We start from the raw sequence: 72,089 nt of genomic DNA on the forward strand, positions 1-72,089 counted from the left end.
TCTATGTCCGTCTGTCGGTCAGTCTGTCTGTTAGTTGAAATTACGATACAGCCCACATTATTTGACATAGAGCTTAAAAGTTTGGCAGGACAATTTGTATTGTGTCTAGGATGGTTGGTATTGAAAATGAGATATATCGGTCCATGTTTTGGTATAGTCCCGGTAACGGTAACGGTACCTCCCGATAATCCGTATTTTGATGATTTTCGACACATTTTCTTCACGGATTTGTCCAAAAATTGGTATTTGTAGGTGATAATGGATTGTAGCTCGTGTGAGGAAACATTGTATGCATAGGTCCACGTTTTGGTTTAGCCCCCATATAAATCCTGTTAATCGTTATTTTGATGATTTTTGACACATATTCCCACGAATTTGTCTAAAAAATTGTATTTGTAGGTCATAATGGGCTCTAGCTCCGGTAGCGCAACATTCTATGCATAGGTCCACGTTTTTGTAAAGCCCCCATATAACGGTACTCGCCCGATTTCAGTATTTTGATTATTTTTGCCACATTTTTTCACGGATTTGTCTTTTATTTGTGGGTCAAAATGGGTTCTAGTTTCCGTGGCAGAACATTGAAAATTTAGGTCTAGGATACCCACCAAATACTCTGTATTTTGATAATCCTACTCAGATTTACCCACGAAATTGTTTCAAATTTGATTTTTTAGAAGATTTGGTAGATGACAATCCTTGAAGTATAAATTGTCTATAGAGGATCCCGTTTTGTTATGGCTCCCATACAACAGCCTCACCCACTTTATTGCTTTTTTTAAAGTTTAACTGCATTATGCAAAAGGTCTTACTGGTATATGACGTTTAAAGTGCAACACGCATGAATCCAGATACTTTTTTATAAAAATGTTTCCTTTACCCAAAAGAAGCCTAGTATTACAAGTTCGACCCGGTCGAATATAATGTTTTTTTACTCATCTATTACATATTATTTTTTTTGTTCTTCCTCATATTTGATTTACCTTTCTTAAAATTTAGGCAAACATTTGTATATTCTTCTTTTCACATCTGTTGGTATTCTATATCAAATTCGTCATCCCAAATTATGTACCTGCAAATAAATAAAAAATAATAAAATATTGCCTTCAATGAATTTAAAAAATGCTAAATAAATCTTAGTATGTATCCAATAGAAATAATTGTTTAATAAAAGCTATTTCGAAACAAATCAATTAAAGTAATGTCGATTTTAAAAATACGGAGGCATTGGATTAGAAATCTAACAATTTTTCATGTTTTTAGATAATGAAAGTTATTAATTAACACGGATAAGAGGGTGTGGTGCAATGCCACAGATTGCATATTTCAATTAAATAATAAAATGTCTACTAATCTTATTATAGAATAAGCTACGATTTAAATCTGAGTGTGCCTTGAGAGAAAGCTAACAACTATGAAATGCAGTTCTTGTCTTAAATAATTAAAAAAATACAAAAATAATAACACATATATTTTTCTTGTTTGTTTTTTAAGGCTTTCAAGTTAGCCACCATCGGCATCGATCTTGTTACCAACTAAAAACCCCACCTGTCAAACTCTGGGAGTTGCTGTCACCACTTTCATATAACCACATGGTGGTTTCCGGGCTTCTAAGGTCTTCTTCTAGCTTGCCTCCAAGCTCCGCAATTTTTTTCGAGGTCTTAAAGGAGTCCCACCTTTTTATACCATCCACCATAGTATACATTTTAGACCCCATAAAGTACAAATATTCTTGATCAGCATAAAACTCTATGTCGATTCAGCAATATCCGTCCGTCTGTCGGTCTGTGGACATCACTCTAGCTTCCGAAGGAAATAAAATAAGTTCATACAAATTTACTTAAATGTGTATTATGTCTGCAGGACTTTTGGTATTGAAAATGGGCCATATAGGTCCACGGCTACGTATAGCCCCCACATAAAGGTACCTCCCGATATGCGGTATTTTGATGATTTTAGCGACATTATTTAACGGAATTATTTCAAATTTGGTATTTGATGTTCGCAATAAATACTACAGCCTATGACAGAAAATGGGCCATGCAGGTCTACGTTTTCGTATAACCCTCATATAAGGGTACCTTCCGATATTCTGTATTTTGATAATTTTAGCAACATTATTTACCGGAATAGTTTCAAATTTGGTATTTGAAGTTCGCAATGAATACTATAGCCTATGACAGGAAATTGTCTGTGCAGGTCCACTTCTTCGTATAGCCCCGATATTACGGTACCCCCGATATTCGGTATTTTGATGATTTGAGCGGCATTATTTAGCGAAATTATTTCAAATTTTGTATTTGAAGTTCGCAACAGATACTACAGTCTATGCCAGAAAATTGTCTGTGCAGGTCCACGTTTTATAACCCCCATGGTACCTCCCTAAATTCGGTATTTTGATGATTTTAGCTGCATTATAAACAATGCAGGTCCACGTCGTCGTATAGACCCTAATATACGGCTACATTCGGTATTTTTAAGATTTTAACAGAATTTTTAACGGATTTTATTTGAAAATTGCCAAATTTTTACCATTTGGTGGAGGGTATTCAATGTTCGGCCCGGCCGAACTTACTGCTTTTTTACTATTTATTTTTAATAAATTCTCGCAAAATTTAAAAAGTGAAATTCTCTTACTACTTGGTGTTTCTGAAACTGAGTGTTATTTTGCCATCTATTTCATTACCTGTGGCTTGCCTCCCAGTTTCTTCATTACCAGATTATATCCAAGTCCAAATGGATCTCGGTTTACATCATCTTAATTTCTCGCATTTTTAAATTATGTCTTTCTTCATTTGTTTGTAACATAGAGAAGCGAGCTGCGCCCATATTTCCTTTTGATGATCTGCATAGAATCACATTCTGAGTCGATGTATACATGTCCGTTGGTCTGTCCGCCCGTAAATCCGTTTGACCACGTATTTTTGAAAACAATGTACAGGACGCATTTATTATCCGATGGAGATGAATTTTTCCACGAATTATCTTGCCTGGCCCAAGCACGATCCCTATTGAAGTTGGTGAAACTGGGTTCAAGTTTCATTATAAAAGAGAAACTACAAGGTATCAAATAGTCGGCCCGTCCGATTTTGTCCTTTCCTTACTGGATTCTTTTTGCCTTCGTGTGTGGTGAGGAGGACCTTTTTGCCTCTCTGTACTGACCATTTTCGAGATTTGCAGGGCCTCTGCGATTTCGTTTCGTTTGAGGCAGTTTCTTCTCAGATATACTATGTGGCTATTCCACCAGTGTACTAGATGGTTTTCCAGGGCCCAAGTCTTAAAGCTTTGACATTGCTTTATTACACCCTTTGTTTATAACTACCATAATAACAGGGAAAGTAAGATTACGCGTTTAGAAGAGCAACCCATTATCTTTCTACTTACTGAAATACAAAAAGTAAATTATCTTTCTCTAATTTATAATGCATGTGAGACAAATTAGTCTACAATTTTTTTGCAGAATACAGTACAGGGTTTCAGTAAAGATTATTTGAAAAAATTGTCTTCAGTGAAAATCCTATTGAATTTCTACAGATTTCGTTTTCAATATTTTCCTTCTGTTCATTTGTGATTCACATGGAATATTCCGTCAATAGCAAACATGAATTTGTTATTTTGAGAACAAATGAATGTCCTGCGGGGGGAAAATATACAAATATTCCACCCGAATATATTTCATGGAGATTAAAAGTAAATGATTTTGTGTTCATTTCGGTTGAACGAACGACACAAAATATTCCAATAATAATTATGAAAATATGATACGCATTTGGAATTGAAATAATAATTATTTATTCTATGAAGGTCTGTCAATGGCGACGAGCGGCAATATAATTACACATTTTTGGCTTTATTTAACATTGGCAGGAAAATTAATTTAGTTTTATTATGATTTTCGAGGGATGCTAACAATTATGGGGGAATGGGGTCAGAATTATTGGAACAAAAGCAATTATTTACTTTTATAAGGTTTGTAAACCAAATACAGTTAAAACCAGTAAGGAAAGGCTTTAAGTCGGGTGGGGCCGACCCTTCACGACTTTGCATATTTAGTAAAAGTATCCATAAGAAATAAACGCTTTTATGGAGAATTTATGAAAAATAAATCATACCGACCATGATTGTTTTTGAATGCGTATTATGGATATAAATCAGTTATAATTCATAGTAGAAAGGAACTAATATGTGTGAGTAGCAATCTCACCTGAATCGCTTTCTACTAAAATTTGCGGAGGCATTTGTGTCTGAAGCGATATTCATCATAATCCATCCGATTTGAGCTGATATTACACTTTTTAGGCCCAATAAAAGTGCAATCGGATGTAGATATATATGCGCGCTATATCCAAATATGAACCGATCTCTGTAAAATTTAGCAGAGGTATTTCTTGGCGGTATCTGATAGCTGGCGTCAAATATCGTTGTTGGGGTAAGCACTTTACGGGTGTGGGGAACTTAAATACAAAAACTCGGATGAAGCATAAGGGTGAGATGAAAAAACTGAAACCAACTTCAGACTGCTGTGATTTCTAAGCCACTCGTCCGACAACTGTTAATATTATTCTAGTGACAGCTTATTATATTGTTTACAAGCGTACAAAAGCATTTTGGTGAGAATTTTCCCGAAAAAAGTTATTCGTGATGGAATTCAAGCGTGATAGTGTGATTTCTTTATATTCGGCTGGAAAACCACAAGTGGCTATCGTTAGAACACTCCAGCATTTAAATGTGAATAAATGTTTTGTGTCTCGTACCATCGCTTGTTACCGTGATACTGGTAGCGTAGTCCGAAGTCAAGGAAGTGGACGGAAGAAAACTGCAACATCAGCAGAAATAGTTTGAAAAGTAAAGAAGCGACTTCGATCGAGAGCCGCGTTGCAGGGGCCCAAAAATGGCTCGTGAGCTTAACATATCGCAATATTCCATTCGGCAAATATTAAAAAATGAGCTCGTTGTAAAGCCATTGAAATTCCAAAAAGTGCAAGAACTTACATCGCAACGAAAAGAAAATAGACTCAAAAGAGCTGAAGAGTCGCTTCGCTTGGCCGAAAGTGGTGAACTGCCGAATTTGGTTTTCTCCGATGAGGAAACATTCGTTGTCCAGCAGTTTGTAAACAAACAAAAGGATCGTGTTTACTTGCCAAAGAGGTCAACTGAAAATGTGCAGCTTCGGTTGGCCACCAGAACTCAAGCGGCCAGCCATGGTGATGGTGTGGGCTGCCATAACAGCCGATGGTCGCTCTCCGCTCGTATTAATCGACCATGGCATCAGAATAATTGCTGAATATTATCGCGAAAATATTCTGGAGGTTGTATTAAAGCCTTGGGCACGCAAACATTTTGGCCGCAGAATTTGGACATTTCAAGAGGACTCAGCAGCACCATCGCACTCAGCACGCGCCATTCAAGAATATTTACAAAATGAAGTTCCTCTCTTCATTCCCAGCGCACAATGGCTACCAAAATCTCCGGATACCAATCCGTTGGACTATTGTGTCTGGAGTATTTTGGAAACCAAGGTTGGCACTAAAAAATACCAAAGTGTCGATCACCTCAAGCAAGCGCTTCGCCGGGAATGGGCTTAAATACTGCAGAGCAACATTCGGGCAACGTGTGACGGTTTCATTGACCGTTTGAAAGCCGTAATTGGTGCCAAAGGTGACCTATTCGAACAAATCTAAACATGTTTTAAAATTTGATGCTATTTCCGACATTTAATGCTTTCATTCAATAAAATTTAAAAAAAATGTAAAAATGTAAATTTAGCAAATGTAATTCTGGACTGTATCTGATATCTGGAACCAAATATAATTCCGATGGGATGCTTATTTCGATTGTGAAGGACTTAAAATCCCAAATCGGATAAAACATATATATAGGCGCTATAGCTAAACCGATGAACCGATCTTCATCAAATCTGAAGTACTTGTTTCTAAGACACATTTAGTCGGAATTGTCAAAATTCAGTCAATCTGGGCTGATATTGGCCATTTGGTGCACACTTAACCCTAAATCGGTTGAAGATATATGTGGGAGCTATATCCAAATCCGCGCCGATCTTGATAAAATTTGACAGACGTATTACTGGGCTGAATCTGATATCTGCTACAAAATATCATTTCTATGGGATGCCTATTTGGCATGTGAGGAACTAAAAATCCCAAATCGAATGAAACATATATAAGGGAGCTATGGCTATATCTAAACCGATTTTCACCAAATTTGATGTTCTTGCCTCTAGACAGAATTTGGTAGGAATTGTCAAAATTCAGCCAATTTGGGCCGATACTAGCTATTTAGTGCACAATGAACCTAATATCGGATAAATATATATGTGGGAGCTTTGAAAAATAGATGTGGAAGCTATAGCTATATCTGAACCGATTTTCTCCAAATTTGATGTACTTGCTTCTAGACTGAATTCGGTCGGATGTGCCAAAATTCAGGTCATTTTGACTGATATTGGCCATTTGGTGCACACTTAACCCTAAATCGGTTGAAGATATATATGGGAGCTATATGTAAATTTGAACCGATTCTTACCAATTTCAATAGGGTTCGTCCTTGGGCCAAACAAATATTTTCTGGAAAATTTTATCTCAATCAGATAGTAAATGCGACCTGCATTTTGTTCACAAAAATACAGGGACAGACAAACGGACTGACATGCTTAAATCGAATCGGAAAGTGATTCTATGAAGATCCTCAAAAGTAACTATGGGTCTATCTCGCTTTCTTCGCCATGTCACATACAAATGCATAAAGACATAATACCCTTAACACTACGTGGTGTAGGGTATAAAAATAGTAATAGTAATCGCCTAAGAAAATGGTAATGGAACCTGTTTTTGGTTTATTTCCTTTAATTGATACGAAACCTTCTTCTAGCCACTTTCTTTACACTATTCCTGGAATTGGTATTACAAGACAAAGAGTTATTCTCAAACACAAAACTACTTAGCCACCAGCCACCCTTATCTCCGGCTAACATCCACCTCTGCACCCTCCCTCCTTCGGATCATTAGTATTTTCCATGAGTATGTGATTAGAATGCTAAGTGTGTGTAAATTGTTGTCATCGTCATTGCCTATTTTACACGGCATTCCAACAGAACAGAAGAAGAGAAAAACAACAACAACCATATACGTATTGTGTTTTCAATTCATTCTGCTGCTGGCCTTACAGATGAGACCATAAAAAAGAATCTTCATTGGCTGGGCCTTTTTTTCGGAAAACACTTTCCATTTAAGTGAACCTTTTTTCATTACCTTTTGTTGTTATACCTCGCCTTCATTTGTTTGTCTGTTAACTTGGCGGTCGGTCTTGGCCATAACAAAGGAGACGAAGAAGAAGCAAAAACATTAAATGTCATTATCGGTGAGGATTTCTTTTGGTGCTAAGCAATGTCTTGGAACAAATCTATTGTTTATGTTTTGAGCACACACACACACATACAGAGATTCAATGTGGGTAAATAGCCAGAATTATGCATCCATCAGATAGATGGATGGATGGATACCTTGTCATGGACTCAAGTTCAATAGCATTGTTCATTTTTTCAGGTTTTGGTTTCATTTTCATTTAACATCACCGTTTTTTCATTAATACCTTTTTTCCGAACAGGGTCATTCATTCACTGTTTCTGACCCTAGCCAGATTTTCAATTTGAGGAAATCTTTTGTTGTGGCGATTTTTGTGTGTTGTGTGTGGACTGTCTGTCTACCTGTCTGCCTGTCGTTAATCGGACAAGGTTACACATTTTAATTTCCCTTTCATTTATTTTTATATCTCCATTCTCGCAGCCTTTCTCTCTTCATCCATATCTCCCCTGTTTTTCCACTCTCTTTGCCATTTGTGAAAGGCGCCGTGAATTTCACTGCCTCTCAAGGAAGCCATACTTTATTATTTTAATTATTCATATTGTCAAGTGGAACTTCTGCTGCCAGCCACTGTGGCATGACGAAGAAGGAAGGAAGGACGGACGGAGAAGATCCCAAAGTGTTAAGTTTGCAGAGAGCGTGATTGAAAATTGTAGCCAAAAAGACAAACCAGTTCATTGGATATTGCAACACAATCGAATAATAAATACGTACAACAGCTATATGTTGCAGGGCTTCCATGTGGTGCCAAACAGAAGTTGCGATTTTTTCGAAATAGCATTTCTAACTAATTTTATGGAATATTTTAATCTACAGGGTGAGATGATCAAATGCCATAGTTTTTACATTTTTATACCCTCACCATAGTATGGACCCTCCATATAAGTTTGTCATTTCTTTTGTAACACCTCGAAATATACATTTTAGACCCCACAAAGTATAATTATTCTGGATCAGCATAAAATTCTATGTCGATTTAGCGATGTCCGTCCATCTGTGGAAATCGCTCTACGTTCCGAACGAAATAAAGTAGGATGATAAAATTTTACTCATTATGTCTGCAGGACTTCTGGTATTAAAAATGGCTCATGTAGGTCCGCGTCTTCGAATAGCCCCCATATAACAGTACCTCCCGATATTGGGTATTTTGATGATTTTAGAAACATTATTTACCGGAACTATTTCAAATTTAGTATTTGAAATTCGTAATGAATACTACAACCTATGACAGAAAATTGTTTGTGCAGGTCCACGTTTTATAACCCCTATAGTACCACCCAATATTCGGTATTTTGATGATTTAAGCTACATTTTAATCAGATTTTTTCAAGTTTCAGATTTAAATCGTCGTATAGACCGTAATATACGGCTACATTCGGTACTTTTAAAATTTTAAAAGAATTTTTAACGGATTTCACTTTTTTGAAAATTGCCACCAATTGTACCAAATGGTGGAGGGTATGCCCGGCCGAACTTACAGCATTATATTTGTGTGCCCAAGACTTAAATACACCCTTCAGAATATTTTCACGATAATATTCGGCATTTATTCCAATGCCACTGTGAATTAATACGAGCGGAGACGACCATCGGCTGTAATGGCGGCCCACACCATTAACATGACCGGCGCTTGAGATCTGGTGGCCAACCGAAGGTGTGCATTTTCAGCTGACCTCTTTCGCAAGTAGACACGAACATTTTGTTTCTTTACAAACTGCTGGACAACGAATGTTTCTCATCGGAAAAAACCAAATTCGGTAGCTCACCACTTTCGGTCAAGCCAAGCAACTCTTTAGCTCTTTTGAGTATATTTTCTTTTTGTTGCGGTGTAAGTTCTTGTACATTTTGGAATTTCAATGGCTATACCCCGAGCTCATGTTTCAATATTTGCCGAATGGAAAATTGCGATATGTTCAGCTGACGAGCCATTTTTCGGCCATTGCGACGCGGGTTTCGATCAAGTTGCTTCTTTACTTTTCGAATTATTTCTGCTTATGTTGCTGTTTTCTTCCGTCCACTTTCTTGACGTCGGGCTACGCTACCAGTATCACGGTAACGAGCTATGGTACGAGACACAAAATATTTATTCACATTTAAATGCTGGAGTGATCTAGCGATAGCCATTTATGGTTCTCCAGCCAAATATAAAGAAATCACACTATCACGCTTGAATTCCATCACGAATAACTTTGTTTCATAAACCTGTTAAAACAATGATTTGACCTGCATATGCAATTTTCAGCGATAGGCTGTAGTAACCTTTAAGAACTTCAAATATGAAATATGAAATAATTCCGGTGAAAAATGTCGCTTAAATAACCAAAATACGGGATATAGGGAGGTACCTTTATATGTGGGCTTTACGAAGACCCGCACCTGCCTATCCAATTTTTGTGTCAAATATGAAATTTAAAACAAATGCGATGAATAATGTCGCTGAAATCATCAAAATACCGAATGTAGGGATGTATATGGAGGCTAAACAAAAACCTGGGCCTGCATATGCAATTTACTGTCACAGGCTGCAATACCCATTAGGAACTTCAAATACGAAATTTGATACAATTCCAGTCTAGAATGGCGCTAAAATCATCCAAATACCGAATATAGGTAGGTGCCGTTATATTGGGGCGAAGACCTGGACCTGCATATGCAATTTTCTGTCAGAGGCTGTAGGACACATTACGAGCTTCAAATACGAAATTTAAAATTATTTCGGTAAAAATGTCGCTGAAATCCTCCAAATACCGAATATAGATAGGTGCCGTTTTATTGGGGCTATACGAAGACCTGGACCTGCATATGCAATTTATGTGTTATGGGCTGTAGTATCCATTAAGAACTTCAAATACGAAATTTAAAACTATTTCGGTAAAAATGTCGCTAAAATCCTCCAAATACCGAATATAGGTAAGAACCGTTTTTGGGGACTTTACGAAGAATAAGTTAAATGATGTTGCTAAAATCATCAAAATACAGAATGTAGGAGAGGGGTGGTACAGTTAAATGGGAGCTATACAAAGACCTGTACCTGCATATGCAAATTTGATACAATTCCGGTTTAAAATGACGCTAAAAACACTAAAATGCCGAATATAGCTAAGCACTGTTATATGGGAGCTATACCATGACCTGAACCTGCATATGTAATTTTCTGTCAGAGGCTGTAGGACCCATTACGAGCTTCGAATGATACAATTCCAGTTTAAAATGTCGCTAAAAACACCAAAATGCCGAATATAGGTAGGTACTGTTATATGGGAACCTGACTGTGCAATTTTTGTGTCGTAGGCTGTAGTACCCATCAAAACCTTCATCCAAATTCTATATTGTTGATATAAAATAACAGAACCCTGTTAAGAACATCGTATTGGCTATGATTTTGTTGGATATATAGAAACTCTACAGCATCCTTATATCGGTGGTAGGGCATTTCAGTGAAAATTGTTTCATCAGCTTGCTTTAAAGTCGCAGTATATGGAAGGGCTTCTCTTTACCCATTTCCATCTTCTGGGAAATTTTTAAATTTGTTTTTTATATGGTCTGTTCCAGAACTGCAAGAATGTTAAAGTTTTTGCTACGATAACCGATAGTCCCTTTATGGAATCGAATAAAAAATGCAGAACTAGTAGATCTTTGCAGGTTCTGGAACAGATCAATAATTTTTTTCTACTCATCAGTAGGCATTACATTTTGGGTTTCGAAATATTCGTATATATCTCCGCACCTAGATTTGTGGTCTCCTAAGGTCTTCTTCACAGTTCTCCATACATGCTATGCAGCAAGCTAAACTTCCTAGAAGTTCATTTGGAACTCTTCCCTCCTATCTCTTAACGAATCACAGCCAGATGTAGAATATATCTGCCCAAGTAATCCCCTACTTTGTTTATAAACATAACCCAAAAATTCTCAACAACTTCTTTTAACCTCCCTTATCGTGCAATGGTTCAATCCAATCCAATTTCCACTTAAGGGATTATCTAAAACAAATCATATCAAAGCGTCAAGCGCATATCTCTAACAATCAGTTAACAAAATTATGTTATCTTGTAATGATGTTGTTGTTGTCCATCCCAACGTTGGGAGGTTCCAGTTTTATAACAGCACGGTAATAAATACAAAAATACATACAAAACAAAACGGAGAACACTTAACCAAAGGTAAACAATATGATTAATGAATATTTATTTTGGAGTTGAGGAAAATTATGGTGTAGCCGTGCGGCGGCCTAAAGGCGGCACTTGTTCAAATAACAAGAAAATACCCAACAAAACGTCTACTTTGTAAATGATTCCGCTTTAAAGTAAACTAAAGGCTATTTGCAAAAGTACTAATCCAATAGTAATAACAAAAAAAAAAAAAAAAAAAAAGACGAGCTATTAATTGCAGGTCTTATTACAAAAACGGTAGTTTTTATGGGATATTTTAATTTTCTTTTTCTAATCTTTTATTTGACACTATCTAAAATGCCTATCACTTTTAAACCAGGCGACTGAATTTGACCCGATTTAATCGCTTTTTTCTGTTTTCATTTAAAATTGTAACAGAAAAAAATCGTCATTTGAAATGTATCAACCATTGATGACCCTGACATAAAAATTGTTGAAATTGAACTGGGATCAGTGTGGCACACAATAGAATGGAGAGAAAACTTTCATCGTAGTTGTAAAATGGATGTGTATGTGAGAGAGAGAAGAGACGGCCGAGTGGGTGATTGTATGCTATACCTCAAACCCAGCAAACCGAATTAATAGAATTCGAACAGAATTCGGAAGAGACCTACTATTGTAGGTGGATTTTGGAACGAAATTATAATATGTCCGATTAGAATTATATCGAGCTTCACCTTCTGAAGGGGTAGGCCGATATCTATAATTTTTACACCAGAACTTGCGTTAGTAAAAATACATATTGGGATATGTGAAACTTAAAGATAAATGGAGGCTTATATTGAATTTTATAGGGAGACATAATTATTCATCTTCAACCCTGTTGATAAAAATATTGAGATGAATTGAGATGATAGAAATATTGAGTCTTAAAAATAATCGAATTTAGCGAATTTCAAGTTCTATGAAGTACCAGAAGGGGTTCGCAGATAAATATCATCTTCACAATAGATCTTGTGTTAGAAAAGAGTTGTGTGCTTATTTCGCATTCTTGGAGCGTTTTGTTCTTCAAAATCTTAAACCCTATGTTGGAGAGGTACCAGAAATGGTTTGATACCTACCGTCTTTAATAGATTTGTGTTGATAGAAATATTGATATGTACCAAGTCTGAATGGAGACTTGGCCACTTCAAGGCCACTCAAAATTTTGACCCTTTACAGGGTAGGCACCAGAATATATATCCCTCCTACACAAAAGGTCTTGTGTTAGTAGAAAAAATGCGATGCGTGAAATATGAAGAGAACCGGATGCTCATTTCGGATTTTATGATCGTATTGATTATTCAAATTGCTGACGCTTTGTTGTGGAGGTACCCAATGGAATGAGTATTCCAAATTTGGTGTCTTTGTGTCGAAGACACCATAAGAAATGGACCGATATATTCCAACTTCACACCAAACAATGGGTTAACAAAAATATAGTTCTTTAAGAGTTATAATTATTCAAAATTATGGCACTTTGTGGGGAAAGTACTTGATGAAATGGACCGATATTGTCCATGTTCGCACCTGACCTTGCATTGATGTAAATATTAGGAATTGTGAAGTTGGAAAATGATCTGATTACCCTTTCTGCTTATGTTCAGTAAATTATTTTCTTTGAAAATGTTGACATTTTGTGATGGAGGTACCAGAAGGAGTTGGCCGATGTTACCAATCTCCGAACTCGATCTAAATGTGACAATAATATTCCGATGTTCCAAGTTTGGATCAAATCGGATACTCCCCCTGCGCTAGCCAGACGGATGGACATCGCTAGATCGACTCCAAATGGCCAAAAATTGATTTGGTCCCAAGAGACCTAGGGTCTAAACCGCTATTTCGATGAGGCACGTTTTGGCCGTATCATATGATAATAAGAGGGATAATACCCTCTTGAGCCATATGGCTGAGGGTATAAAAAAATATTCGTAGAGAAATTCCCCTCAAATGAAACCCCTTATATTTGGGCTATACGTTGTCATAGGCTGTAGTACCGGTTTCTAAATTCACATACGAAAATTTTAAACAATTCCGGTGAATAAGATCGCTAAAATCATCAAAATACCGAATATCAGGAGGTACCGTTACATGGGGGCTATACGAAGACGCGGACTTGCATATGCAGTTTTCTGTCATAGGCTGTATTACCCATTAAGAACTTCAAATACGAAATTTGAAAAAATTGCGGTGAAAAATGTGATGCGAATTATCAGGATACCGAATATCTGGAAGTACCGGTATGTAGGGGCTACATGAAGACCTGGACCTGCGTAGGTAATTTTCTGTCATAGGCTTTATAAACTGCAAATACGAAATTTGAAACAATTCCGATGAAAAGTGTGACACAAATCATCAAAATACCGAATATATTGAGGTACCGTTCTTTGGGGACTATACGAAGACGGAACCTGCACTGGCAATTTTCTCTTATGGACTGTAGTATTCATTAGGAACTTGAAATACAAAATTTAATGAAATTCCGTCATACAACGTCGTCTAAATCATCAGGATACCGAATAAAGGGAGGTACAGTAATATGGGGGTTATACGAAAACCTGGACCTGCCTAGACAATTTTCTGTCACAGATGGTACTACCCATTAGTAACTTGAAAAAAGAAATTTGAAACAATGCCGGTGAATAATGTCGCTAAAATCATAAAAATGCCGATTAATCGGAGGTACCATTATATGGGATCTATACCACAACCTGGAGCTACATATTCAATTTTCTGTCATAGGCTGTAGTACCTATTGGGAACATGAAATACCAAATTTGATACAATTCCGGTGAATAATGTGACATAAATCATCAAAATACCGAATATTAGGATGTACCCCTACATGGTGTCTATACGAAGACTTGAACCTGCCTAAGCAATTTTCGGTCACAGAGTGTGGTGCCCGTTGGAATTTCAAATACGAAATTTCATACAATTCCGGTGAATAATGTCGTTAAAATCATTAAAAACCCCAAGAAAGAGAGATACAATTATATAGAGACTATATTAAAAATTGGACCTATATTGACAGTTCCATGCTATGATGTTCCTGACATAATGGGAACACATGCTCTCAATTTACAGCAAATTCGGATTAAAATTGTGACTGAAACACCCAAAAAAACCTTCTGTCTGTCGGTACATTTATATGGGGGCTATACCAAAACGTGGACCTATATAGCCCATTTTCAATACCAAAAGTCCTGTAGACCTTACACACATCGTAGTAAAATTTTATCAACCTACCTCATTTCGTTCGAAACCTAGAGTGATTTCCATAGAAGGACGGACGAAAATCACTAAATCCGCATACAATTTTATACTGATCAAGAAAATATATACTTTGTGAGGTCTAAAATTTATATTTCGAGGTATGACAAACGGAATGACTACATTCACCCTCCATACTATGGTGGGTGATTTAAAAAAAGTCATCATATTTTTGCAAAGTTTTAATTTACGCAGGTCCTTGAAAATATCGGCTTTTTTCTTTCCTCCACCTCCCCTTCATAAAAAAAAAACACAACAAAATCAGGACAATTTCTAATCACAGACAATGCTAACGTTCTCACACACACAATACATAGCCGTAAATGACTAGTATTTTTACATTCTATGCCAGGTGACAATCACACAAAATGAAAACTTTTTATTGTGTCGCCAAAACTACAATTACTGGAAGGTCAATGTGAGTTCATATCATCGATGGGTAACAAATAAATGATAGTCTGAAAAAAAAAAACAAACATCCTTAAGGATTGTGAAAATACTGTTAACAGATCATAGAGGGGGGAGAATTTGAAAAAAGTACCCCGCAAAAAATCTCAAGCTGTTTATATGCATGTCTGCATGTAGTACTCCCCATGGCCTATGTGAATCGGCCGACAGCTTCATACATATGTATGTATGTATGTATGTATATTCCACAGGCCATGTATTTGTTATCCTTGCTCCAAATTAAATTGATTTGGTTTATTCTCATTCTCTGTGTGCGTGTGTGTGTATGAGCGCCCCTGTATTTGTGAGCTTTCACAATGTGTGTGTTAGTATAGAATCTATTGTTCATATTATTCTCTTTTGCTCCAACAAACTTTCCATGCAACAAAAAAAAGAAACTAAAAAACTCACGCACATACTACTGCAGAAAAAAAATACTACAGCGAGGAGAGAGAAGAACTACTAAGAGAATGGAAAATAAGTTGGTTACTCCCCCCCCCACTTTTACCCACCGCTCTTCACAGTTATTGTTGAGTGAGTGACTGTGGTTTTTCCACAACCTATGAAAGTATAGCTCCCTCTTCCCTCTTCTGTTCCCTTTTTATTACCATTCTAACTGGTAGTAGTAGCCTTTTGTCTCGTGTGCGGGAGTAAACGAGTAAAGTTTTCCATTTAAGTGATGACTGTTGTTTTTGGGTTCTGTGATTGTATGTGGATTTCGATTTTTTTTATTGATGTTTTTCCTCTATTGATTTGTTGTTTTTAGATTTCCAATGAAGCCCCCCCTCCGCCTCTTTTCATGTGGTAGTAAAAAAAGAAGGAGAAGAAAAAAACTAATTTATATACATTTATAATTATAAAGATGAATGACTGCAAAACGGTTAGATTGGTAGAATGGGAAAATTACAAGTTGCTTATTCAGACATGGGAAAATAAGTAGGGAAATTACTGGCAGAGAACATTCTCTTCGCAAGCTTTCTACAAGTATGATATTCTGAACTAAATAGCAATCACTTCCTATGAAGAAGTGAAAACAATACTCAGTTTCTGAATATGTTGGTTTTTGAGTTTAAGAGTTATTGTCTTAATTTCAATAAATCTAAAAAAAATTAAATAAATATTTATTGATGTAATATTACAAGCGAGGACGTTCCTAAAATACCTGAGAGGAAAGTAGTTGATTTCCAAATTTTTTATTTGCAGTAAATTCCCGCATTACTCATAACTGCAATATGGCTATCGATCAATAAAATCAATGTTTTAATCTACTCCCCTCTATTTATAGCTGCATCTAAATGCTCTCTAAATTCCGCTGTAGCTGCACAGGTTGCATTTAAACACAAGAAATGAAGAAGTCGAATATGAAGAGGAGAAATGCCAATATACCCAATATATAGAAACCAAATCGCTGTTTGCTGCATGTTAAGGTTTCCTGCATCCTTCAATGTGCAGATAATCAAACAATATACCAAACAATACTGGCAATTTTTAAGAATACCGGCAATTTTGATGAGAAAATGGAAGAATTTCTTTAAAAAAAAAAAACTCAAATTTATGGAGAACAGAGAACGAAAGACCTGAAGAAACTTGAAATCTTTAGAACTATATTTGGGTTGATTTGTAGACTTCTGCTTCTCAGCTAGACGCCTTTAAAAAAGCTACCCTGAAGAAAGGAATAGCGATGATCGTAGGTTGTAGATAGTAGATCATCTGAGAAATGTCATCAAAAGTGATAAGTTTGGGAAGTAGATTAGGCTTCGGTACGGCGTTCCTACAGAATAGAGTCGGAATCATTATCTTCTAAACAAATGGTTCCTGTCGATACCGTAGGTGGTGATATAGCAGTTGAATGTGGGTACCATTTTACTTTGAATGATACAAACTAGCAGCGGTGCCCACTACTGAAATCCCCTGTAGGATGATAGATATAGTATGGAATCTGCTTCCAAACACGGCTGAGGTAGCAGAAACAAAATCGTGACCATAAAACAAAAATATGGCAACCTGTCAAGACATTCTCTGATGGCAGCGGATTGTTACGAAGTTCTTCGTCGACAAAAGTAGTGCAGATTATTTAAAGGAAAGTTGAGTGGAGCTTTACCTTGGGTTGGGATGGCATCGCTTCCACATTCTGTATGAACGGAAGTGACAAGGTTTTTTAGTGGGATGCATATTAATTTCAATCATTGCAAAGCAGCAGCTGCTGATGATCTGGGGATCTCCCACACTGAAGGTATGGTTTTTGGCTGGTTTTGTATTTGGGATACGCAGCTACAAGGATTTAGCAACTACTTCACTCGGAGACCTCGGGCTCAATGTGTTCATCAAGGAAGAAAGAAAAGTTGTTGGGGATAGGATATAGAAACGAGAAGGGGATGAGAAAATGTATAAAGAGAAGTATAGTTAGCAGGGGTATGCCATTGCCAAACTTGATAATGAGTGTGTCTCTTGTTGGTTAACATGGAATATCAGCGAAGTAGATACTCAATCGTCTCTACCTCTTCTTTATCTTCACATAGTCTACAGTAGTCAGGAACACTGTTAGACTTAGACCTACTAAGTGATAGAAGGGAGCTTGTTTTCCCCTTGAGATTGGCATGTCTAGAATTTGTGCATTATCAAAGGGTTAAGAGCTCCATCCGATAGCTTCCCGTAGTGTCAGCATATGGACATGAGTGTCCTGGATTTAATCGCATGACAACAGACAAGGCACCCATATATCAGAACAGGAAGACCACTGTGACATACATCCAGTGTACGATTTTTGGACTAACTCTTCCTTATGGTGTTGCTGACCTTAGTTCTAATCTCACCCAAACACCCAATATGAACCCAATCCACCAGTCATATATCGCGAAACCTACAAGAGACTCTGACATGGACTACGAAGCTCACAACTAGCACCGATACACCCCTGACACTAATTACAGAGCTGCACTCATATTTAATTTTGCTTTAATTGGTGTCAACTCTCTGAATAAGGTAAGGATGAATGACATTTTCATCATCCCCTGTAAGTTTGAAAGACAATCTTATCAGGGTCTGTAGGAAATTGAAGAAGTGTTCTTTTGCTGATCACGAGGGGATACACTTTCCCGACTCTTGTGAGAGAAAAAGGCAGCTGCCTCGTATACTCAACAAAGCCTTGGTGTTTTCAATATTTGGTCGAGATTAAAAGTCAAACGGCTTTTCGGTTTGTCGAAAATAAATAGCTTTCATTTGATCGTTTCTTTATCGAGAAAAAGCCGAAGAAGTTCTTCAAAGTCGGGCTTAGACAAATATTTCTAATTGAATGATGACTTAATCTGATATTTATAATCTAATTTCTTGAAGAGCTCAAGAAGGCCCATCAGACCTATTTATATATTCTCGATGAGTTTTTGAAGTAACGGGCGAACTAAAACCCTTGGTCTACATTGTATTTGTGCAGGGCAGTTGGCTCTTTAAGCAACTTTTTGCGGCGTCGCCTCTAATAACTTTTGTATTTCGTTTAAAGAGAATCCAGTAGGGAAGAATTGTGTGTAAAACTTGTGCTAATTGAGGGGTATCGGCTACACAATTCAGCCAGATTTACTTACGGATGGACATGCTTAGATGCTACCCCAAAGCTTCCAAAACGATATTGTCCATTTTCACACCTAACCTAGCACGGACGCAAATATTGGTATATGCAAAGTTGGAGCAAAATCGGATTATCCTTTCTCTTTCTGTGCAACAAATTATTTTCTTTGAAAATTTTGACATTTTGTGTGGGAGGTACCAGAAGGAGTGGACCGATATTGCCCATCTCCGAACTCGATCTAAGTTTGACAAAAATATTACGATGTACCAAGTTTGGATCAAATCGGATACTCCCTTCGAGAGTTATCGTGCGCACCAGCCAGCCAGACAGACAGACGGACGGACGGACGGACGGACGGACGGACGGGCATCGGTAGATCGACTCCAAATGTTCTGAAACGGATTTGGTCCAAAGAGACCTAGGGTCTAAAACCGTTATTTCGACTAGGCACGTTTTGGCCGTATCAAATGATATATACCCTCTGTAGCCATATGGCTGAGGGTATAAAAATAGTTCTAAAATCAAAAGCTCGATAAGCCACAAATTTTTGTGGCAATACAAATATACTTTCCTCTACTCCCAATGGCGTCATGTGGAATGGCCCGCCACCACTTTGTAAGGCAAAAACAAATAGAAAACATGGATACAATTAAATTATTTTGCGAGCTTACTGTGCTATTATTTTTGTTGCTATTGTTAGTTTCCGTTTCGATATCGGTATGCGTATGTCTATTGCAAATCCAAACCAATTTCATTTTATAGAACAACACAATTTCAACATGATTAGACTTTGTAATCGTAAAGAAGAAGAAAAAACTAGTTCAAGGGCTCTTATCCACTTTTCGTAAAACAAATGGGGAAGGCAGAAATGGGGGAAAAGAAGCCAAGAAATATTTGATAACAAAAATCCAAATGTTTGCAAATATATATTCGAAGTCTAGACATAGTTTGCGGATATTAAGGGAACGTAGAGTGGGAAATGAGAGCTCATTGTCGTTAAGTTTAATTAAATCAGGGACGTAAGCAAGGGGGTGCACAGACATTTTGTTTTACTTTTTGCAATGAAAATTTACTTTTCTTACCAGTTGGGACCTCTCCTCCCACAAAACTATTTCGAAGGGGACTTCTGCGTATGTCCCTGTATCCAACCACACTGTGAGTAATTGTAGAAAGTTATTCATATGAATAGGGGCTTAGCCTGGAATTTCCTAAGAGATTTTTGACCAAATTTCACTGAAATTCTGAGAAGTTATCGTCCGTTTCACTCAATTGTAGGACCTTTCTTTAATGAACCCTAAACGACATAATTGTTACTTGGTAATGACTGAATTTGGAGTCAATGCCGACTTGATTAGATTTTAAAGGACTGCATTGCATTTTCGAAAATTCAATAGTAATATTAAGCAAGTCGAGCAACTATAATTTTTCCCGAGCTGATAAATCTAAGGGAAAGTCTACATAAAGGTTGAGATGAAAAAACTGAAACCAACTTCAGACTGCTGTCATTTCTAAGCCACTCGTCCGACAGCTGTTAAAATTATTCCAGTGACAGCTCATTATATTGTTTACAAGCGCACAAAAGCATTTTGGTGAGACTTATCCACAAAAAAAATTATTCGTGATGGAATTCAAGCGTGATAGTGTGATTCCTTTATATTTGTCTGGAAAACTACAAGTGGCTATCGTTAGGCACTCGAGCATTTAAGTGTGAATAATTCTTTTGTGTCTCTTACCATCGCTTGTTAAGAAGACAGCAACATGAGCAGAAATGTTTTGAAACGTAGAGAAGGGACTTGATCGAAACCCGCGTAGCAGTGGCCGTAAAATAGCTCGTAGCTGGACATATCACAAAATTCCATTCGGCAAATATTGAAAAATGAGCTCAAGGTTAAGCCATTGAAATCCCAAAAAGGGCAATAACTTACAAAAGAGCTAAAGAGTTGCTTCGCTTTACGGAAAGTGGTGAAGTGCCGAAATGGGTTTTCTCCGATAAGAAAACATTCGTTGTCCTGAAGTTTGTAAACAAACAAAATTATCGTGTTTGCTTTGCAAAGAGGTCAGCTGAAAATTAGCAACTTCGGTTGGCCACCAGAACTCAAGCGCCGGCCATGGTGATGGTGTGGGCCGCCATAACATCCGATGGTCGCTCTCCGCACGTATTAATCGACAGTGGCATCAGAATAAATGCCGAATATTATAGCGAAAATATTCTGGAGGGTGTATTAAGGCCTTGGACACGCAGTTTTTTATCCCAACCCGTATTTTCTATATCATGGCAAAAGATCATAAATATTTTCCAACACCAAAAATCATAAAATCAAATCATCTTTTGATGCCATCAATCCCCACTGCCTATTAATGATAGCCAATAGGATTTTCATCCGATATTATCATTCTTAGCCATGACTTCAACTAATCCCTCATGAAAAAAAAAATCTCATTAGTTATTGACACCCTTGAATGGACGGGAGAGGAGAGAGTGGGTTGATTGACAATTGCCATGAATACTAGTTATTAGTTTAGCTTTTACTCCCCGCATCAGCCCTCCCCTTCCTGGTAGCCCTTTCAAGTTCTTACTGATCTCTGTCTCTAGATATGAATGGCAAACTAATGACTAACACGTGCCTAAGTTAATGGAAAAAAATAGTAAACGTCACAGGAGTTGGGGGGAGTTGGCAGACCAAGGGGGTAGTTGAGTGACTTGAAGCAATACAAAAACTACTGGCTCTAGGCCTCAACAATTGACAAGGACACATTGAGGCAACTCACACATCTACATATATCGACATCATTCATAAATAAAATATCAATTTATGAAGAGAAACTTTAATTTGAGTGAGAGAATATTGCTTTGCGTGATATCATAGACAAATTAGGTATAGACTAAAAAGTTGTCTCATCTGTTATCTCTGAAAAAAAGGCTTTAATAGATGTCGTTCATGCTGTGAGAGAGGTTCAGTAGACTCACTCAATTCTATCAAAAAACAAAATATTAAATATTTGTATGATTCTTTATTATTTATCAATTAAAAACGAAACATCGACGTTGTTTATTTTTACATTATCCAAATATGTCGTGAAATATAAAAATATAGAACTTAAATAGTAGAAAAATGAATAAATTGGTTTCGAAGTCGAGTGACTTCACTAGTCCTGAGTGACATGACTGGCCCAAGATCAACAATAGTGACATCTGCCGGAAGGGACAATTTTAAAACTTTTTAGTCTATACCTTTATTTGTCTATGGTGATATCCTTTTGTTTATTTGCTAAACAGGGGAATGGAAGTGAGAGAGAGAGGGCGAATAGAGATAGAGTGAGAGCGGAAATCTTTGTTTTATTCCATAATCTCGAAATAGCATTTATATTGCGCCAATATATGTTGGTTTCCCAAAAAGGCAATTTCGCAAAAACAAGTAAAAAGGCCGAATTTTGAAAATTTAACAATTTGGATGGAATTTGGAAATTTTCACATATGTTCCGCTGAAAAATAATACTATAATCATAAAAATACCGAATATTGGGGCCAATTTTGCACCTTTATATGCAGTTTTTGTTATAAGTCATCACGATATTCAAATATATAACCTCCATATTATGGTGAAGGGTATTAAAAGTATAGAAAAAAGCTGTCAAGTTCGACCGGGCCGAATTTTTAGTACCCTCCACCAATTAGGAGGAATTTGCCGCTATAATTTTAAAAAATCCGAATATCAGGTGTCACAGTTATATGAGGCTAAACAAAACATAAGGCCTACTAAGACCACCAAATATCATTCCAACACAAATCTCAAATGGGTTAATTGAGTAAATTTAGAAAGCATTTAGAATAACAGCATATTGTTACGAAGGTAATTGGTAGATTTATTTTTCTTTAATTTGAATTGTAAGGTACATTTTTATTAAGTAGCTACTTATTTAAATATATTTAAACATCGGCTCCCATATAAAATTCTCTAAAGTCAATCAGTTATTGTTCAGGATTATTTTCTTTATTTTATTGTTGTATTTTCTTTCCCATCCTGCTTTCTGTATTAGTCTTAGCTTAATAGTTCTCATTGTGCAACAATAATCGTTGACTCCCACTCACTCGTATTTATAATTGATGTTCCCTTTGTTGTTTACACTCATACATTTGTTTGTGTATGTGTCTTCGTCATTTGACCAATGGATATGGTTGACATTTCGTCAGAACTTTAATGAACATACTGGATTAATATTCTCGAAACTGTACATGGAGTACAGACGATGGGCTATAAATACGAGTGAGTTGGCAGCTCGTTAGTCAGCCAATATTGAATCGCAACATGTAATCGTCGATTAGTGAAGAGTTAGATATTCTTATGAAATTCATCATTCGTGATTAAGTGGCTTCAGTTCTTGCGTCAATTTGATTTTATAGGGATTTTAGCTAGGATCTGTTCGTAAAATTCGGCAGAACGACGTTACAGCGTCGCTCAACACTTGAGAACACATTTTGTCTTTCTTCAACGGCAATATTCTCAAAACTACAGACTGTTGATTCAAATTTTTCCACTAGATGCTCAATTGTCGATCTGCCGGTACAATTATTACCAGAAAAAAATTAAGTTTAGTTGAGGACATTGACTCAGAATTCTTGTAGTACATTGTAATAATTTCGACTCGCTGTTGGCGTCATTTGCTGTCACTATCGATTTACTTTTGTAGCGTTGCTAAACGATTACCCTTTAGCTTTTTATACCGCATTGACTACACCAGATTCGATAGGTCAAGAATTTTATTCGAACTGAAAACTCAGCTGCAGCAATGCTCTGGACCCTAAGGCCACTTCTTTTTTACTGGTGCGAGAACATTTTATACTGTGCCTGTAAAACCGATTTTTTCACTACACGCTCAATTGTTGATCTGCGAGGACAATTATGAAGAAAATTAAATTGGAAGCATCGTCCTTAAAGTTGAGGCCACATTTTTAATAATTTCGACTAGTTGTTGGCTCGTATATCTTTGCAAGATGAATTGATATACGTACTCCATTGAAGATAAATGCCAAAAGATCGGGGGAAAATATGGCGTCGTTTACTAAAAAATACGTTGGACCGTTGTCGAACCGACATTTTCGCCTTTCTCTCTCACTGGTACGGAAATATTTTGTATTGTGGCTGTGGATTCAATTTTGTGCACCAGACGCTTAATTGAGTCTGATTAATGTTTTGGGTCATTATCCTGATAAAATCGGAAATGGAACCGTATACCCAAATCTTCCGTGCACTGCTACAAATTGCCTTTAAGAATTTGTCAATACACCTGCTTGTCCATTGTACTTTCGACAACAGTAAGATTTACCAGAAGCCAACCTACAGGTCCATACAATAATGCTACCATCGCCGCACTTAAAAGTCGATTTTAAATTTTCTTTATTAAGCTTCGTATTAGGTTTTCCCTCTACGTAGGTCATGCTACCCGATCTAAATATATTAAATTTGGACTCATCTACTGACTGAGTACTCGAAGTCAGAACCTTTAAAGGTGCTCTTTGGCAAAGTGTAAACGGTTTTTTTTGGGGCGTATAAATGGCTTTTCCAGGCAACTCGGCCATGAAAATAGTGATACCGCAGAGCCCGGCGAACATGTTTTGCCAAGGCAATTTTAAGGCCGAGAATCTAGGATTAGCCTTCATTTGCCGCATTCGCATAAAGAATTTTATTTGGCGCTGCTCTGCCCTTATCGTGCACCCGATTTTTATGCAAGAATCGCTCCATGATTTTTTTGGACTGTGGGGGATTAATATTTACCATTGAAGCTATTTTTCGCTAAGAATGGCTATTAATAAAAATAATAATCACCAGCTACCTTTGCCCTACTGTCGTGCAAGGACTCATTTTATAATTCAGTGTGTACGATCGTTTTGAGTATCAAAATAAAAATAACTTCTAGTATGAACCAATCACGGGAGGATAACAAGGAAATGTGAAAATAAAATACCGTTAGAGCTACGTAGCATAGCAGTACAGCGGTACTTCAAGTGACTGCATAAAATTGGCTGTGGCAATTATTTTTGATCCTTATTTTGTAGTCTTCATATCTAGGAGCGGGAAGGACATATTTGTATTTTTTGTGCAAATAACGTTATACTCCATCGGTCCCTTTTCGTCATTATTCCCTTTAGTTTCGAAGTTAAGGAGCATTGAAGCTGAGAGTATGTACTGCATAAAATAAGCTGTGAAGAACTGTGGATTAGAACGCCAAGACACCGTCAACACTTTCTGTATTTAAAAAAATATCTAATAGAACTTGTTTGCATTTCAAGTTATTTCCACTTTTATTAGAAGCGAACTCCATGCTAATCTATAATTTTATGATTTTTATTCTACAATCCTGCTTCTCCTCCTTCTTCACACAAAAAAAATATCACATTTCAAAATGTGTTCGTTTCCTGTCTCAAATAAAACAAGGAAACATGCCAGGACATTAAAAAAAATACAAACTCCTACTCCATCGTATTTTTGTCCTCCACAAAATGGTTAGCTCTCCTTCCAAAAAAAACACAACAAATATCTTCACTCGTTTGTTTTACTGTTTTCTAATTGTTATCCTTTGTCTTTTCGATTACTTTTCGACTGGCAATTTCTTGAATAATTTATTCATCCCAAAAATACGTTCAGCCTCCAAAGCCTTTATCCTGCTCTCGTTATTTAACCCGGCAGGGAGAAAGACACGCCGACCGACAGAGAAGCTAACAGGGATGAGCAAAAGTTGGTGTCATATTGTTGTTTGTGTTTTTGCATTCAAATTGAAAGACCTTTTCTTCTTGTGCGCTCTCCTCTCCTCCGATTCTTAGATCTCTTGTTATCCTGTTATTAATTCATCCCCCTTGTCGCCCTTTCGGGCCAGGAAACGAAGTTGTTTGTGCGTACCATTATTGTGTGGTTGTCGCTGTCGTTGTTTGATACAAAACAGGAGACAGCAAAAAGTCCTGCCAAGCCGTTTATCATTCATCCAGACATCATTTCAAGTGTCAGGTTAGCTTGAAACTGAAGTGGGTTCGGTGCGTGCCCAGTTTGGGTGGATGGTTGGAGAAATGCGTGAAGTTCCTTGCTTTTCCTCTTTGCATAGGGAAACAGTGGTGGTTTCGAGTAGCAGCCATAAATCTAAGAGAAGGAAATTTTGCTGCGTAGCTCTCATTTTGGAATTTTAAGTGCCAAATCATGTGTTTCGAATCGATGTTGCCACTGCCACTGTCTCTCTGTGGTTATGTCTTCTTTTTCTTCTTTCTTGGCCTGGATGTGTTTTTGGCATTTCCATGTGTTTTGTTTGTTGGAAGTTTTCCTTTTTCATGGTTTTCCCATTTGTTTCGTGGTGGTGGTGGTAGTAAGCAGCTGATGTCTATTTTGACATCCCTGCCATGATTTGTTCTGTTCTATCTGTTCGCCAACCAAAAAACATAACTTTAACAATGAAAAATTCTCTATTGCTTTTTGTAGTTCCTCTTTTTACTGCCTGAATTTGCCGGCAGCGCAGGATTTGTCGTTATACACAATTTATGTGTTAGCTTTGCTTGCTTTTCGGTTTCTCTTGTACTTCGTTTTCGTCTTTCCATCGAGGATGGAGATGAAGCTGGGGATGGGGGCCATAAAAATTCCCCATCCTGGTTAGTGTCAATTATATTCTGTTTTATAGCGCATCATCGGGATTTCGGTATGAATGATACAGGGCGGAGCTGCCCAGCTGACGACTATCAGTAGTTTTGCACACAAAAAGTGTTTATTACATTTTGTTATTTATTGATATTGCCGCCCTCGCCGATTTGGCATGGAGAATTGTCGCTACGCTTGTAGTTGTCCTGCTCTTCGATTCGAATGTTACCCAAATGGGCCATTAAAACAAATCGAAAGTGAAGTCACAATTGTGGGGAATTTTGGTTTTTGTTGTGGATTTGTATTGGAATTTATTTGGAACAGAACAAAAATGGAATTGGGGGATATGCATGTCCGGAAATTTTAAATGGTGGTAAGAGTCCGTGATTGGTTTCAATTTTAAGGACAACACTGGAATATTGCCGTTAATTGTGATTTTTTAATCATGGATGACACCGGGATTCAGGATAGTCTTTTAGTAACCGAAAATTTAAAAATCACGCCACGATAAAACGATCACTTCTTTTGGCAGGCAGAGCTTTCCATGGATCTGGCAACTGGTTGATAATGCAACTCCACTGTAGGTTGTAACCTTAAAAAGGCGAGAAAACCTAGCTCTTCGATTGTCAATTCAATTCTATATACGGCTCGAAGGACCAAATATAAAAAAGGCGAGAAAAGAACTCAACATTGTTCTTCGGTTATCAATTCAATATCCAGCTCGAAGGACCAAATGTATAAAGTTGAGAATGGAACACAAGCCTATTCTTGAATATTTGATAAAAATATGTTCCTTAAGTACTACTGCATCCCGATCTAACTAAACCTAATGACAGCCTATCTGAAACTCCTGTCTTTCTATGGATCAGGCAACCGGCTGATAATGCACCTCCATATTAAAAAACGATTTACCCGCAATCTGTTTTTAAAACTACCTCGTTGGTGCCACAAGGTTGCCAACACCAATTGCCGATGTAAAAAAGACGAAAAAGGAACACAACCTAGCTTTTCCTTCTTCAAATCAATTCTATATCCAACTCGAAGGACAACTTCACAACTTCACTCTTCGGTTGTCAATTCAATTCCATAACCAGCTCGAAAGATCAAATGTAAAAAGGCCAGAAACGAACACAGCCTTATGATTCGATTGTCAATTCAATTCTATATCCAGCTCGAAGGACCAAATGTAAAAAGACGAGAAAGGAACGCGGCCTTCTGCCTCGATTTGTTTTTTTTTTTTTAATATATTCCTTAAATACTACTAAAACTAGTCTTACTTAACCTAATCGCAGCCACAAAATTATTTGTATCTATTCTAATAATGAATGGAGAACATTGCAGGGCTGCTTATCCCTTCATTCAAGTGGTCTTGGGTGCCTACTGAGCGCATCGATATCTGGCAATTGAATAATTTTAAATTTTCTCCACCTATCGTCAACGCATATCCAAAGGTGTGCCTTTTACCATCGAACATCCGAGCCGGTCTTCAACCTCAGCTAGCTGCAAATCGCTCATAAGCTTATACAGAATATCCCTCTTCCAGATCAAAGTAAACGGCGGTTCAGCAGTTCATCTGTGAACCCAGTTATACAAACACACAAACCCGCTGGCAAGAAACCCCGCTGACACGACGAGAGCTTCTTACAGCCCAACGCAGAAGCACCGAGTCTGTATCACTCAGGATCACCATAGATAGCATCCTCTGAGAGCAACCACGTTGGACAACCTTAGGTTACACAGACCACCATATATAGCACACACAGAAGGCTACTCAAGCCCCTGTCGGTGCTGTAAACTTGCTTGATCTTTCCACCGTTCTGGTTAACTTCTCTTTGAGATGATCAAAGTGCGGCAGGCCTCTTTCGTTAACTCGTATAACGGAGAACGACTATTTCCAAGTCTGCCTTTCACCGTCATCCACAATGTCTGTCATTCCATTTCTGTAAGATACGCATAACCTACTCATCCGACTCACGAATTTAGTCGTACTTGCGTACCTTATAGCTCTTTCACCAACTCGTATAAACGGAGCTTTACAATTTCCAAGTCTGAATTTCAGCATAATCAACGATATCTTGTCATTAGCAACCTCAACGTTCGCTCGGACACTCCATGCATGTGCAATACGCATAGCCTGTTCTACACTTCAAGGCGAGTCTCACCTTCAACAATAATAAGTAGGTGGTCGGTATAATCACAAACGTTGAAGGATGTCGCGAGCTGCCACATCAGAAGATACATCATGACATTAGAAATATATGGCCACCTGAGGGCAATCTATGGCATCCTTCTAGACCGAAGCACTAGATCCCATAGCACAAGCTCTTCTACCACAAAAGTAATTTAATAGATGATCCATCATGACATTCTAGATGTATAAGAGCAATCGTGCTTCCAAACCGAAGCACTGGATCCCACATCACAAGTCTTTCTCTCACGACAGTGATTTGACCAAAGACTAAACTCCTGGCAACCAATCTGATTAACAGCCTCGTGAACAGGATAAAGGACTTTAAAAAGCCCTTGAAATTGGCAAATATAATGACGCAGTACAATGTCATACGTCCTCAGTACCTTTACCCTCGGTGACACCGAATTGATGCGGCGATGAACTTTCAGAGTAACACTCCTTAAGCCTAGACACCAAAATCCTCTTCACTTCCAACAACCTGTAAAAGGACACCAAATTTGCCTCTCCAGCATTTTTTCATGCACTGGAAGAAGGTTAATGCGCCGATATCAGCGAGGATCACTCCTTAACCTATCTGGCGACTGGAGTAGCACCACAAATCTGCAACCTTATACTAAAGCTCCTGCAGCATTTAAAACTGTCGCGATATATTCGGGCATGGTTTTCTAATTCGGTAGATACTGACCTGGGACCAGATTCTCAGCCAATTCATCAAAAAGCAGAGGAGATTTCTAAGTCTCCCAACTTGGAATGATTGTTACCTACAAATGACATACGCTCTCCCCTCACCCAGACAATATTGTCGTAGAACTGGTACCCCATTAGAGGTAATCGTATGTTATGTTGTGGCTGTTAATGTAGCTAATGTTTAATATTTTTTATGCAACCACATCTTCACATTTCTTGGTCTGGAAACTAAAGCTCGGAAGTACTCGGAAAGTACTTTTGGTTCCAGCAGGAGCTAAAAATGACTCGTTATATTCAGGTATGACATTCCGATCAACCTTCTAATTCCGCAGATAATATCCAAAACGTCTGACCGATCCAATACTGGATTCTCAGCTAATTCATCAATAAGTGGAGGAGATGTCTAAGTCTCCGAACTTGGGAAAAATGTTACCAGCAAATGCCCTCTTGCACGCGCCCACGCACTTGGTAAGTACCCTTGACACAATTGGAAGCTAAAAACGAACACGAAAAATTCAGGCATAACAGAGAGCTTTCTAATCTGACAGATACTGTACGAAATTTTTGACCGATTTAGGCTGGATGCTCTGTCGATTCATCAACAAGCGGAGGAGATGTTTGAGTCCCCGAACTTAGAAAGAATGTTCCCAACAAAAGCCTTACGATCTCCCTCAACCCCGAGATCATTGTCATAGAGCTTGTCCTCCTTAAAGTAAATCGTATGCTGGTGGATTTTAAGATCACATAAATGGTCGATGGTTTTAAGATTAGGTGAACAACTTTTGGAGGTTAGAACAACTTTTGTTTAGTATTGTATAAGAAACCCTTCTTCAAATTTTGGGTTGTCTGCTTACGTTCTTCACATTGTTGGAACCAGAAATCTTCTCCTGGGCGAAGGTTCAAGGCACTTTGCATCAAATTTTGTTGTAAAATATTTAGGTAGCCACATTGATCCATTGTCGATTCTAAATATGAAGATCAAAGCTTTATTCTTTTTATGCAGATTTTTCTGAGTGGCCAGATAAGATCTTCTTTTTCGCAAATTAATCGACTTAAACAGTGTTGCCATATCTAGAAACGCCATCGATATCTTTGAAGACCATTTTGTGTAAAAATTGATTTTTTCCAACATTAAAAGTTATGCGCAGACTTTTTTTACTGAGTGTATGTTAAATTATTCAATTAAAATAGTTTTGTCTGGTTACTTTTCCTGCAGAAATTGTCCAGTAGTACTATTGTTCTCTTTTGCAAGACAACTATGAAAAATTCGAGAATTTGCAAACTCTCAGTAAAAAAAAAAAACTGTAAAAATGTCTCACTCGCACCGCTCTCTTTTGCAGAACTTCTCTGTTAACAGACGACTTTCAGTAACAATTTTTAGGATAACCAAACACACGTAGTCTTATTAAATTCGGGAATGTATAGGGATAAGTAAGTCGACTTTCAAGTGATCGCTTAATCGATTTTTGTAGGGAAATTAGCAACGGAGCTATTTTAACTACACACCTCTCGTTCTTTGCACTTAATTAAAAAAGTGTGATGCCTGTCACCTGAGTATTGAAAAAAAAATCATAAAATTGCCTATCCAAAATTCTCACACATTTTATAATCTCAAGTAGTAGAACTTATTCACATATTTCGCTCTGATATGACATAATTCAATGATAATATTTTCAAGTCAAGGCATGCTTTCATAGACGTTACTTCAAACTTATTTCTTTTTTTTTCTGAAAAAAAAATCGACTCATTTTCAAATTTCACGGGACCCATGAAAAGGTGATTTTTTTTCGTTTCACCCAAAAGAGGTACTTAAGCTGTTCGTATAACCTGTCGTCGCAGTTGAATGATAATTGTCAGTTGTATAAATAGAAGGGAACACCAACTGTTGACATTATCGCAATTGATTATCGGGCGACATTAAAAATTTATGATAGAGTTACCCACATTTGCGTTGAGTAAATAAACTGGCATAAAGATTGTGAGTAATAGCGACGGCGACCTTCAAGTAGAAAAAAGCGCGAGAGAAATACGAATAATATTTACTTCCATATTTAAAGAAAGAACTGAATATATCAGTTATTGAATGAATGGTTCCATTGTTATTGTTTTTAACACAAGACGAAATCAATTGCTTTAAATTGTTCCTATTTTAAAAATAGTTTAGGTACTTTGTTTCAAAATTTTTTGCAATTCATTGCTTTATAGATCCTGATAATACTGAAGTAGCTATTTGTCATCACTCTGAAATGTAATGACAAATTTTTGCGCCATATGCCTAAAACAATAACAAAATCGAGTTCATCGTATGTAATCTGATTAGCCCTGTAACAAGGCCACCATACCCATGCTCAGCCTGAAATTTGACAGCCATTGAGTGTCTTAAGCTATTCGTCAAATAACAGGTAGGAATGGCCAGTATATCTAGTTCATTGAATATATCTATGATTTGTAAACAGAACGCCGCTTGTCATACCTGATCCTGCTCGGGAAAATATTGCAGACAATTTATTTCATTGATGTGGAAATCACAATTCGCCCTTAACACGACCTAATAAATGGGCCTTGCTCGAAACTTTTCCAATTTCATTTCTAATTTTTCATAACATTCTTGTTTGAAATACAAATATAGATCAAAGATCAAACTGTACATCCAAAACAATCTATCAATTTTTTTCCACCAATTCATTTAACAATATTTCAATACCTTACGGCTAACAATAGCTCGGAATATCTTACTTGGCGTAAATCTCACTTTTCTAAGTTTATCTATATAATACTTTACTGAGGCTGCAGCAATGCTGCATTTAGTACACATATATATTTACAATTGAGTTGATTTCTAAAACAGGATTTTAAGCATGAACATGGTCTCCACTCCTGATTTCAATAATTTTTAAAAATTGACTCAAGAGACAAACTATCACAAGCGTTACACTCTTAAAATAAATCTACAAGAATGGCTTCGCCGATATATACTTGCGAATCAAAGATGACAAAGACCGCGAGAGCCGAAGTCTTCTGTGAGCATCTAAGAAAGACCTCTTACAAATTGAATGGAAAGTGAGAAGTTTTTTCAGGCAGAGATTTTTGCTATCATGAAGGCAGCAGAATTGATTAAAACTTTGGAAGATGAATTAACTAAACTGGTGGATATTTAAATGAATTGTCTTGTTTTATCGTACCTTTTCCAATAGCTTTCAAGCACTAAATCCCTTTAGAGGCTCGCACCACACAACCTATTATCTAAGGGTGCAGCTCGGATTTAAACAAGATCCTGTTGGCAGGTAGGTGCTATGATCCTAATTATTTTTAGATCTAGGACTCCAACTGTAATAGGCCCGAGATAGTCCTTGCACGTCGGTTTCGTTCACGAGGCATTCTCTAAGTAACCGATTATCTAAGGATGCAGCTTTGTCTAGGAAACTTAGAGCGCTAGTTATAAGATATTTATCGATTCTTCTGAAGCCATTGGATTTATACACCATCCTGCTGACAGGTTGGAGAAATGTTCCTAATTCTTTTCAGGTTCGCCATAGGTTCAAGAAGGGCTTAATAATTCGCCTTCCATTTGCTTGAAATATATCCCAAACTAAATAACAAAAACATACGCCTATAATAAGCCCGTATTAGTCCTTGCACATCTGTTTCGCTCGCGGGCTCTCTCTAACTAACCGATAATCTATGGATGTCTGGAAAACTTAAAGCGCTAGTCATAAGATATTTATCGATTCTTCTGAAGTTATTGGATCCATACACTATGCTATTGCTCCATTTTCTTCTTGTGTTGGCTTAGACCAAAACGGTACCTAAGAAGGGACCTATAAAATGCGGAACCAATCCCAACCACTTGCTGGAAATATATCCCAAACCAAATAGAAAAAGCAGACACCCTTATGTTCGAGTTAGCTTTTGAATAGCTGTTGCATTTACTAGCCTTGCTCTTACTAAACTATTTTATAAGGATGCAGATTTGTCTAGGAAGGAGCGCTAGTCATAAGATATTTATTGATTCTTCTAAAGTCATTGGATTCATAAACCATCCTGCTGAGAGGTAGGAGAAATGTTCCTAATTCTTTTTAGGTTCACCATAGGCTCAAGCAGGTCTTAAGAATCCGCTTGTCATTTGAGAAGAAATATATCCCAATCAAAGATCAAAAACATAAGCCTATAATAAGTCCGAATTAGTTCTTACACATCTGTTTCGTTCGCCAGGCTTTCTCTAACGAACCGATTATCTAAGGATGAAGCTTTGTCTAGGAAACTTAGAGCGCTAGTCACAAGATATCTATCGATTCTTCTGAAGTCATTGACATAGACACCATGTTCCACCTTCCCCTTGAGTTCGCTTAGGCCCAAAAGGGATCTAAGAATCCACCTTTGCCAAATACGGAACCAATGTCAACCAAATACGAAAATCATACGCCTAAAAAAGACCCTCGTGTTAAGCCTTTTTCTTACTAACCTCTTTTGTAAGGATGCAGTTTTGTCTAGGAAACATAGAGCGCTAGCCATAAGATATTGATTTTTCTGAAGTCATTGTATTCGTCCACTACCCTGGTTGGCAGGTAGGCGCTGTCTTCCGTCTTTGAGTTCATTTAGACCCAAAAGGAACTAAAGAATCCGTGTCTCCCAAATGAAATCCTAAACAAGAAGAAAAGCACAGGCCTGTAATGAGCCAGGGAAAGCTGAATGCTTACTTTTACTTTTTTCGTAAGGATGCATCTTTGTCTAGGACACACAGAACTCTAGTCGTAAGAAATTTAGCAATAGATCCTGAGTTCGCCTAGGAAACCTTGAGCACTAGCCATAAGAAATTTATAAATTATTCTGAAGTCATTGGATTTATACATTATTCTATTATCAGGTAGTCGCCGTGTTCCATTTTCTCATTAAGTTCGTTTAAGCCCAAACAGGACCTAGGAGTCCACCTCTTCCAAACACAGAAGTAATCTCAATAGGAAAAGCATAGACTAACTTGGAGCCTTTTATTTTATAAAGATGCAGCTTTGTCTAGAAAGCCTTAAGCGCCAGCCATAAGAAATGTATATATTTTTCTCAAGTCATTGGACTCATACACTATCCCTTTGACAGGTAGTCTCCGTATTGCATCTTCTCTTTGAGTTCGCTTTGGGTCTAAACAGGATCTAAGAATTTCATACGAATGGAATAGGCCCTATTTTATAAGGATGCTGCCTTGTCTAGGAAACCTTGAGCGCTAGCCATACAAAATTCATCTGACATCTTCTCCCTGAGTTCGCCTCAGACCCAAACAGGACATAAAAATCCACCAAATAGGAAAAGCATAGGCAATTAGAGGCCTAATCATCCAAACCACTATTAATAATTTGTCATATTTTTGTTCAGAGAACCTCAATTTTTGTTATATTCTTCTTTATTGCGCAGTGGATATTGGAAAAAAAGTAACGTCAAATTTCCACCACTTAGCCTTTTGGAAAAAAAAATTGTTGGTGTTGTTATCTTAAATTCCAATTGGATGAAATCACTTCTTTTTATCGAATTTACACAAAAGATAAAATAAGGCAATACAGAATTTGATAAAGGCAATCGTTCCAAATTTCAATGGCTTTAAAGTTCTCTTCTATGGCTGAACATCCTCGTACAGCTGGCTGGCATTGTGGCAATAAAAAAATTGAATCTTATGCAAAACAAAGAAAAAAATCTACGAATGGCAGCTCCCAAATGGCCGGGCCATAAGAAATGGCAGCATAAAATAGAAGAAGAAAAGAAAAACAACACAGAATCTTTAGCTACCCAAAAAAAAAGAAAAAAAAAACGTAAACGAAGATGACAACAAAAAGGAACTAAATGGAAGCAGGAAAAAGTGGAAAACACAACAGAACTTCAAAAATATCTATAATAACCAGGATACTGACCTTTTTCACTCAGCATACAAAGTCATTCGGCAGAGAACCACCAACAACCATACAAATGGTAAAAACAATAAAAAAACGAAAAGCGGAGCACAACAATGCCGGAATAATGTTAGGAGAAGAGAGAGATACTCTGCTAGTCGTAATGTTGTTGGATGTTTTGTTTGGTTTTGTTGTAAATTGTTGTTGATGATAAGTACTCTCCAACTGAAACACACACACTGTGAGAGCTGAGAGCTTGATTTTTGTGACAAGGATTTTTGTGCAAGGGAGAGAGAGAGTATGAATGTAATATTTTGCTTAAACTTTCTCTCTCACTCTGCTATTTCTCTCTGTTATATTTCGCTCTTCTATTTGGGGATATTATGAATTATTGGGTTTTTTTAATTGAAACTCTTGGATTTTTTTAATAATTTTTCACTTATTTGTTTTGTTGTTGTTGTTTTGCAAAGATTTTGTTGATTTGGAGATTTTTTTTATTTATTACGGCTTTCACTTGGAGATTTCTCTTTTTTAGAGAGCTTGCCTTTTTGAAACAAGGAGCAAAGGTTTTTCTTGGTGGGAAGCAGAAATTCCTGCCTACGCTCTCTTGGGCTCTCACTCTCTCTACAATTCACTTCTCTGTTATGCTCTCGAAGTTATCACACACGCACACAAATAATTAACTATGAATTATATTTTCCTTCATTCCTTTTTCGATTTTTATTTTTTTTTTCGTGCTGGACTTTTGGGTGGAGATTTTATTCCATGGAATGGGAATTTTCTTTTTTTTTCACTTTGTCGTTTCACTTCAAATGGAAAATTTGTTGTTGACACAAATCAAAAATAAAATTGAAGAAGACACTAAAAGAGAATGGAAAATAAACACAAATTAGAAAAGATAATTTTTTTAGGTTTTTTTAATTTTTTTTTTTTTTTTTTTGTATCCTTTGAAAAAATATTCTTTAAGGGTCACCGGCCACCCATGAAATCCTCTGTAGAAAAGGTTTAAATTCTTGTTTTCCCATTGGCTTTGTTTCTATTTTGCCTTGGTCTTCTTCTTTTTCTTTGGCTGAAATTTTTTTCCTGTTGTTTAGTTGGTCTTCTTTCACTTTGGTGCTGTAATTCTTATTCTTGTTTCAAGATTACTTCTCACCCAACACTCACTCACTCACTCGCTCACATCTCGTAGCACACAGCATCCATTAGGCCAAAGAGTGTGTGGAGTTGTTGTTGTTTTTTGTTGGTCCACTGATACCGAGCCTAAGTTTTACATTACCAACATTCATTTTGGTGTTGTCCAGTCTTGGCTTGTTGTGGGCCAATGTAAGCCACCACCACCAACAGCGAGCCAAATGGCCATATAAGTCAAACAAGACAACCACACACAGAAAGACAACCAGACAGACAGACACACAAACACACCAAAGACAACAACAAGAACAACAATTTGTGTTGTTGTTTTTTTATTGTCCGGTATCCAACATTCAGAGTACACAGAGTATATTGAATGTTGATTGGAATCTGTGCTGCTGCCGCTGCCGTTTCTGATGCTGTTGACTGTCGCCGTAGATCCCCTCCAATGGTCGAGGAGGTGGAAGAGCAGAAGACAGCCAGCCAACAACTCCCCACACTCTTTGCTGTTTGAAATCCGAGACTTGTTAATTTTTTTCTGCTGATGCTGCTGCTACGGCTGCTGTGAGTTGTTTGTAACCGGTTTTTGCACTTTTTCACCAAAAGATTTGTTTTCTTTTTATTTGTCGTTTTTTATTATTTTTTCACTCCTTTCTTTTAGGCTGGCTGGACAACAAACAGAAAATAAGAATAACACAACTTTTTCCTTAAAGGCAGAACATTTTTGCCATAAATATCTAAAATTTTCTCACTAAACCAGAGCAGGGGAAAAAATCAATAATTCTCCTCTAAAATCATTATTGGAAACATACTTTTATTTCACGAATATTTTTTCAAAAATCAATTTTTATTTAATTTCTTAATTTTCTCTCATAAATTTTAATACATTTTTCTCCTTCAAAAGTATACAAAATTTAATTTCATTCACTTGTGATAAACACCACACACATAAGTAACACCTTATTAAGCATTCAATGCTAACCGTTATATTTCAATCGATTTAAACGCTCCGTCCGCAACGGCATCAAAAACTCAACTGATTTTGTTACTTGTGCAAAACTCCAACACAACGGGGAAATTTGCTCCCCACTTACAGTGGCTGGCTGGTTCTCTCTCTGTCCCATGGCACTCTCAGCTCTCCTTCACACAAAGGGAAATTTTACCCCAACATGTTTCAATTCCATTTGTATTTAATACAAAGCACGCGCATACGAACACATGCTCTCAATCACTCTCACAACACGGCATCTCTCTCTCGGCCAATGAGTACATAACAATAAATTACCCTCACATGCAATTAACAGGTACTCTGTTTTTGATTGTGCCACCTTTACAAAACGTAATAAAAAGAAGGAAACAAATCACAACAAATGAGGCAGGCCCCGTTGTAATGTGAGGCCAATGAAAGAGAGAAAAAGAGCGAAGGCAACCAGAGAGTTACATACATTACAGAGGGATATTTATTATAGATTTTATTATGGGGGGAACAATTAAAGGTGTTTATGCCGGTAATTTTTACAATGTAACAGAAAATGTAACCACAAATAATAAATCAGGGAATGGGAGAGAGAGAGAAAAAGATGGATTCAAATGTTCTGTATATTTAAATCAGAGCTGAGAAAAATAGAAAAAGAGATAATGTAAAGAAAAGTAAAAATTATATATTGCTCGATATTTCATTATTATTTTTTGCAAATAGTTATTTTGAAACATTAATATTGTCAAATATTTGGTCTATTTCAAAGGCTCGATTCTTGTTCTATGAAAATTTGATATGAAAATATTTCTAAAGGAAAGAAATGAAAAGGAAATATTTTTCAATTGATGTTTTCATAGAACATGAATCCAAAAAAATATTGCAAAACTGGTGGAATCACTCATCTTTTAGAATCAAATTAATAAAAAAAACAAGTGAACAAGTATTAAGTTCGGCGGGCCGAACTTTGAATACCTTCCGCCATTTGGAATTTAAAAATTTAAAAAATACACTCAAAAATGCTGTTAAAAATCATTACAAGTTAAAAAAGCAGTAAGTTCGGCCGGGTCGAACTTTAAATACCCTCCACCATTTGGAACGAAATTGGAAATTTTCAAACAATTAAAATTCTTAAAAAAATCTGTTAAAATTTTAAAAATACCGAATATAGCCGTTATTTTGGGGTCTATGCGACGTGGACCTACATAGGCATTGTTTTTCATAATCCATTACAATATTCAAACTCGAAACTTGAAATAAACGGTAAATAATGTAGCAAAAATCATCAACATATCGTATATAGGGAGGTACCGTTATATCGGAGCTGTGCGAAGACCTGGACCAGCATAGACAATTTTCTGTCACAGGCTGTAGCATCCATTACGAATTTAAATACGACATCTCAAATAATTTCGGTGGGTATTGTTCCTAAAATCAAAAAATCAAAATACCGAATATAGGGAGGTACTGATATATGGGGCCTATTCGAAGACCTGGATCTGTAAAGACAATTTTCTGTCACAGGCTGTAGCATCCGTTACGAACTTCAAATACGACATCTCAAACAATTTCGGTGGGAATTGTACCTAAAATCGTCAAAATACCGAATATAGGGATGTACTGATATATGGGGCCTAAACGAAGACCTGGATCTGCAAAGACAATTTTCTGTCACAGACTGTAGTTTCCATTACGAACTCTAAATACGTAAGTTAAAACAATTCCGGTGAATAATGACGCTAAAATCATCAAAATAGCGAATATTGGGAGGTACTGTTATATGGGGGCTATACGAAGACGTGGACCGGCACAGACAATGATCTGTCATAGACTGTAGTATCCATTACGAACTTCAAATATTAAATTTGAAACAATTCCGGTTAATAATGTTGCTAAAATCATCAAAATACCGAATATCGGGAGGAACCGTTATATGAGGGCTATACGAAGACGTGGACCTACATGGTCCATTTTCAATACCAAAAGTCCTGCAAACATAACATATATTTGAGTAAAATTTTATCAACCTACTTCAATTCGTTCGGAAGCAAGAGTGATTTCCACGGACGAAAAATCGCTAATTCGACATAGAATTTTTTGCTGATCAAGAATATATATGCTTTGTGGGATATAAAATGTATATTTCGAGATATTACAAACGGAATGACAAACTTAACATACCCCCCATGCTATGGTGGAGGGTATAAAAATATCGGAAATATCATTAAATTTTATAATAAGTTTAGATTTGTACGAATTGGTCACCTTTAGCACGAATTATAGCCCTCAAACGGCCAATGAAATCGTCACACGCTGCCCGAATATTGCTCTGCGGTATTTTTGTCCATTCTCGGCGTAGCGCTTACTTGAGGTGATCGGCACTTTGGTATTTTTTAGTGCCTTGCTTTTCAAAATACTCAAGACACAAGAGTCCAACGGATTGGTATCCGGAGATTTTGGTGGCCATTGTGCGCTGGAAATGAAGAGAGGAACCTCATTTTGTAACCATTCTTGGTTGGCGCGTGCTGAGTGCGATGGTGCTGAGTCCTGTTGAAATGTCTCAGATCTGCGGCCAAAAGGTTTGCAAGACCAAGGCTTTAATAAACCCTCCAGAATATTTTCGCGATAATATTCGGCATTTATTCAAATGCCACGGTCGATTAATACGAGCGGAGAGCGACCATCGGCTTTTATGGCGGTCCACACCATCACCATGGCCGGCGCTTGAGTTCTGGTGGCCAAGCGAAGGTGCACAGTTTCAGCTGATCTCTCTGGCAAGTAAACACGATCATGTTGTTTGTTTACAAACTGCTGGACAACGAATGTTTTCTCAAAGGAGAAAACCAAATTCGGCAGTTCACCACTTTCGGCCAAGCGAAGCAACTCTTTAGCTCTTTTGAGTCTATTTTCTTTCTGTTGCGGTGTAAGTTCTTGCACTTTTTGGAATTTCAATGGCTTTAGCCCAAGCTCATTTTTCAACATTTGCCAAATGGAATATTCCGATATGTTCAGCTCACGAGCCACTTTTCGGCCACTGCAACGCAGGTATCGATCAAGTCGCTTCTTTAGTTCTCGAACCATTTCTGCTGATGTTGCTGTTTAATTCTGTCCACTTCCTTGACGTCGGGCTACGCTACAAGTATCATGGTAACGAGCGATGGCACGAGACACAAAAGATTTACTCACATTTAAATGCTGGAGTGCTTTAACGATGGCCACTTATGGTTTCCAGCCAAACAGAAAGAAATCACACTATCACGCTTGAATTCCATCAGGAATAACATTTTTTTGTTCTGAAAATCCTCACTAAATTGCTTTTGTCCGCTTGTAAACAATATAATAAGCTGTCACTAGAATAATTTTAACAGCTGTCGGACGAGTGGCTTGGAAATGACAGCAGTCTGAAGTTGGTTACAGTTTTTTAATCTCACCCTGTAAAGAACATTTCTAACAATAAAGTTAATAAAAATACAACCATTCCTAATAAAGCTTGGTGGCTCTCTTTTCGAAACCATGGTATTCCCTGTCTTTTTTCCTCCTGGTAAGTTTACCATATTATATTTTCTTCAATAATAAATACCCTCGTGATTTCAAAGATTAAGTCGAACTATTTTCCAACAACAAAACAAATTGCAACATTGTTCAATTTTTTTAATAAACAAACTCTTGGTATTGATTAAAATAATAGGCATACATTTTTACTTCCATGTTTGTTAACTATTTGATCATTCAAATAGTTAATCAATATTCATTATTATCAAAATAAATAATGACAATATAAATCCAAACTTATCTTTGATTAATATACCGTCATTATTATCAATACAATTATTATCAATTCATTCATTATTATCAACTAAATCCATTCCATTTTAATGGAAGAGCAACTACAAATTATGGAGGTGTTTTGCGTTCTCTCGTTTCATTGCTTTGTTTTGTTCCGTTTGCCATTTGTTCCTCGAGCATTCGTTTGTGTTGTATTCCAATTGCTTGGGTGGTGAGTTAAACGTTAGCAAGAATTCATAACAGAGTGGCATTTATAAGTCATATAACAGGGTTCGGAAATATGATATTCTTATAAGAATGAATAATGAAATAAGAAGATAATTTTAACGCCATAAAACTTAAAAATATGAATTATTTTAAAATAGTTTATGGGCAAAATGTGTAGAGGCGCTGCTCATAATAGAGATATTCTTTTGGGCTTTTGGAAAAGGTATTACCCTACGAAAATATATTAATTAATGCGTTATAATACTTACATCAGGTATTTAATCATATCATATTTTTAGGATATACATGCTATAATGTGTCTCAAAGAATCGAAATAGAAATTTAATTTCACGTAACTTGCACAATGATTATCTATCAGCACATTTTTCAGTCAACAAGTATTAACCGAAAAAACCAAAAAAAAAGGGAAGACAAATGTCTCGCAATTTTTATACCCTCCACCTTGGAACTTATTTTTGTCATTCCGTTTATAAAATCCCCAAATATTCATCGTAGACCTCATAAAGTATATTTATTCAGCATAAAATTCTAAGTCGATTTAAGGATGTCCATCTGTCTGTTTAAATCATGATACAGCCCATATTATTTGACGTAGACCTCCAAAATTTGGCAGAACAATTTGTATTGTGACTAGGATGGAATTTCCATTTTCAAATTTCATCTTTTTATACCCTACACCACATAGTGGTAAGGGTATTATTTCTTTGTGCATTTGTTTGTAACATGGAGAAGGAAGCGAGATAGACCCATAGATACTTTTGAGGATCTCCATAGAATCACTTTCTGAGTTGATTTATGCATGTCAGTCCGTCTGTCCGTCCGTCTGTCCATGTATTCTTGTGAACAAAATGCAGGTCGGATATATTATCGGATTGAGATGAAATTTTCCAAATTACATTTGTTTGGCCCTGTTGAAATTGGAGATAATCGGTGAAAATTTACATATAACTCCCATATATATCTTCGTCTGATTTGCCTTTTATTGTGCACCAAGCGTGTAATATCAGCATGAATAGTATGAAATTTTGCACATACAACTAAATTATGTCTGAAAATAAGTATGCCAAATTTCATCGAAATCGGTTCAGATATAGCTATAGCTCACATATATACTGTTCATCCGATTTGTTATTATTGTCCTCCGCAGCCGTAATATGCACTCTGTAACAACAATATTTGGGGAAATATATCAAATACAGCTCAGAAATACATTTGCTAAATTTTATCGAGATCGGTTCAGATTTAGATATAGCTCCCATATAAAACTTCGTCCGATTTACCTTTTATTGTGCACCAAACATCTAATATTTGTTCAAATGGGATGGAATTTGACACGTACGATCGAATTGAGTCTAGAAGCTAGTATGTCAAATTTGGTAAAGATCGGTTAAGATATAGCTATAGCTCCCATATATATTGTTCATCCGATTTGTTATTTTTATCCTCCGCAGCCGTAATATGCACTCTGCAACAACAATATTTGGGGAAATATATCAAATACAACTCAGAAATACATTTGCTAAATTTTATCGAGATCAGGATATACTCCCATATATAACTTCGTTTGATTTACCTTTTATTGTGCATCAAACGTCTAATATTTGTCCAAATGGGATGGAATTTGGTACTTACGATCGAATTGAGTCTAGAAGCTAGTATGTCAAATTTGGTAAAGATCGGTTCAGATATAGCGATAGCTCCCATATATACTGTTCATCCGATTTGTTATATTGGATACCTACAGCCGTATTTTGCACTCCGTAACAACGATATTCAGGGAAATATATCAAATACAGCTCAGAAATATCTTTGCCAAATTTTATCGAGATCGGTTCCGATTTGGATATAGCTCCCATATATATTTTTATCCGATTTCAAATTAATTGTGTACTTGATGGCGTGGGCCGATATTGTCCATTTTCACACCTTACCAGCACTGACGCAAATATTAGGATATGCAAAATTGGAGCAAAATCGGATTATCCTTTCTCTTTCTGTGCAAAAAAAAAAAAATTTTTTTTGAAAATTTCGACCTTTTGTGGGGGAGGTACCAAAAGGTGGGGACTGATATTGTCCATCATAACGCCAGACCTTGGGTTAATATAAATATTGGGAAAGATAAGGCTGCGTTTTTGGAAATTTGTACGAAAAGCACTAAAAGCTAATAATGGTACCCTTAGTATTTGTAGAAGCAGTAGACCTACAACACTTAAATTTGGTATTAGGGTCACTGATAGAGCGTATGATAAGTGTACCAAAGGGTTTTTGGAAATTCGCGCTATAAGTGTACAAAAAATGCCAATATGTATTACATTTGGTACCATTTCGCACAATGTAAACGGTTAGAGCTAAAAACTTGAAATTTGGAATGGGAATCAAGGTTGAGGAGCTGAGTCGATGTAAGGTGGTAGTTTTCGAAATGTGTACTCATGTACTATACAGAAAGTGCTAAACGTTACTAAATTTGGTACAATTTCGATTTGGGTGAACCGATAGAGCTGGAATTCTGATATTTAGAAATAAGAATACCATTGCATTGTAAGACTGCGGTATGAAGGTAGTTTTGAAAATTCGTACTTATGTGTACTAAATGGTACTAAATTTGGTAGAATTTAAATTTTGGGAGAATCAATGAAGTTGGAATCCTGAAATTTGGAAATGAGATTTCTATTGGATTGTGTGATGCAGGTAGTTATGGAAATTTGTAATTAGGTTAGGTTAGGTTGAAAAGAAGGGCGAATCAATTCGCTGCATGCCCTGTTGGCATACACTTAAGCCAGTACAGGCCTGTTGAGCGCTCTAGACTAAGTGGTTTTTGAAGAAGGCGGGCAGTTTACAGTCTGTTATTTTTGAAATTCAGTTGCCTTTATGAAATTTCTTAACTATCTTATATCATTTACCATGGTCTGATTAAGGTCTGATGTGGAGTAGTTCCCTAAATTTGTAATTATGTGTACTAAATTTGTTACAAATTGGAATTGTGGTGAACCGATAGAACATAAGTTCTGAAATTGAAAATTGGGGCTGTATGATTTAGGTATTTAGGTAGTTTCCCATTAGGTAAATTGGATCCCATTCCATTCTGATAACAATATTGGCAGTTGCATGACCTCTTTATAAACCCAGATATGTGATCACACATTCTAAAAGTCCTAAATATAAAAACATGCAACGAAAATGTCCCAAACACTTTTACAGACATTGTTGCACTACATATTTTCAAAAAAGGAATAATTTGTTGTACATAAACATAATCATGTTTAACATGCGATAAGAATTTACTTGCGTGAATAAAGATGTGGACGATGCTTTTATTTTTCGTGCTTTGGTCATCCATCTGCCCTCTTTCGGCAGCACGTGACCCAGTGAACTTGTCTTTGGCACAAGCCAACACGAAAATTAACATAAAGTGTGTGACACCAACAACAACATTTATAAATGGAAGTGGAACGCTGGTAAAGGCAGTGGTGTTCTATCTTGGTTTTAATCAAGTGAGTTCCCCCAAAAAATGCAATAATTTCCATTGAAACATAAGGCAAAAGGAAAATGCATCTCACAACAAAGCATTTAGAGAATATTTACTTTGTGGCCTATGGAGAGAGGTATACAGCAGGCAACAAAAATTCTTAGTGCAAATATAAATATGAAATATGTCATAGCGACTTCAAGATGAAGTAATATATACGAATTCATATGTTCGGAAGTGTACACACACAAAACAATGGAAATATAGCCATGAAATTGAAAGAAATTGAAAGATTAGAATCATATTTTGAGAGAAAAAATCCAGACATTTTGTTCATTTTTCGCGCTATTTAACTCATTTTAAAAATGAGGAAAAATATGAAAACAATAACAAAGACCTAAAATGGTAAAGACTAGACCAAATGCATTTTGAGCAAATGGTTTGTGTCTACAATACGGCTCATGACAGAGGAATGTTAATATAAAAAACACAATTACAAACACGAATGAGAAATAAGAGTTTGAAAAATCCAAAAATGTGGCTACAAAATTCTATTCCATAGACTTTCCCAGTTAATTGCATATTGCCTAAGCTGTTTAAATCGCCTAACTTTGCTTACTATGTTGTTACGATATCATAACAACAGAGGTATTTTCACAGGGTTGCCCTATCTTGACTCTGTCTTGTCCCATCTTTACACTTCTATGTCTTTGACAATAATTTTGAATGTGTCTGACATATGAGGTGTGTCTGGTTACCCTAAAATTTGTAACAATTGTTACAAATTGTTACTGGAAGTCGTCTGTCATAGACAAATGAAAATATAGACAACGAAAAGTTAGTTTTGTCTTTTTTTCCAGATGGCTCTCATCATGTTTTGCATAGTCAACATGCTGATTTACGCGTTCAAGCCACTCGACTTTGAAAACACATTTTATCGTTTTTCAAGAATTTCACTGGAATATTCCTATATTTTTCGATGTCATCACGTTCTTTTCACATTTCTTTTATTATGAAATAATTTTCAACTGGCAAATATCCTACAGTTTTTGTTATTTTTAACGTTTTAGAATTGAGTGACTTCAATATTCCCACTCAAACCCCTGAAACGATATGAACGACATCTGCTGATTCGATTTTTTTCGAAGATAAACTGTGAGAGCATTTCGTTGTCTATATTTTCATTTGTCTATGCGTCTGTTAACCCGAAAGTTCTGCAAAAGAGAGCGGTTGGAGAGAGAAATTTTGACAGTTCTTTCAGTGAGAGTTTGAAAATTCTTGCTGGACAAATTTTTTCTTGCAATCTCTTGCAACTCTTCTTCTTCTCATTCATCGACATTCAATCAGATGTTTTCTACTGTTTGTTTATTTCTTTTTGTGCTTTCAATTTGAAAATATTTGTTTGGAATTAGCAAGACTAATAGTTTTTGGAGAACAACTTTACAAAATGTGAAAAACGTAAATGTTAATATGTAATAAGAAAATAAAAGACTATTTCCAACATTTTTATTTAAAAAACTTGTAAAATTAGTATTGCTTCCTTTGTTTTAATTCTCCTTATGGGGGACTAATTGGTTTGATCAGCTGATTAGTTGCAAGTTTCTGCAGGAATACCGTCTGTTTACTTTTCGCATTTTCCTTGCAAAAGAGAATAAAACTACCTTACTCTCTCAGAAAGAAGTTACTGAACAATTCCTGCTGGAAAAGTAACCAGACACACCTATGGTTATGGCTTAACCACAGGGCTGTATTTTTGTAGTTTTACGAAGCTGTTTACCATCTTGTTGTACCATGCCCTTAAGGTCTAAGTACATAAGAAGCTTGAAGTCATGGCTAGGCATATTAATGTCAAATTATAATGGAAAACGACGGCTGGATTTTAGTGCGGCTCTGTAGTTCCTTTGTGAAATGTCACAAAATATGCCTAGCCATGACTTCAAGCTTTTTATGTACTTAGCCCTTTATCCATGTGTCTACATATCATTTGAAACAGCCAAAACGTTCCTTATCGAAATAACGATTGTAGACCCTAGGTCTTTTTGGACCAAATCCGTTTCAGGACATTTGGAGTTGATCTAGCGACGTCCGTCAGTCCGCTCGTCCCCAGGCTGTCTGGCTGGCTAGTGCGAACGATAACTCTCGAAGGGAGTATCCGATTTGGTCCAAACTTGGTACATCGTAATATTATTGTCAAACTTAGATGGAGTTCGAAGATGGGCGACATCGGTCTACTTCTTCTGGTTCCTCCCCACAAAATGTTGAAGTTTTCAAAGAAAATATTTTATTGCACAGAAGGAGAAAGGATTATCCGATTTTGGTCCAACTTTGCAAGTTTTAATATTTGTGTTAATGCTACGTCAGGCGAGAAACTGGTCCACTCCATCAAGTACCTCACTCACAAAGAGTCAAAATTTTGAATAATTATAACACTTATAAAATGTAATGTGAGAGGCCGATTGTCTTCAAATAACACACATCACAATATTTTTATTGACCCAAGGTCTGGTGTTAAGATGGAATATATCGGTCCACTCCTTGTGGTACCTCCCCCACAAAAGGTCAAAATTTTGAATATCCGATTCCATTCAAACTTGGCACATCTCAATATTTCCATCAACACAGGGTCTGTTATAAAGAGGGTAGAGATCGGACTATTCCTTCTGGTACCTCCCCCACAAATGATCAAAGTTTTGAATGAACTAAACAATTATAAAATCCGAAAATAGCATCCGATTTTCTTTATATTTCACAAATCCCATTATTTCTACTTACACTAGATCTTATGTGAAGCTGATATGCATATGTCCACTCCTTCCAGAAGCTCCCCCACAAAGGGTCAACATTTTAAATATCCATGAAGCTCATAAAACGGGAAATTAAGATCCGATTCCATTCAGACTTGTTACAATATAAATATTTCCATCAGAACAAGATCTGTTATAAAGATGGTAGAGATCGGATCATTTCTTCTGGTACATAGGGCTCAATATTTTGAGAAACAAACCGCTCAAAGAAACCGAAATAAGCATCCAACTCTTTTCAAATTTCACACATACAAACATTTTTGCTAACACAAGCACAGTTGCGAGGAGTATATATCTGCGAACCCCTTCCGATACCTCACCCAAAAAGGGGCACAATTTTCAATACTTTTGTCTGTCATAACTTGCGAAAAGTAGCGATTTATTACAATTTTCTATATCTAAATATTTCTCACAACCAGAATCCTGAGATGAATATGGAATTTATGATTTCGCATAAAATTGGATATAAATGTTCGATTTTCTTGTAATTTTGTCTACACCAATATTTTTATCTGTATTAGATGAAGTTTGAAAATGGAATACTTAGGACGAATATATCTGATAACTCACGCACATCTGAACGTTTTCTAAAAATTATCAAATATCTCATATAAAGTGAAGGGAGTATCCAATATAGTCTATACCTGGCACGTCGCAATATTTATATCATATTCATTTAGGTCCGATACGAATTGGGCAATATTGGCCCATTCCTTTGGAACCTACTCCATATAGGGTCAATAATTTGAATAATCATAACAGAATTCAAAATATATTTAAGTAATCGAACATTGACTGAGGGTGTACATCTGTCGGAAAACAGTGGGGCTTCATATTTCACACAAAGCAGTGGGGCTTTCCGACAGATGTATACCCTCAGTCAATGTTCGATTACTAAAATATATATTGGATTCTGTTATGATTATACTTTATTATTATACTTTTATACCCTTCACCGTAGTATGGAGGTTAAATTAAGTTTGTCATTCCGTTTGTAACACCTCAAAATATACATTTTAGATCCCACAAGGAATATATATTCTTCATGAGCATATAATTCTACGTCGATTTAGCGATGTCCGTCCGTCTGCTCGTCTATCCGTCTGTGGAAATCACTCCAGCTTCCAAACGAAATGAAGTCGGTTGATAAAATTTTACTCAACTGTGTATTATGTCTGCAGGACTTTTGGTATTGAAAATGGGTCATGTAGGTCCACGTTTTGGTACAGCCCCCATATAATGGTAGCTCCCCTTTATTCGGTATTATGGCGATTTAAGGGACATAATAACCCGGAAATATTTCAAATTTGCTAGTTGAAGTTCGTAATGGATAGTACAACCTTAGACAGAAAATTGTCTGTGCAGATCCCCGTCTTCGTATAGTCCCCATATAACGGTACATCCCGATATTCGTTATTTAGATTATTTTAGCGACAATATTCATCGGAATTGTTTAAAATTTGGTATTTGAAGTTCGAAATGGATACTACAGCCTAATACAGAAAACAGTCTGTGCATGTTAACGTCTTCGTATGGCCCCATATAACGGTACCTCCGGATATTCGCTATTTTGAAGATTTTAGCCACATTATTCACCGGAATTGTTAGGTTTAGTATTTGAAGTTCGTAATGGATACTACAGCCTAAGACCACGTCCACGTTTTCGTATAGCCCCCATATAACGGTACCTCCTGATATTCGGTATTTTGATGATTTTAGTGATATTATTCACCGGAATTTTTTTTTTCATATTTCATATTTAGAGTTCGTAATGGATACTACAGCCTATGAGAGAAAATTGCCTGTGCAGGTCCACGGTTTCGTATAGCCTCCATATAACGGTACCTCCCGATATTCGGTATTTTGATAATTTTATCTACATTATTGCCGACTTTTTATACCCTACAACACTATGTGTTGGGGGTATTATAAGTTTGATTGGGCCAGAATTTATGTAACACCTCGAAATATTGGTTTCCCATATAGGAAAGTATATATGGATCTTCCTAGCTCGCCGAGCTGAGTCGATCTAGCTATGTATGTCCGTCCGTCTGTCCGTCTGTCCATGTTAATTTGTAATCACTCTACAGGTCGCAATTATGGCCCGATCCTTACGAAACTTAAAATGTAGGTGGGGTTAATGTCAGAATAGAACCCTATTTCTTTTGGAGATGATCGCCAAATGTTTAGGGGTTAAAATGGACCAAATACTGAAAAAATGTCGGATTTTGCAGTAGCTATACAGGTCGCAATTATAGACCAATCGACGCGGAATTTCGCATGTAGCTAGAGTTTAGGGCGGGGAAGAAGCTTACCAATTTGAGTGGTCATCGGATTATATTTAGCGCGTAAAATATACCATATCTTTTGTATTGAAAAAGTTCGAAATTTTTCATTAAACCGCGAATATTTTAAATCCCGGCGAAATCACAAAGCCATGACAGGGTTACTTCTGATCTTTACATTGATGTTAACATCCAACAAATCGGATATATAGCAAAATATGTGCGACATATATGTCTATCAAAGAAGATATGCTTGAAAGATTTCTTTTATGTCGAGAACGGCTGAACTGATTTCCACAGTTCTCATTAATTCAGAATGGCCTCTTTGCAGAAAAGAAAAAACGCCTAAAAAATCGCATAAAAATATCTCTCTAAAGATGAAAATATTGATTTTGTAAATTTTCTCATATTTTTTCAATTTTGTCATATTTTTGGCATATTTTCTTTTTGAATTAAACATTTGGTAATATTTCTACAGCTAACAAAACTAAGTAGTTTTGACATCAGAATATCATATACAGATCGCATTTATGGCCCAATCCTTACGAAATTTTGCATGGGGATAAGATGAGGGTCAGAATAGAAGCCTACTCTTTTTGGAGATGATCGTCATATATTTAGGGGTTGAAATGGACCAAAAAACTGCAAAATTTGTCAACAGGTCGTAATTATCGCCCGATCCTCACGCACATTTGAATGGGGGTTACTGGACATTGCAAAAGCCAAGCAGTTTTGGATGGCCATCCAAAAATATTCAATGTGTGAAATAGTTTGCCAACTTTTGTAGACAAAATACGAAAATGTCCATTACAGTGACTTCTTCGTTAACGCTGATTTAGTTGAATGGCTGTATCTCATATAGATGCGTTTCAGTCAAAAACCAATAATAAATGTCAATCTTTTGCCACTTCTAAGAGATTATGGGTGTTTGGGAAATATTGGTTCGAGATCTAGGAAGACCATTTACGTGCAACATCTACCAATAAATTGGAAATGAGCAAATTATTTTAAATTGCTATTATACGAAAATTAGAGAACGAAACCTTATGGTTTTCTCTTATTATTTGTCACAATATCTTGTGGAATTCTTTCGAGTATCTCGCCTATGTAAACTGTATCGTTTATTATAGTGTTGTAGGGTATTCAACGGTCGGCCCCGCTCGACTGTAGCCTTTGCTTACTTGTTTAAGTTTCGCATTTGAATATTGTAATGGCTTATGACAAATGTTACCCACGCAGGTCCATGCCGTCGTATAGACAGCTACATTCGATAGTTTTAAGATTTTAACAGAATTTTTAACGAATTTTTTGTTTCGATCCAAATGGTGGAGGGTATTCAAAGTTCGACCCAGCCGAACTCACAGGCTTTTTTTCTTGTTTTAATATATCGGTTTAAGATTCTTTGAGCTGGTTTTGGATATGCCTACTTAATGGTCCTGAAATCCTGAAATTTGATATTAATAACCTGTTGGTATCTGGGATTGACATATGGAGGTAGTTTTGGGAATGTGTGCTACAAGTGCAAGAAAAATACTAAATAGTACTATATTCGGTGCAATTTTGTATTGGGTGAACGAATAGTGCTTGAAATCTGAAAGTAGTCACAAGGTTCGCTGCTCATGTGTAGCCTGGACATGTGGAGGTAGTTTCAGAATTGTGTATAGTACTTGAACGAAAAGTACTAAATGGTACTAAATTTAGTATTGGGTAAAGGGATAGAGCTGAAATTCCGAAATTTGATATTTAATTCACTGTTAGTTTCTAGGATGTAGGATTGGTGGCGGGCAATTTTTATTATGAAAAACTTTTGAAATAGTTTTGAACAGAAAAAATTGGATGTCAGTCCATTGTGCAATGGTTTTACTAATATCCTCTTATTAATCAAAAATTAAAATCGTATTCCATAAAATTAATCAACATTTATTTTTCGAAATGATCCTCCTGCGCCGAATTCTGTATTTTTGTTAAAATTATTTTCTTCCAAACGCAATATTTCATCAATTCCACACTCTGAATTACGCTTAAAATAATCCCGAAATGCATCGATAACTTTTTCAAATTCCCTGCATACATCTGCCACTGAGGAGTTTTCTCCGCCAAAATCTCGCGGAAGATATTTTTTGGGAAAAACATCAGCGAATTTTTCAATATTCTTGCCATCGGAGACATGGATCTAAAACAAAAATCAAAAGAAGTCGAAAATTATTTTCTTCTCTCATTGTCTATCAGAAGTACTTACTCGTTTCTGAAACTTTTCCGAACAGCATGACAGCGCGAAATTGAGCAAGGTCTGTACGAAGGATGGACAATTTAAAACCAATACCCTTTTGATGCGTAGCGGTAATGCTTTTTCGCTATACATCATCACCTCCAGTAGCATTTTCGGCGAGAGCAGATGCAAATGTTGAAGCGTTACCTTGGAGAAATCCATAACAATGACCAAACCTTGAATGCAAGCATAGGGATCGCTCTGCAGCACAATTTCAGCTATTGTCCAGACGTAGCGTGAGATTTCATCGCTGGTAAACTCGTGAGGCCCAAAAGTCACTTGCTCGACTATTATTCGTGGACCATGCTCCATCAATGGTGTGGGTAGGAGGGTTAAACAGCTGAAAAGATTCGATGAAATTGAGAATGAAATAAATTATTTGGTATTCAAACCTATGTCATATCGGAATCTAAACTTGTATATGGACATGAGATTCTTAAAAAAAACAAGTTAAAAAGTATCAGTTTTCTTCTATTTATTATTTTTTTCTTCTATTATGATTATTCAAATTTTTGACGAAAGGAATGGACCAATATTGTCCATTTCGTTTCGGACCTAAATAAATATGCTATCAATATTGCCACGTGCCAGGTTTGGACTATATTGGTTACTTCCTTCACTTTATATGAGATATGTGATAATTTTTCGAAAATGTTCAAATGTGAGCGGGGTTCCAGATGTAGTCGACCGAAGTATTCTATTTTCATACTTCATCTTATACAGACAAAAATTTTGTTATGGACAAAATTACGGGAAAATCGAACATTTTTAACCAGTTTTATGCGGAATCATAAATTTCATATTTATCTCAGGTTTCTGGTTGAGGGAAATATATATGGAATTTGAAGAGAGTTGGATGCTCAATTCGGTTTTTTTGAGCTTTTTGTTTTTCAAAATCCAGAACCCTATGTGGGGAAGGTAGCAGCAGAAATGGTCCGATCCCTCCCATCTTTATAACAGATCTTGTGTTGAGGAAAATATTGAGATGGGCTAAGCCTGAATGGAATCAGATGTTAATTTCGCGTTTTATGAACTTCGTGGATATTAAAAAAATATATTCATTGTGGGGGAGGTACCAGAAGGAGTAGTCCGATATATCCCATCTTCACAGCAGATCTTGTGTTAGTAAAAATAATGGGATATGTGGAATATAAAGAGAATCTTATGCTTATTTCGGATTTTATAAACGTTTTGGTTATTCAAAACGTTGACCCATTGTGGGGGAGGTACCAGAAGGAATGGTTTTGTGTTTTTGGAAATATTGAGATGTGTCAAGTCTGAATAGAATTGGTTATAAATTTCGTGTTTTATGAACTTCGTGAATATTCAAAATTTTTACCCTTTCTGGGGGAGGTACCAGAAGGAGTGAACCAACATATTCCATCTTCACATCAGACCTTGGGTTAATAAAAATATTGGGATGTGAGTAATTTGAAGACAATCGGACTCTTACTTCATATTTTATAAGAGTTGTAATTATTCCAAATGTTGACCCTTTGTGGGGGAGGTACTTGATGAAGTGGACCGACATTTTCCATTTTCACACCTGACCTAGCACTGATGCAAATATTAGGATTTGCAAAGTTAAGGGCAAAATTGGATTATTCTTTCTCTTTCTCTGCAGAAAATATATATTTTTGAAAATTTCGACCTTTTGTGGTGGAGGCACCAAAAAGAGTGGACCGATATAGTCCATCTTAACACCAGACCTTGGGTTAATAAAAATATTGGGATGTGTGAAATTTGAAGATAATCGGATTCTTACATCACATTTTATAAGAGTTGTAATTATTTCAAATTTTGACCCTTTTTGGGGGAGGTACTTGATGGAGTGGACCGATATTGTCCATTTTCGCATCTGATATAGCACTGACGCAAATATTAGGATTTGATAAGTTGGGGAAAAATCGGCTTATCTGTGCAGAAAAATTTTTTTTTTTTTTTGAAAATTTCGACATTTTGTGGGGGATGTACCAGAAGGATTGGACCGATATTGCCCATCTCTGAACTCGATCTAAGTTTGATAATAAAATTACGATGTACCCAGTTTGGACAAAATCGGATACTCCCTTCGAGAGTTATTGTGCGCACCAGCCAGCCAGACAGACAGATGGACGGACATCGCTAGATCGACTCCAAATGTCCTGAAACAGCTTTGGTCCAAAGAAACCTAGGGTCTAAAATCGTTATTTCTGTTATCAAATGATATATACCCTCTCTAGCCATATGGCTGAGCGTTGAAAACAAGTAAAAAACAGGAATTTCGAACGGGCCGAATTTTGAATACCCTCCACCATTTGGAACGAATTTGGAAATTTTCACAAAAATTAAAATCCGCTAAAAATTCTGTTAAAAATGTTTTATTGACGAATACGTGGACCTGCATAGATAATTTTCTGTCACAGGCCGTAGTTCCCATTACGAACTTCAAATACGAAATTTCAAACAATTTCGCTCAATAACGTCCTTTAAATCATTAAAATATCGAATATAGGAAGGTACCGGTATATGGGGACTATACGAAGATCGGGACCTGCATAGACAATTTTCTGTCAAAGGCTGTTATACCTGTTACGAACTTGAAATACGAAATTTCAAACAATATCGGTGAATATTGTAGCTAAAATCGTAAAAATACCGAATAGGAATAGGAGGTACTGAGATATGGGGCCTACACGAAGACCTAGATCTGCATAGACAATTTTCTGTCACAGACTGTAGTTCCCATTACAAACTCTAAATACGTAATTTGAAACAACTCCGGCGAATAGTTTCGCTAAAATAATCAAAATACCGAATTTAGGGAGGTACCGTTGTATGTGGGCTATACGACCTATATAGACAATACTCTTTCAAGGGGTAAAGTACTCAGAAGGAACTCCTTTTGTGGATTATGAGTCAATTTCATTGAATATATTAGCTACAATCATCAAAATACCGAATATCGGGAGGTACCCTTATGTGGGGGCTATACGATAACGTGAAACGATATAGGCTGCCCTCGAACTTGACCTGTCTGCAGACAAAAGACTGATCTGTGCAAAATTCTAGCTTTTTATCGTTATTCGTTTTGATTGATTGATTACAACAGACGGCCGGACGGACATGGCTAAATCGTCTTAGAATTTTACGCTGATCAAGAATATATATACTTTGTTGGGTCTAAAATTATTATTTCGATGAGTTACAAACGGATTGACGAACTTAATATACCCTCCGTTCTACGTATGGTGGAGGGTATAAAAATGTATAATCAAATTTGTTATTCGTTTAACCGTGAAAATCGATTACTGTATTGCTTCTGGTCTCGACCTCATTTAAAATATTTCCTGAAATTTATAAACATTTTCACATTGACCCCAAAAATTCTCTATGAGAATTTGCAAACTCTCAGTAATTCAATTGGCAAAATTGCTCTCCCAACTCTCTCTCTCTCTCTCATCCACTGGACTTTTGGTATTATCATGCAACATTTTGTAACAATTTATTCAAATTGTTACAAATAATTGCATTGCCAATCTAAACAATTAATTGAAAACCAAATACAATGTTTTTGTTTTATATCGACTTAAAATTAGCCATTAGCGACGTTACTATTTTTTTCAAACGCTTATAAATATTTATGTGCTCATTTCATTCTTCAGAGATTTATTATTATTTTCTTTTTCTGAAATGTTCTTAATGACAAACCAGTAAAGGAAGTCTTAAAGTCGGGCGGTGCGGACTTTATGATACCCTACACCACTTTGCTAATTTAGTAGAGCTCCGCATAACAATTAAAAGTTTTTATAGGAGAATTCAATCATACACGCTATGATTATAATTATAATTTAAAGTTCAAAGGACTTAATTTGCCGAAGCATTTGTATCTTTTAAATCCGGACTTGTATTGGCCATTTGGTGCACAACAAATTTAAAATTGGATAAAAATATATATGGGAGCTATATCCAAATCTGAACCGATCTCGATAAAATTTAGCAAAGCTATTTCTGAGCTGTATTTGATATATTGCCCTGAATATCGTTGTTATGGAGTGCATATTACGGCTGCGGAGGACATAAATAACAAATCGGATGATCAATATATATGGGAGCTATAGCTATATCTGAACCGATCTTTACCAAATTTTACATACTAGCTTCTAGACTCAAATCGGTCGTATGTGCCAAATTCCATCCCATTTGGGCAAATATTAGGTGTTTGGTGCACAATAAAAGGTAGAGCGGACGAAGTTATATATGAGAGCTATATCCAAATCTGAACCGATATCGATAAAATTTAGCAAATGTATTTGTGATCTGTATTTGCTATATTTCCCCAAATGTTGTTGTTACAGAGTTCATATTACGGCCGTGGGTAACAAATATGACAAATCGGATGAACAATATATATGGGAGCTATAGGTATAACTGAACCGATTTCGATCAAATTTGGCATACTTATTTTCAGGCCTAATTTGGTTGTATGTGCAAAATTCCATACTATTCGGGCTGATATTAAACGTTTGGTGCACAATAAAATGCAAATCAGACAAAGATATATGTGGGAGCTATATCTAAATTTTTACCGATTATCTCCAGTTTCAATTGGGTTCGTCCTTGGGCCAAACAAATGGTTTGTGCAAAATTTCATCTGGATCGGGTAATAAATGCGACCTGCATTTTGTTCACAAGAATACATGGACAGACGGACGGACGGACAGACCGACTGACATGCATAAATCAACTCAGAAAGTGATTCTATGGAGATCCTCAAAAGTAACTATGGGTCTATCTCGCTTCCTTCTCCATGTTACAAACAAATGCACAAAGACATAATACCCTGACCACCTTGTGGTGTAGGGTATAAAAATATAATCAAACGAGTTTTTCGTTTAAAATCGTGAAAATCGATTATTTGTAAAATTTCCGGTTTGGAACTTATTTAAATTATTTCCTGAAATTTATAAATATTTTTACTATGACCCCAAAACATCTGATTTTCAATCAGCTGATGTAATTGGAAAATTCTCAGTGCTCTCTCAACTCGCTCTCACTGGACCTTTGATTTTATCATGCAACATTAAGTAACAAGTTATTCAAATTGTTACAAATTATTGTAATGTCAAAGTAAACAATTAATTGAAATCGAAATACAATGTTTTTTTTTTCGTATAGTGTCTCAAAATTAGCAATTAGCTACGTTACTGTTTTTTTTGCAAATGCTTATAAATATGTATCTTCACATTTCATTCTTCAGAGATGTATTATTTTTTTGTAAAATATTTTTTTTATGACAACAAAATATTCAATAAAACATCTTGTCTTACCCAGTTCGGTGAACCCTGCGAAATGTTGGATCGTCTACATCTGCCATACTTCGCAAATGCGGTGATTTCGCAGAGAGCGTATAGAAATTGCTCAGCTTTTCTTTGGCCTTTTCCAAACTATATTTACTGCCACGAAGAAATTGTATCAGAAATTGATCTTCCATGCAGGCCTTCAGGTGTGGTTGTTGCCGTATCCATGCCTTGAGAACATGTAGATCCTCGGCAATTCTCTCTGGTACTTCTCCTAATTCTGTAATTGCAATTTTTTGCAATTCCTCCAGTAGCGGTCGTATGTCTGGCATGTTGAATAAACAAACTGTGAGTTGAAACTATTCAATACCCCAAGTTGAACACAAACTTTATTAGAACACGTCGAAGTTTTTGTTGTTTTCTATGATTTAATAAAATGACAAACAGGTTTGGGTGATAAAAAATTCAAATAGATTGTTGTGGATTTTGAAACGTGACGGTGACTTTGTATACAATGTTTAGGTTTTTAACCTGGTGCCAATAAACTATAATAATAGAGCTATGCATATAAAATTTTAGGGAACTTCTTTCACGGGTATAGAGAAAATATATTGTTTAAGATGTAACTAAATACAAGACATAGTTTTTATACCCTACACCACAAGGTGGTCATGGTATTATGTCTCTGTGCATTTGTTTGTAACAGGCAAAAAGGAAACGAGATAGACCCATAGTTCCTTTTGATGAGTTGATTTCTGCATGTCAGTCCGTCCGTCCGTCCGTCCGTCCATCTGTCCATGTATTCTTGTGGACAAAATGCAGGTCGCATTTATTATCCGATTGAGATGAAATTTTTCAAACAACATTTGTTTGGCCCAAGGACAAACCCCATTTGAAATTGGAGATAATCGGTAAAAAATTAGATATAGCTCCCATATATATCTTCGTCCGATTTGCTTTTATTGTGCACCAAACGTGTAATATCAGCCCGAATAGTATGGAATTTCGCACACACAACCAAATCAGGCCTGAAAATAAGTATGCCAAATTTGATCGAAATCGGTTCAAATATAGCTATAGTTCCCATATATATATATGTTTCATCCGATTTTTTTTGTAGTCCGCAGCCGTAATATGCACACTGTAACAACAATATTTGGGGAAATATATCAAATGCAGCTCAGAAATACCTTTGCTTAATTTTATCGAGATCGGTTCAGATTTGGATATAGCTCCCATATATAACTTCGTCCGATTTACCTTTTATTGTGCACCAAACGTCTAATATTTGCCCAAACGGGATGGAATTTGGCACATACGACTGAATTGAGGCTAGAAGGTAGTATGCCAAATTTGGTGAAGATCGGTTCAGATATAGCTATAGCTCCCATATATATTGTTCATCCGATTTGTTGTATTTGTTTCCCACAGCCGTCATATGCACTCCGAAACAACGATATTCAGGGAAATATATCAAATACAGCTCAGAAATATCTTTGCCAAATTATATCGCGTTCGGTTCAGATTTGGATATAGCTCCCATATATATATTTATCTGATTTCAAATAAATTTTGCACCAAATGGGCAATACAAGTCCGAATTTAAAAGATACAAATGCTTCGGCATTTTTAGTCCTTTGAACTTTAAATTATAATTATAATCATAGCGTGTATGATTGAACTCTCCCATACAAACTTTTAATTGTTTTGCGGAGCTCTACTAAATTAGCAAAGTGGTGTAGGGTATCATAAAATCGGTCCCGCCCGCCTTTGTGACTTTCTTTACTGGTTTAGTTTTAAATTTGTCTTTTACATTCGATATTACTTGCGCGCCTAAGATTTAAAGTTCCGAGTCCGAAAGGCCAAATACTTCAGGAAAAACACCAATAGATTCTGAAAGTAGAACTAAAAATAGAAGACAAGTTTATCGGAACTTTCAACCCAAAGTAAACCAAATAAAGGGGGCAAACTTTTGTATTTTTTTTTTTTTTTTTTTTTTTTTTTTTTTGGAAGACCCCTTTGGAAAAATTTGTATAAAGAGTCTTTTACAAAGGGTCTTGTCCATATGTTTCAGTTATTTATTAAAACTCTTTGTAACTTCTGAAATGTTTTTCTATATTCGTCCATATATTCTGAACTTAATGGTTTTTATACCCTACACCACATAGTGGTAAGGGTATTATGTCTTTATGCATTTGCTTTCAACATGGAGAAGTAAGCGAGAGAGACCCATAGTTACTTTTGAGGATCTTCATAGAATCTCTTTTAGAGTCGATTTATTCATGTCTCTAACTCCATGCAAAATTCCGCGTCGATTGGTTTTTTAATTGTGGCCTCTAAAGCAACAGCAAATCAGGAAATTTTTCTCTTTTTGGTTCATAAACATTTTGCGATTGCAAAAACAATAGGCTTATATTCTGACCCAAACACCACCTCCACTTTCAATTTCGTGAGTATCGGGCCATAATTGCGACCTGTAGCGTGATTACAAATTAACATGGTCAGACGGACGGACATACATAGCTAGATCGACCCATTCCAGGGAGATAGGAAGTTCCATATATGCTTGCCTATGTCGACGACCAAAGTTTCGAGGTGTTACATAATTTTTAGCACAATCAAACTTATAATACCCCCAACACTTAGTGTTGTAGGGTATAAAACAGTTACAATGAATTGTTGAATAAATGTTGATTGTTTAGCTATTATCTTTTTGGGAATACTGGTTTGAAGAGCTTACGCATGTTTCATGTTTAGTTTCACTGTCAAACGTCTTCATGCCTCTAAAGACAGTTCAAAAACGAAAAATTGTGTTCATCGACGAGGCTCATTTTTGGATCAATGGGTGCGTAAATAAGCAGTATTGTCGATTTGAGAATTAAGACCAGCCAGAAACCAACGCATCCAGAAAAATTCACAGTTTCGGTTACGGTTTATGGGCTGGTGGCATCATTGGACCCTACTTCTTCTAATATCGTAACGTAACTGTGAATCTCAACATAGTGAACCGTGAGATGATATCCAAATTTTTGCCCATAGCATGTTGTTTCCACAAGACGATGGCACATGCCACTCATGACGCGTAACAATAGACCTGTTGAGAGGCAAGATCGCTGAACATTTTATTTCACGTTCGGGACCCTCTATTTTAATGCGGGACCAATAGGAACTGCATATGGTCCCTTTACCATATTCGCTCGCTCGCCACAGAAGACATGGCGTACAGGGTTGCCCATATTCGACGGACCCATCTGGCAACGCCATAACTTTTGACAGAGATGTCACATCGCTTAATGACATACCGCGTTTGAAGCGTCAGTCCAAGCAGATTTTTACCATGAACCAATACACGCCACGCGAGCGCTCTGAAATAGTTGAAATTTACATTCAACAGAAGAAGTCAATTGTGAAAACTCAACATGCTTTTAAGACATTAAAAAATGTGAGAAGTGCGCCTTCTAAGAACACCATTAAGCGTTTATACCAAAATTTTTCGACTGGTAAGGCTCTTTCTGATCCCAAGAGACCATATAAAAGTCGACCAAGGCGATCGGCCGAGAATATCGCTGACGTACGAGCCAGTGTTGAGAGGTCCCCAAGAACATCCCAAAAACGCCGTTCTCAGCAGTTGGGCATGGCTCGGTCCACTTTACAACGGATTATTCGAATTGATTTGCATTTGTTCCCGTACAAAACTCAATTGACGCAAATAATGTTGCCTGCGGATAAGCCTCGTCGATTGGAATGAGCCCAAAAGCCCCAAAGGTCCGTCGAATATGGGCAACCCTGTACATCAGGATACGCGAATCATCGCACACACAGGGGAGTTAATGGTTTATGGAATTTAAAAAATTAAACTAAGGCAAAAGAATGGAAACCAATGGAGTTCGAGGCTTTTTTTTTTGCTGTTATGGACATTTTGGCTATTACGGATAATTTCCATACCTCACATGAGGGGTACGGATGCTCAACCGTTAGAGGGTTAAAGTATTGTGACTATTTCTACATTTATATGTTCGTGTTTGTAGTATACTTTCAGGCGCTTCCCATAATGTTTATGGAGGGTATATTAAGTTCGTCATTCCGTTTGTAACTCATCGAAATAATCATTTTAGACCCAACAAAGTATATATATTCTTGATCAAAGTATATATATTCTAAGACAATTTTGAGCTTTCCATCCGTCCGTTTGTTGTAATCACGCTGGAGTCAAAACGAATTAAGATAGGAACATTTTTCTATGGAATTGTCGGAAATTCTACACAAGCAGTTCCGTGTGAGTACTTTATCCTCTGAAAAAGTATTATTTATATAGGCCCACGATATCATATAGCCCCCATATAACGGTACCCCCCGATATTCGGTGTTTTGATGATTTTAGCCACATTTTTCAATGGACACAAATTACTTATGCCGGACCACGTCTTCGTATAGCCCCCTATATAACGGGTTTCATTTGAGCTGTATTTTTCGCCTGATTTTTTTTTTTTTTTTTGAAAAATTTTCAAGTTTATTCCAAGTTGTCGAGGGTATTAAAAGTTCGGTTCGGCCGAAATTAGCTACTTTTTTACTTGTTTCTAAACTAAATTTATTAAAAAGCACGTTAAAAGGTATCAGTTGACACTGCCGACAAATGTATACCCTCAGCTAATGTTCGATTGTTTAAATAAATTTTGACTTCTGTTGTGATTATTCAAATTATTGACCCTCTATGGAGTAGGTTCTGAAGAAATGATCCAATATTGTCCCTTTCGTATCGGACATAAATAAATATGATATAAATATTGAAAAGTGAAAATATTAAAATGTGTGTGAGTTACCAGATATAATCAACTGAAGCATTCCATTTTCATACTTCATTTAAGACAGATACAAATATTGGCATGGTCAAAATAAAAAGAAAATCCAACATTTATATCCAAAATCATAAATTCCATATTTATCTCCGCTTTCTAGTTAGGGGAAATATTTAGATATAGAAAGTTATAAAGAATCGCCAACTTGTTTCGCAAGTTATGAGAGATAAAGGTATTAAATTTGTCACCCTTTGAGTGAGGTACCAGAAAGGGTTCACAGATATAAAACTTTCACAACAGATCTTATGTTAGGGAAAATGTTCGTTCGCTTTCTTTGAGCGTTTTTAAACTTTGAACCCTATATGGAAACCATAAGAAATGGTCAGATCTCTACCATTATTACAACAGATCTTGTGTTGACGGAAATATTGAGATCTACTAAGTCTGAATGAAATCGAATTTTAATTAAGCGTTTTATCAGCTTTGGAGATATTCAATATTTTGACCTTTTGTGGGGGAGGTACCAGAAGGAATGAACCCAGATATCCCACCTTCTCAGCAGATCTTGAATTAGTAGAAATGATGGGATGTGCGAAGTATGAAGAGAACCGGATGCTTATTTCGTTTTGGTAATTCAAAACTTTGACCCTTTGTAGGAGAGGTACCAGAAGGAATGGTCCGATATTGCCCATTTCCGAACTTGATATAAATTTTATAATAATATTACGATGTTCCAAGTTGGAACCAAATCGGATACTCCCTTCGATAGTTATCCTGCGCACCAGTCAGCTAGTCCGACACACGGACGGATCGACTCTAAATGTCTTGAAAAGGATTTGGCCCAAAGAGACCTAGGGTAAAAGACCGTTATTTCGATGAGGCACGTTTTGGCGGTATCAAATGATATATACCCTCTAAAGCCACTTGGCTGAGGGTATAAAAATAACATTTGATTGCAGATTCTTTAAAAACCTGGATCTGTATAAAAAAATCTGCTGTACATGACTTCAATATGATGTGTAATCCGGTCACTTGGTGAAAATACAAAATAAACTTATAAATTAACAGAAAATTTAAGAAAATTATTAAACATTAATTTTTCTTTCTTCGCAATCTTTCATCAATCCCGCACTCCGCATTACGCTTAAAATAATCCCGATGCTCATCGATGACTTTTTCATATTCCCTGCAAGCATTTTCCAGTGAAGAGTTTTCGCCGCCAAAATCTCGCGGAAGATATTTCTTGGGAAAAACGTCGGCGAATTTTTCAATATTATTGCCATTGGAGATATGGATCTAAAATCGAAAGAAAACGAAAAATTACAAATATTGCTTCCGTAGAAGTTTCAGAAATATACTCACTCTCTTGCGCAACTTTTCCGAACAACATGACAGCGCGAAATTGAGCAAAGTCTTCACCAAAGATGGACAATTTAAAATCAATAGCCTTTTGATGCGCAACGGCAATGCCTTTTCGCTGAACCGCATCACCTCCAGTATCATTTTCGGTGTCAGTTGACGCAAATGTTGCACTGTCACTTTGGATAAATCCGAAACAATGACCAAACCTTCAATGCAGGCATAGGGATCGCTCTGTAGCACAATTTCCGCCATGGTCCAGATGTAACGTGAGATTTCGGTGTTTGTAAACTCGTAGGGCTCATAACTCACTTGCTCGACTATTATGCGGGGACCATGCTCCATCAATGGTGTCGGTAGGAGGATAAGACATCTGAAAAATAATAAAATTTCGAATGAAATATAGTTTTGGTAAAATTAAATCGAATGTGATATTGAATCTAAGCAGCTGTATGGACATTTGAATCTCGAATAAGTAAAAATGTCCGAACAGTTCTACTGTAACAAACTAGTCAATGCAATATTTTTTTTTCTAAAAAGGTGACGTAATCAATTAAATGTTTTATAACCAACAACACAGTAGTTGTTTGTGTAATGTCTCAAAATTAGTGATAATGATTTTATAATTTTTTTTGTTGTTTTTGCAAATTATATTTCATTCTTCCGAGATTGATTATTACTCTCAGCCACGTGGCTACAGAGGGTATATGTCATTTGATACGGCCAAAACGTGCCTCATCGAAATAACGATTTTAGACCCTAGGTTTCTTTGGACCAAAGGGTCGAAGTTTGGAATATTTATAACATTAAAAACCGGTGAAGAAAGTCCTAATGTCGGACGGTGCCGACTTTATGATACCCTACACCACTTTGCTAATTTAGTAGAGTTCCACATAACAATTAAAAGTTTTTTATGGGAGAATTCAATCATATGATTAGCTATGATAATAATTATAATTTAAAGTTCAAGGGACTAAATATGACGAAGCACTTGTATCTTTTAAATTCGGACTTGTATTGCCCATTTGGTGCACAATTAATTTGAAATCGGATAAAGATATATATGGAAGCTATAGCCAAATCGGAACCGATCTGGATAAAATTCGGCAAAAATATTTCTGAGCTGTATTTGATATATTTTCCTGAATATCGTTGTTACGGAGTGCATATTACGGCTGTGGGTAACATATATAACAAATCGGATAAACAGTATATATGGGAGCTATAGCTATCTGAACCGATATTTACCAAATTTGACATACTAGCTTCTAGACTCAATTTGGTCATATGTGCCAAATTCCATCCCATTTGGACATTGGAAAAGTAACTATGGGTCTATCTCGCTTCCTTCTCCATGTTACAAACAAATGCACAAAGACATAATACCCTTACCATTATGTGGTGTATGTACATCAGAACACTTCTTCTGGTACCTCTCCCACAAAGGGTCAAAATTTCGAACAACTCTGAAGGTCGTATGCGAAATGATGACCGATACCTGTCAAACTAAACATATATCATTATCTCTACTAACACAAGACCTGGTGTGAAGACGAAATGTATCGGTCCAATCCTTGAGGTACCTTCCCCACAACGGGCCATATTTTTGAATAATTAAATCTCTTATAAAATGCGAAATTTGGCACATCCCATTGTTTCTACTAACACAAGATCTGCTATGAAGATGGGATATATTGGTCCACTTCTTCTCGTACCTCCCCCACAAAGGGGTCAAATTTTTGAATAACTATGAAAGTCATAAAACGTGAAATGAGCGTCCGATTATTTTCAAACTTGGCACATCTTATTGTTTCTACAAACAGAAGACCTGGTGTGAAGACGAAATGTATCGGTCCACTCCTTCCGGTACCTCCCCCACACCGGGTCAAATTTTTGAAAAATTAAATCTCTCATAAAATGCTAAATGAGCGTCCGATTATTTTCAAACTTGGCACATCCCATTGTTTTTACTAACACAAGACTTGCTGTGAAGATGGGATATATTGGTCCACTTCTTCTCGTACCTCCCCCACAAAGGGGTCAAAATTTTGAATAATTATATCTCTCACAAAATGCGAAATAAGCATCCGATTCGATTCAAATTTCACACAAACTAATATTTTTACTAACGCAAGAGCTGGTGTGAAGATGGTATATATTGGTCCACTCTTTCTGGTACCTTCCCCACAAAGGGGTCAAAATTTTGAATAGCTATAAAACTAATAAAACTCGAATTGAGAATCAGATTACTTTCAAATTCGGCACATTCCATTATTTCTATCAACACAAAATGTGCTGTGAAAATGGAATATATAATTCCACTCCTTCTAGTAACTGAAAAATTTTGAATAATTATACCTTTTATAATTTGCGAAATAAGCATTCTCAATTCTCTTCAAATTTAACACATTTCAATATTTTTATCAACACATAATCAGGTGTGAAGATGGTTTATATCGGTTCACTCCTTATGGTACCTCCCTCACAAAGGGTTCAAAATTTTGATTAACTATGAAGATCATAAAACGCGATATAAGCAACCGATTCTCTTCAAATTTCAAACATTTCAATATTTTTGTGAACACAAGATCTGGTGTAAAAATGGAATATATCGGTTCTCTCCTTTCAGTACCTCTCTCTCACAAAGGGGTCAAATTTTTGAATAATTAAGCTCATAAAATTCGAAATAAGCATTCGATTCTCTTCAAATTTCACACATTTCAATATTTCTATCAACACATTACCAGGTGTGAAATTGAAATATATCAGACCACTCCTTCTGGTACCTCCCCCACAATGTATATATATTTTTGATCAGCAAAATGCTATGTCGATTTAGCGATGTCCGTCCGTCTGTGGAAATCACTCTAGCTTCCGAACGAATTGATGTAGGTTGATATTATTTTACTCAAATGTATATTGTGTCTGCAGGACTTTTGGTATTGAAAATGGTTCATGTAGATCCACGTTTTGGTATATCCCCCATATAATGGTAACTCCCTATTTTCGGTATTTTGGTGATTTTAGCTACATTATTCACCGGAATTGTTTCAAATTTGGTATTTGAGGTTCGAAATTGATACTACAGGCTATGACAGAAAATTGTCTGTGCAGGTCCACGTTTTGGTATAGCCCCCATGGTACCTCCCTATATTCGGTATTTTGATGATTTTAGCGACATTATTAACCGGAATTGCTTCAAACTTGGTATTTGAATTTCGTAATGAATACTGCAGCCTATGACAGAAAATTGCCTGAGCAGGTCCACGTCTTCGTATAGATCTCATATAACGGTACCTTCCGATATTTGGTATTTTGATGATTTTAGCGACATTATTCACCGGAATTGTTTCAAATTTGGTATTTGAAGTTCGCAATGGATATTACAACCTATGACAGAGAAGTGTCTGTGCAGGTCTACTTTTTTGTATAGCCCCCATGGTACCTCCCTATATTCGGTATTTTATGATTTTGCATTATTCACCGATTTTTTTGGTACATTTGAATATTGTTGTGGCTCATGACCATAGTTGCCTATGCAGGTTCACGTCGTATTGGTATAGCCCTCCCTATATTCGGTATTTTGATGATTTTAGCGACATTATTCACCGGAATTGTTTAAATTTTGGCATTTGAATTTCGTAATCGATACTGCAGCCTATGACAGAAAATTACCTGTGCAGGTCTACTTTTTTGGTATAGCCCCCATGGTACCTCCGTATATTCGGTATTTTATAATTTTAGCTACATTATTCACAGATTTTTTTTCGGTACATTTGAATATTGTAGTGGCTCATGACCAAAGTTGCCTATGCAGGTCCACGTCGTATAGATCCTAATATAATGGCTACATTCTGAATTTTTAAGATTTTAAGGGAATTTTTAAAAATTTTTATTGGATTTTATTTTTATTTAGTTATTTTTTATTTATTTATTTATTTGTTTATTTATTTAATTTTTTTTTTTTTTTTAAATTGCCAAATTCTTTCCAAATGGTGGAGGGTATTCAAAGTTCGCCCTGGCCAAGCTTTTAGCTTTTTTACTAGTTTTGTTTTTATCAAATATTTTAAACGACAACAAAATATTCATTCAAGTATATTTTCTTACCCCGTCCGGTGAATCTTACGAAATGTTGGATCGTCTACATCTTCCATAGATCGCAAATGTGGTGATTTCGCCGAGAGCGTATAGAAATTGTTTAGTTTTTCTTTTGCCTTTTCCAAACTATATTTACTGCCACGAAGAAATTGTATTAGAAATTGATCTTCCATGCAGGCCTTCAAGTGGGGCTTTTGTCGTATCCATGCCTTGAGAACATTCAGATCCTCGGCAATTCTCTCTGGTACTTCTCCCAATTCTGTGATTGCATTTTTTTGCAATTCCTCCGGCAGCGGTCGAATGTCTGGCATGTTGAATGAGCAAACTGTAATTTCATACTGATTATGAAAACCCCTAAGCATGAACTTTAGTAGCAGTCATTAGTAGTACGTGTTTTTATTATTGATTCAATGGAATTACAAACAAACTAGTTTGATAATAATTTTACATAAATTATTAAATGTGGATTTTGATTCAAGTAATTGAATTGTGACGTTGGACGTTGGTGTAGAATGTTTTGATTTTCAGCACCACAATAAATAAGAGGCGGATGCTATAATAGTTTCAATTCATTCAATTATTTAGAGAAAATATGCTGTCTTAGGCTTAATGAAATTCACTTTTAAATGTTCCAAATAAGGAAAAGCCTTATTTTCACAGGATTTACATTGTAACCCCGGATGGCCAAAAATGGACCACTGTTAGTGTTATTCATATAATTTTTTGGTTACACTGTGCTACAAAAATTAAATTTTTTTCAATAAATCAAGGAAAATCCTAATAGATAATGAAAGTGGGGCTAAAAATAGAAGAGACGTTTATCGACGTTTTGAAAGTTACATAGTAGAGTACACCGAATAGAGGAGCAAGTTCCACCCTCTTCCACATTTTTTTTAACATTTTTCGGATTAAGATTTCTTTACATTGCCGGTTTGAAATGTCTTCGACAATTTTGCAGAAACAATATTAAGATCATTTTAGTCATCGAGTCATAAAAGGAATTATTTGGTCTCTTTTTTAAAGCTGCTATAAAACGTGATCGTAGAAAGTCAAAATATTCTACAAATTTATTTGCCATACAATTCTACTATGGGTCCCAAAATACAAAGAAAAAAACATTAAAAACACTTTTTATACCCTAGAGAGGGTATATATCATTTGATAGGGCCACAACGTGCCTCACCGAAATAACCGTTTTAGACCCTAGGTTTTCTCCGACCAAATTCCTTTCAGATCAATTGGAACCGACCTACCCAAAAATATCCGATTCAATCCAAACTTGGTACATCGTAATATTGTGAGATGGGCAACATCGGAATATTTGCATCAGTGGTAGGTCAGGTGCAAAAATGGTCAATATCGGTCCACTTCATCAAGTACCTCCCCACAACGGGTCAAAATTTTGAATAATTATAAATCTTATAAAATGTGATGTAAGAGTACGATTGTTTTTAAGTTAAACACATCACAATATTTTTACTAACCCAAAGTCTGGTGTTTAGATGGCATATATCGGTCTTCTCCTTCCGGTGCCTCCGCCACAAAGGGTCAAATTTTGAATAAAACACGAATTTAAGATCCGATTCCATTCAAACTTAATACATCTTAATATTTACATCAACCTAAGATATGTTATAAAGATGGTAGAGATCGAACCATTCCTTCTGGTACCTCCGCCACAAAGGGTCAAATTTTGAATAACCAAAACGATAATAAAATCCGAAATTAGCATCCGGTTCTCTTCATATTTCTCACATCCCATTATTTTTATTAACACAAGATCTGCTGTGAAGATCGAATATATCGGTCCACTCCTTCTGGTATCTCCCCCACAAAGAATCAAAATTTTGAATATCAATGGCGCTCATAAAACGCAAAATTATCATCCGATTCCATTCGGACTTCGCATATCTTTATATTTTAATCAACATTTATATCATATTTATTTAGGTCCGATACGAAATGGTCAATATTGGCCCATTCCTATGGAACCTGCGGGTCAACAATTCGAATAATCATAAGAGAAGTCAAAATATATTTACGAGCATTGGCTGAGGGTATACATCTATTGGCAAAACCGACCGTGCTAGAATGTACAATAAATTGAATTCTTTGTATTGGAAATGAGCGTAACAGACGGAGTACAGTTTGAACTTGTGAAGGCTTTGCTTTTGCCGAAATTCTTCGTTACTTTTTAAGTTAGGTATAAAAGGACGGACGATGGCAGAATCGGAACAGTCAACCCCAGACCAGTAAAGAATCAACGTCGACCTCGGTAAGTGATATAATCATCAGTCAAATCCTCAGGTATCCTAGAACATCCTTGCGTATCCTCCAGACATACTTGCATATCCTGTGGACCTCCTTGAAGAGTCCTGTGTCAGACCTTTCATATCCTTTGGAAGACCCATATGTCCTTTTATTATCCTAGAATATCCTAGTAGCCTGCTTGAGTAGTTATTAAGGTCTCTTACAGCCCTGCCTTTAAATATCCTTGAAGGCTGCTTGACTGCTTATTAAGGTCTCTTGCAGCCGTATCGGTCCTTGCACTCCTTCATAGGTCCTGCTTAAGTACTTATCACGGTCTCTCGCATAAAATCCTTTCCGTAGACTTGAATACACCATCCCTAATCCTTAGGACTAATTCCAGCTTCCCTGTCCCGTGTCTCGAGTACTTATCTAGGTCTTGAGTCGAAGTACCGATTCCCGACCAAAGACGCGTAGGATAATTTATACTTACCATAGAATAAGTACATTATTCAATAATAAAACGTAATATCAAAGGAAAACAACAGTCTTTCTCTTTCTGATTGAAAAGAAACAAATTATTGGTCCCCGGCGAACTACTCCAGCCCAAGGCAAGAAAACCTGTCGTTACGAAGTGTTTAGTTCCCAAAATGTTTTAAATGGTATCATTTGGTATTATGTGAACGGATTGAGTTAAAAACTTGAAATGTGGTATAAGAATCAAGGTTGGAAAGTAAGTTTGATAAGTTATATTGTGGTTTTGGAAATGTGTATTAAGTGTGCTAGCGGTACTAAATGGTACTATATTTGGAACAATTTGGTTAAAGGTGAACGGATGAAGCTGGAATTTTGAAATTTTTTTTATTGGGGACCCTATTGGTGGTAGGTTTAAGGTAAAAAGGTGTTTTTTGGAAATGTAAACTACAAGTGTACAAAAAGCACTAAATAGTACTATATTTGGTACAATTTGGTATTGGGTGAAATATATTGCTTGAAATTTGGAAATTGGTATTAGGGTCGTTGTTTATGTGTAGCCTAGACATATGGAGGTGGTTTTGGAAATGTGTACCATAATTGTACGAAAAGTACTGAATTGTACTATAATTGCTCGAAAGGTACTATATAGTACCAAATTTTGTATTGGGAGAAAGGATAGAGCTGATATCCTAAAAATTTGATATTGAGGCCTCTGTTGGTATTTGGGGTTTAGATCTGGTGGTTATTTTGCAACTACGTACTTTAATTGTTCGATAAGTACAAAATGGTACTGTATTTGGTACTGTGTAAAGGCATAGAGCTGGAATCCCGAAATTTGATATTGAAGTCTCTGTTGGTATCCGGGATTGAGATATGTTGTTGATTTTGGAAATGTGTACCATAATTGCACGCAGAGTACTAAATGGTACTGTATTTGGTATTGGCAGAAGTGAAAGAGATAAAATAAAATTTTAAATTTAAATTATAGATGGTATCTGTGTTTCAGATTTTGTGATGGTTTGAAAAACCTTCTATATTTGTACGAAAAGTACTAAATGGTGCTATATTTGGTATGGGTTTAAGGGTCGAAATCCTCGAATTTTATATTGAGGTCTCTGCTGGTATCTAGGATGGAAATATAAGGCAGGTTTTGAAAATATGTACTTACATTGTACAAAGTGGTACAAGATTTGATGTAGAATGGGGACATGGAGGTGGCTTTGGAAATGTGTACTATACTTGTAAGAAAAGTATTAAGTGGTACTAAATTGGTTGTTGAGATATGGATGTATTATCTGCAAAATTGTTATATACAGAGTGAGATAAAAAAAAAACTGCAACAAAGTCAAACGCCACAATTTTCACATTTTTTTTTAATTTTATTGAAAGAAAGCAGAAAATGCCGGAAATAACATCAAATTTTAGAGTAAGTTTAGATTTGTTCAAATTGTTCACCTTTGGCACGAGTTATGGCCTTCAACTGCGCTGGAAGCTAACATTGCGGTCGTATAGTTATCTCGTTTGACTGTTATCGTTTTTAGCATTCACTACTTTCTCGTTGTTAAGTCGTGCATTAATCTCCGTAAAATCGTCGATAAAGCATTTCCCAAAGAAGGCCATAACTTTGGGCCGATGTTGATATGGCACCAACCTAAATAACATATCCTTCAAACATAAAAAAATAGATGAATTGAAATCTAATTTGAATTGCAATT

The 72,089-nt window shown here is 36.4% G+C and overlaps 2 protein-coding genes and 1 long non-coding RNA gene across 3 annotated transcripts; all 3 read right to left on the reverse strand.

Annotated features, from left to right (window-relative positions):
• Positions 1-964: 964 nt before the first annotated feature.
• Positions 965-37,354, reverse strand: LOC131806399 (uncharacterized). Its single transcript, XR_009344026.1, has 3 exons — positions 37,233-37,354; positions 35,195-36,034; positions 965-1,069 (listed from the first exon to the last, which is right to left on the reverse strand). It is a non-coding gene; the product is annotated as an uncharacterized LOC131806399 (long non-coding RNA).
• A 14,081-nt stretch (positions 37,355-51,435) lies between these two features.
• LOC131806393 (retinol-binding protein pinta-like) lies at positions 51,436-57,753 on the reverse strand. The gene is made up of 3 exons (XM_059130451.1): positions 57,428-57,753; positions 52,089-52,458; positions 51,436-52,022 (listed from the first exon to the last, which is right to left on the reverse strand). Exons 1-3 carry the CDS (start codon positions 57,727-57,729, stop codon positions 51,759-51,761), a joined length of 936 nt encoding a protein of 311 aa, XP_058986434.1. The 5' UTR covers positions 57,730-57,753; the 3' UTR covers positions 51,436-51,758.
• A 4,781-nt stretch (positions 57,754-62,534) lies between these two features.
• On the reverse strand, positions 62,535-68,006 carry LOC101901690 (retinol-binding protein pinta). The gene is made up of 3 exons (XM_005182088.4): positions 67,660-68,006; positions 63,556-63,925; positions 62,535-63,489 (listed from the first exon to the last, which is right to left on the reverse strand). Exons 1-3 carry the CDS (start codon positions 67,959-67,961, stop codon positions 63,286-63,288), a joined length of 876 nt encoding a protein of 291 aa, XP_005182145.2. The 5' UTR covers positions 67,962-68,006; the 3' UTR covers positions 62,535-63,285.
• Between the last annotated feature and the right edge of the window lie 4,083 nt (positions 68,007-72,089).

This window comes from Musca domestica, unplaced genomic scaffold (genome assembly GCF_030504385.1).
Source record: "Musca domestica strain aabys unplaced genomic scaffold, Musca_domestica.polishedcontigs.V.1.1 75, whole genome shotgun sequence".
Classification (NCBI taxonomy): Eukaryota; Metazoa; Arthropoda; class Insecta; order Diptera; family Muscidae; genus Musca; species Musca domestica.

What these genes read in the sequence shown, in the direction of transcription:
- LOC131806393 (XM_059130451.1), bottom strand. Translation starts at nt 57,729, where the DNA reads ATGCCAGACATACGACCGCTACTGGAGGAATTGCAAAAAATTGCAATT. An exon ending in CGCAGGGTTCACCGAACTGG is followed by an intron (nt 52,459 to 57,427) that starts GTAAGACAAGAT and finishes GAATCTTTTCAG; the next exon opens with CTGTTTAACCCTCCTACCCA. An exon ending in CGGAAAAGTTTCAGAAACGA is followed by an intron (nt 52,023 to 52,088) that starts GTAAGTACTTCT and finishes TTTTTGTTTTAG; the next exon opens with ATCCATGTCTCCGATGGCAA.
- LOC101901690 (XM_005182088.4), bottom strand. Translation starts at nt 67,961, where the DNA reads ATGCCAGACATTCGACCGCTGCCGGAGGAATTGCAAAAAAATGCAATC. An exon ending in CGTAAGATTCACCGGACGGG is followed by an intron (nt 63,926 to 67,659) that starts GTAAGAAAATAT and finishes ATTATTTTTCAG; the next exon opens with ATGTCTTATCCTCCTACCGA. An exon ending in CGGAAAAGTTGCGCAAGAGA is followed by an intron (nt 63,490 to 63,555) that starts GTGAGTATATTT and finishes TTTCGATTTTAG; the next exon opens with ATCCATATCTCCAATGGCAA.